This window comes from Thalassophryne amazonica, chromosome 23, assembly GCF_902500255.1.
Source record: "Thalassophryne amazonica chromosome 23, fThaAma1.1, whole genome shotgun sequence".
Lineage (NCBI taxonomy): Eukaryota > Metazoa > Chordata > Actinopteri > Batrachoidiformes > Batrachoididae > Thalassophryne > Thalassophryne amazonica.
The window spans coordinates 10,377,963-10,450,051 of record NC_047125.1 but is presented as its reverse complement, the minus strand read 5'-3'; the positions used below and the strand labels follow the sequence as shown (position 1 = coordinate 10,450,051).

General features: G+C 40.7%; 1 protein-coding gene across 1 annotated transcript; it reads right to left on the bottom strand.

The window, feature by feature from the left end:
* Positions 1 to 25,059: 25,059 nt before the first annotated feature.
* LOC117505315 lies at positions 25,060 to 65,085 on the bottom strand. Its single transcript, XM_034164952.1, has 2 exons — positions 63,618 to 65,085; positions 25,060 to 25,132 (listed from the first exon to the last, which is right to left on the bottom strand). The coding sequence occupies exons 1-2, from the start codon at positions 64,371 to 64,373 to the stop codon at positions 25,100 to 25,102; spliced, it is 789 nt and encodes a 262-aa protein (XP_034020843.1). The 5' UTR covers positions 64,374 to 65,085; the 3' UTR covers positions 25,060 to 25,099.
* Positions 65,086 to 72,089: the final 7,004 nt, after the last annotated feature.

The following is a 72,089-nucleotide window of genomic DNA, read 5'->3' as shown; positions in this document are numbered from 1 at the left end:
AACCTGATAATAATGAATTACAATAGTCCAGCCTAGAGGAAATAAATGCATGAATTAGTTTTTCAGCATCACTCTGAGACAAGACCTTTCTAATTTTAGAGATATTGCGTAAATGCAAAAAAGCAGTCCTACATATTTGTTTAATATGCGCATTGAATGACATATCCTGATCAAAAATGACTCCAAGATTTCTCACAGTATTACTAGAGGTCAGGGTTATACCATCCAGAGTAAGCATCTGGTTAGACACCATGTTTCTAAGATTTGTGGGGCCAAGTACAATAACTTCAGTTTTATCTGAGTTTAAAAGCAGGAAATTAGAGGTCATCCATGTCTTTATGTCTGTAAGACAATCCTGCAGTTTAGCTAATTGGTGTGTGTCCTCTGGCTTCATGGATAGATAAAGCTGGGTATCATCTGCGTAACAATGAAAATTTAAGCAATGGCGTCTAATAATACTGCCTAAGGGAAGCATGTATAAAGTGAATAAAATTGGTCCTAGCACAGAACCTTGTGGAATTCCATAATTAACCTTAGTCTGTGAAGAAGATTCCCCATTTACATGAACAAATTGTAATCTATTAGATAAATATGATTCAAACCACCGCAGCGCAGTGCCTTTAATACCTATGGCATGCTCTAATCTCTGTAATAAAATTTTATGGTCAACAGTATCAAAAGCAGCACTGAGGTCTAACAGAACAAGCACAGAGATGAGTCCACTGTCTGAGGCCATAAGAAGATCATTTGTAACCTTCACTAATGCTGTTTCTGTACTATGATGAATTCTAAAACCTGACTGAAACTCTTCAAATAGACCATTCCTCTGCAGATGATCAGTTAGCTGTTTTACAACTACCCTTTCAAGAATTTTATTTTAATTATATATATATATATATATATATATATATATATATACGTGCGATTGTCCACGTGAATATATATATTGTGAATATATTGTGTGTATACATATATACACACAAGCACAGTAAAAGTAAGTCCCTTTGGCTGCTCCCTTGTTTGTACTCGGGGTCGCCACAGCAAATCCAAGGAGGATCTGCATGTTGAATTGGCACAGGTTTTACGCCGGATGCCCTTCCTGACGCAACTCCACATTACATGGAGGAATGTGGCAGGGGTGGGATTTGAACCCGGAACCTTCTGCACTGAAACCAAGCGCATTAACCACTTGGCCACCACCCCTGTCATTATCACTTTTACAGCCAGTTTTCTTGAAAAAAAAATCCGGGGATGAACATTCCCGTGTCACTGAATATGTCTTAAACTTCATTTACATTAATCATTAATACAAGAAAACAGTATTGTACATTTGTAACAAGTGGGCAGTTCTCAAAAATTACGTGACCAAACTATTGAGGGAAGCCACCAAGACACCCATGACAGCTCGGAAGGAATTATGGGCTTCTGAGGATGTCAGTTGAGGAACAGGGAATGGCATAACATTTTCCCATTACATCCCCATTCACAGCTTGATGATGGAGGGCTAAAAAACAGGAAAAAAAGATCAACTCAAAGCTCCAGTTTCCCATGTGCCATCTGGCACATGGCAGCTGAAATTTCACCAGTTTTGAAGAAAACTCTCCTCTACACCACTTCATCATGAATCTGTACAACTGGTGAAGCAGCAGAAAAGCTGTGCTAGACCAGAGGTGGGACGAAGTTGCTGTCAAGTCATTCTCCAGTCATCAATCTGCAAGTCCCAAGTCAGCTTGCAAACAATTGGTGGGCATTATAACTTGAGACTTGACTTGGGACTTGCTGAATCATGACTTGAGAGTCACTTGATGGCGACTTCGTCCCACCTCTGGTTTCTACAACTCCAACCACAGAAGACAATGACTCTTTCAGAGTGGCCCGAGTGTCTTGGTGGCTTACCTCACTAGTCTATGAACATTTCATTACTTCCTGGTGTACGTCTTGGCGGAGGCTAAATCCGCTCTTTATAACAGGAATTAAGTATTATGAATTGTGGTGTTTTTTTTTTATTTCTTTCCTCTGCTGCTGTGTGAGCAACCTTCCACATGCTCGCACTGTGTTCGTGCACGCGCACACGAGCATGCACAAAACCGTTGCCGCAGTTCCATGCACGCCTGTTCGACTTTGCGTCCCTCCTGACAGCAGGTAGAATGTTTTGCGGTTCCCCATTTCATTTTTGGTTCGCGGATTTTCTTCCAGTTTCTGCGTCTTTCGTGTTATGTGTGAAGGGGCCCTTATAATTTTGGCAAAGGCTATTCCCCCAACCGTTGGGAAGATAAATATAATATCTTACCTTATTCGCCCAACCGTGATCATGTATTTGACACATTTTGTGCATCTAAACTACATTTTTTTTTACACCACTTTTTTACGGCTTTATTGCGGCGTGAAAAGTGGCGTATGTTTGACACATTTAATGGCACCATATTTAATTACTGCGAAAAAAAACACCACAATGGATGAAAGCAGACAAACTGCAATTTGAACAGAAGCCTGTTAACGACGACGAAAGAGTTTTTATGAACAAAATGCTGCTTGACACAGTTTCCAAACCAAAAGAGATCACAGATCACAGCCCCTCAGCAGGCTGCGAACCCTTCCACAGCCGGTGAGAAAATATCCACCCTTTTCCCCCCTGCGTTGAAACCAGAAGTGAACTTAAAAGCGCACTCATTGGTCGGTTGTGGTTGGAGGTGTATATTCTCGCGTATTTACTTTATTGAACCAACGGTTGGGCAAATAGACACTCCGTATATTTTTCTATCATTAGCCCAAAAATAATCTGTTCATAATTGCTGATTCAGGTCTAACAGTTCATTTTCTATGATGTACCACCCTGTTCATCAAATGCAATACAAGAAATAGTTCATAATTAAAAGCTACCCAATTGTTCCTTTTGGAAATATCATTTCAAAATGAGAAGGTGTATCACAACTGAATCCCCAAAGGAGGGAATAATACCTAACTTCATTAAGTGACTTAATGAAACCCAAAATTGCGTGAGGCATTGTTTGACTGACAGCGAGTCCTACAACTAAGAAAAAAAACCTCCTTCAGTGTATACCGGCCTTGAAATACAATGATGCACCTTAATTGGCAATTTACTGCCGCTTTCTCAATGTCTGCAGTAGTATTAGCAGTGTTTTCAGCATCAAGACTGTTTTAAAGGCCCACCTTAAAGTGTCAAATTTGCAAATAAAAGACGTGATTTAAAAGCGAAAAGAGCTATTCTTAGAAGTATTGTGGAAGGGCGCAAGTATCAAACAGTCTGGTCATATGCACATCAGGAAATATATGCTTTTGGGCAATTCTATGGTAACAGAATTACAACAGCAGCAAAATCTGGACATATGGCATCTAACCATGACAGATTAGCTCAGATTATAATTCCGTTACCGTACAATTGCCCTTTTCCAAAATTTTGCATTCAGAAATGCGTTCAATGAACCATAATATGGGAACAAAACATCCACTTGTTGCTTGCATTTCTCATCATAATAACAGCCAAGAAAGCAAAAAAAAAAAAAAAACCCAGGGTGTGTGTAATGGGGATTGGGACCACTTGTGTGTGGTTAAAAATTAAAAGTATGAAAAACATATCAAACTAGCGTGTTGCCTATGGGGATCCACGGGCATTACATTGGGTAGTGTTTATAAAACAGGTAGTTGACATTTTTCAAGAGTGGGAATAAATTATGCAAAGTTTCTATCATGAGTTGAAATGGCGTTGTGAGTCCTGAATGTTTTCAGAACCACAGACCTTAGATCTCCACATTTTTTAGAAGACCAACCCAACCCTTTTTTTTCCTGTTAATTATATGCATTTTTAATGTTAATTTTCTGTCTTAATGTATTTATAAATTGGTTAGGTTATTGGTATCATATACACACTATTATTACTTGTATTTTGTCATTTGATTTTTAAATGGGCCACAACGGAAATAAGTGTTTTCACTTTATTGTGTTATCCATGTATTTTTAACTTATTTACAATTATATTACATTGCTTACAGGACTTACATTGAACTTACTAAATAAAATCACGCAAGCATACTGGCTCTCCCAAGTTTGTCCGTGGTAAAAGTTATACGCACGCACGCACACACACATGCATAAGCTTTTGTCTTTTCTGCATTCTGCCATCAGCAGGTACAAATGAACAAATGACTGAAACTGCTTTGACCTGAGTACCCCATTGTAAACAGGGGATAAATTGTGTCTCAGACCCCCTCCCCGGTTAAGGCTGGGTTTCAACTGTTTCACATAGAATGCCTCCTTGACCCCTCTCTCAAACCATTTCTTCTTTATGGCTAAGATTTTAACTTCCTTGTCCTCAAACGTGTGGTTAGTGTCTTTAAGGTGGAGATGAACTGCAGACTGAGGTCCACTGGCACCCTCTCTGCGGTGCTGGTATAGCCTTTTGTGTAATGGCTGCTTAGTCTCACCTATGTAGTGTTCGTTACAGTTTTCCTGACATCTGATAGAATACACTACATTGCGCTGTTTGTAACTAGGGATAGCTGAGGAAGCTTCTGCGATTTGAAGCAAAATGTCCTCGCGTCAAGCAACCCAGTCCTGTCGAAGATTCAAGCTTCTCTACAATGGAAACTACCTGGACAACTGAGAGCCTCCACAGAAACATTGATCACCGTTGTTAACTATTATCGCTAATTTATCCAAAAATATTAGTCCTATCAACTTTCCGTTTTCACAGCATTCATCCTTGACCCAAAATACATAAGCATACCAAATGACAAATGTCAGCTCAAGCCAGTTTCTCCATGATCAAAGCCATACTCACGCACACACGCATTCAAACAGAGGCCACTTGGCTATTATAATATAGATACATGCTCCACTAGGTGCCAGCAGGCCACTTACCAGTCATTTTAAATGGCTTAAATCTTGCATTCCATTCACTCATGGTGTCATGTTGTTTGATAAACATTAAAATTTCTTATGGACATAATTTTAGACAATTATTCATCATTACAATTGTCCCAGAATCCTTTGGCAAATTGTCATGCTGCAGAAAATACACCCTCAAACCATTTTGTAATTTAAAAATCATGTTACCAGCGTCAGAGATGAGGAAAACACTCTGGACTCCCCTTCACACAGACGCACGCACACAGGGTGCAGTCCATTGAACAGTTCTATACATTCCCAGTCATAAAAGCAGTGCTGTCAAGGCATACATAAAATCCTGCAGCAATAAAATGCAACAGCCAATCTCATCTACTGCTCAAGACTAAGATATTACAAAGCCATCTGATGATGTCAATTAGTCTACTGATTATGCGTTTCTGACTTTTGTTTCAAATTGGCATTAAAATATATTTTAAAAATCCACCAAATGCCTTCCAAGTTAACCCAAAATTATTTTTAGCCACAAAAGAAAATGTCAAACCACACAATCTGGCACCATTGTGTAAATAAAATTCAAAAATGCCAAGTTGGATGTGAAACCACCCAATCTGGTATAAACACACCTGGCAACATTGTATAAACTCTCCCCTGAGGGGGGATAACTGACCGTCCTGGTTCTTACCAAAATTATTACAAGCCAGACTCATATTTGGAATCATTACTTTAGGTTTTTCTTTCACTCATGTTTTTAGTATATACAATAATATTTAATATTTCCTACATTAGGACACATACAATGTTCTTATCAGGACATGTATACCTCGGCTTCAGTGTCTTTAAAACAAAAAAGTCAGGTGACTGCCAGCAAGATACTGATATCCAAATTAATGGATATTTGTCCATATTATTTATTATTTATTGGTATTATTAACAAAATGTTTCTGGACTGACTGGGCTTCTCTCCACATGTTACAGAGACCACTGAACAACTATAATGTGCGCCTGACCCACTGAATCAGCGGCAATGATAATTTTGCAGTTTCTGTGTAGGAACCATGGTGAGATAGGTTGTGCCCACGGTGCATGTTTCAATTTAATGCGAAAATGGCACTAGGTGCATGCCCTTCCTGATGTATGGGTCCGTACTTACTAATTCAATCAATCAATTCAATCAAATTTTTTTTATATAGCGCCAAATCACAACAAACAGTTGCCCCAAGGCGCCTTATATTGCAAGGCAAGGCCATACAATAATTATGTAAAACCCCAACGGTGAGCAAGCACTTGGCTACCCCCTGTGAGCAAGCACTTGGCTACAGTGGGAAGGAAAAACTCCCTTTTAACAGGAAGAAACCTCCAGCAGAACCAGGCTCAGGGAGGGGCAGTCTTCTGCTGGGACTGGTTGGGGCTGAGGGAGAGAACCAGGAAAAAGACATGCTGTGGAGGGGAGCAGAGATCGATCACTAATGATTAAATGCAGAGTGGTGCATACAGAGCAAAAAGAGAAAGAAACAGTGCATCATGGGAACCCCCCCGCAGTCTACGTCTATAGCAGCATAACTAAGGGATGGTTCAGGGTCACCTGATCCAGCCCTAACTATAAGCTTTAGCAAAAAGGAAAGTTTTAAGCCTAATCTTAAAAGTAGAGAGGGTGTCTGTCTCCCTGATCTGAATTGGGAGCTGGTTCCACAGGAGAGGAGCCTGAAAGCTGAAGACTCTACCTCCCATTCTACTCTTACAAACCCTAGGAACTACAAGTAAGCCTGCAGTCTGAGAGCGAAGTGCTCTATTGGGGTGATATGGTACTACGAGGTCCCTAAGATAAGATGGGACCTGATTATTCAAAACCTTATAAGTAAGAAGAAGAATTTTAAATTCTATTCTAGAATTAACAGGAAGCCAATGAAGAGAGGCCAATATGGGTGAGATATGCTCTCTCCTTCTAGTCCCCGTTAGTACTCTAGCTGCAGCATTTTGAATTAACTGAAGGCTTTTTAGGGAACTTTTAGGACAACCTGATAATAATGAATTACAATAGTCCAGCCTAGAGGAAATAAATGCATGAATTAGTTTTTCAGCATCACTCTGAGACAAGACCTTTCTAATTTTAGAGATATTGCGTAAATGCAAAAAAGCAGTCCTACATATTTGTTTAATATGCGCTTTGAATGACATATCCTGATCAAAAATGACTCCAAAATTTCTCACAGTATTACTAGAGGTCAGGGTAATGCCATCCAGAGTAAGGATCTGGTTAGACACCATGTTTCTAAGATTTGTGGGGCCAAGTACAATAACTTCAGTTTTATCTTAGTTTAAAAGCAGGAAATTAGAGGTCATCCATGTCTTTATGTCTGTAAGACAATCCTGCAGTTTAGCTAATTGGTGTGAATTGGTGTGTAATTCAAGTGAATAAAGAATGGACGATCTATGTTGTAATGGCAGCCATGCTTTCTCGTTGCAGTTTCCCTGTTCTGCCACTAGGTGTTCTGCTTACGCAGTCAGAGCTGTGCAAATATTTACAAACATTTCTAAATCTAAATACAGTCCTTGCATCGAAATCTTTTCACGTTTTACGTAAAAACAATACAGATTAGGCAGAGCATATTGCAGCGTTTTGGGATTACCTTTCACTGCTATGCAGATGATACTCAGTTATACATGCCGATAACTGCTGGTAATCTCGTTCACATAAAATCCTTAGAGGATTGCCTTGCAGCAGTGAGAAGTTGGATGTCTAGAAACTTCCTACTTTTAAACTCTGATAAGACTGAAATGATGGTTCTTGGTCCAGTGAGACATGGCATCAGCTTGACCAGTTAACGCTCAGCCTTGGCTCATGTGTCATACATCACACTGACAAAGTGAGGAACCTTGGGGTAATTTTTGATCCTTCATTGTCCTTTGGCCTCCACATTAGAAATATTACTAGGACTGCTTTCTTCCACCTGCAAAATATAGCGAAGATTCGTCCCATCCTGTCTATGGCTGATGCTGAGATCCTGATCCGTGCATTTATCTCTTCTAGATTGGACTACTGCAATGTTCTATTTTCTGGTTTACAGCAGTCTAGCATTAGGGGTCTCCAATTGGTTCAAAATGCTGCAGCCAGACTTTTGACACAAAGCAGAAAGTACAACCACATTACACCCATTTTGGCATCCCTTCACTGGCTTCCTGTCCCAGTGAGATCAGATTTTAAGGTTCTGCTACTAACCTATAAAATTATTCATGGACTGGCACCTCCCTACCTAGCTGACCTAATTAAACCTTACGTACCGGCCCGGGCTTTATGTTCTCAGGGTGCAGGACTACTTTGTGTCCCTAAGGTGAATAAGAAGTCTGCGGGTCACAGAGCTTTCTCTTATCGTGCCCCTGTTCTGTGGAATGATCTCACTGCATCAATAAAACAGTCAGATTCTGTGGAGACTTTCAAGTCCAGACTTAATACGCACTTATTTTCCCTTTCATATGGCTAGCATACTGGTGCAGTTTTGTTTTACATTTTTTACTCTTTTAATTCATGTATTAGTAATTGGAGCGGGCTGCGGCCTCAACTTTACCTAAATTCTGGGTCTTTTAGTGAAGTTTAGGGCGAGTGGCCGGGGATCACCTTAGTATTTCTTCAGTTTTTCTTGTTGTTTAATGCTGGCAAATTATACAGTATTTTTTGTCTTTCTGATGCCTGATTCTGTTTTTTCTCTCTGTTTAAGGTGCAGCTCCATCCAGAGATGGGAGTTGTATTTGTGTTGGCGACCCTCCTGTCCTGTGCACCAATAGCATTTCTTGTATATTCATCTGTAAATTGTTCTGTGAATTGTTCTGTAATTTATGTTTGTAGCATGGCCCAAGCAGAAGGTCACCCCTTTGAGTCTGGTCTGCTTGAGGTTTCTTCCTCAGAGGGAGTTTTTCCTTACCACTGTTGCTCTGGGGGTTGGTAAGGTTAGACCTTACCTGTGTGAAGCGCTTTGGGGCGACTCTGTTGTGATTTGGCGCTATATAAATGAAAATAAATTGAAATTGAATTAAAACTTTGTTAATCCCTTGGGAAGACTCCCTCAGGGAAATTGAGGTTCTAGCAGCACATAAATATAGATACACAAATATAAATACCAGACATACTGATTGCTACTGATTTACTGGCTACTACTGTTCCTCTCGTTCCCGTCCTCTGTCTTCCTCTTACTCCACCCCCCAAATGAGGAGTTGTACAGTCTGATGGCCTGAGGGACAAAGGAGTTTTTCAGTCTGTTGGTCCTGCACTTGTGCAGAGGGTGACTGGCATCATCCATAATGTCCAACAGTGCAAGTATGCAAACAGTTGACAAATGCTTCCTTGGGAGAATGAAACAAATTTGCTTTGCAACTTGGAGTCACCTTAACTCAATGAAGAAATCGGTTTTATGGCGTGGCATGGAGTGATGCTGTCTTAGATTATAAGCATGCACTACTGGCTACAAAGCGTGCCTATTATTCTGATTTGATCAATAAAAACAAGCATAACTCAAAGGTTTTGTTTGAAGCTGTGGCATTTCTCATTCATGGGCAGCCACCTGTTATTCACTCTCCCTTTTCAGCACAGGACTTCTTGGACTATTTTGAGAAGAAAATTGAGGATATTAGTTGAGCATATCTCAGCAGGCTTTGGTCCAACCACTGCATAGTGCTATGGAGGTGGATGCACCCACTGAGGTGTTACCCAGATTTACAGATTTTAATGGTATCTCGCTTGGCGCGCTGACGAAGCTCATGACGTTTACTAAAAGTACAACTTGTTTACTTGATCCTATACCAACAAAACTATTTAAGGACCTGTGGCCCATTCTTGGACCGACTGTGCTGGAAATTATAAATCTCTCATTAACTTCTGGATCTGTTCCTAAATGTTTCAAGTCTGCAGTGATCAAACCATTACTTAAGAAATCCAATCTCGACCCTAGTGTATTGAAGAATTATAGACCGATATCTAATCTATCATTTTGTTCTAAAATCCTGGAAAAAGTGGTTTCGCGACAGCTTGTGGACTACCTCACTGAGAATAATCTTTTTGAGCCACTGCAGTCTGCTTTTAGAAAATATCACTCCACAGAGACAGCACTTACTAAAGTAGTGAATGACCTTTTGCGAGCAATGGACTCAGATACCACTACAGTCTTGCTGCTGTTGGATCTTAGTGCTGCGTTTGATACTGTGGATCATCATATTTTACTCAATAGGCTGGCAAATCACTTTGGGATTACTGGAACTGCTCTTGCCTGGTTGACGTCATACCTGTCCAGTCGCTCTTACTGCGTATTGTGTAATGGCATCTCCTCTGATTATAGGGACATTAAGTTTGGGGTTCCTCAGGGATCCGTTTTAGGCCCCCTGCTTTTTCCCTTTATGTAGCACCTCTTGGGAATATACTGCAGTGCTTTGGGATTCCCTTTCATTGCTATGCTGATGACACTCAATTGTACATGCCAATAACTGCTGGTAATCTCACTCACATAAAATCTTTGGAAGATTGCCTTGTATCCGTAAGAAGTTGGATGTCTAGTAACTTCCTACTTTTAAATTCTGATAAGACTGAAGTTATGGTTCTTGGTCCAGCGAGGTATCGGTATAAATTTGATCAGCTAGCACTTAGCTTAGATCCGTGTGTTATACATATACGGATAAAGTGAGGAACCTTGGAGTAATTTTTGATCCTACGTTGTCCTTTGATCTCCACATTAGAGACATTACGAGGACTGCTTTCTTCCATTTGCGAAATATAGCGAAGATTCGTCCCATCCTGTCTATGGCTGATGCTGAGACTTTGATTCATGCATTTGTCTCTTGTAGACTGGACTATTGTAATGCTCTATTTCTGGCTTACCACAGTCCAGGATTAGGGGTCTTCAACTGGTTCAAAACACTGCTGCCAGACTCTTGACACAAAGCAGAAAGTTTGACCACATTACACCCGTTTTGGCATCGCTGCACTGGCTTCCTGTTCCTGCAAGATCAGATTTTAAAGTACTGTTATTAGTTTATAAAATCGTTCATGGACTTGCACCTCCTTATCTGGCTGACCTGGTAAGCCCTTATGTACCAGCTCGGGCCCTGCGTTCTCAGGGTGCAGGACTTTTGTGTGTTCCCAGGGTGAATAAAAAGTCTGCCAGTCACAGAGCTTTCTCCTACCGTGCCCCAGCTCTGTGGAACGATCTCCCGGCACACATTCGGCAGTCGGATACTGTGGAGATTTTTAAGTCACGTTTAAAGACTCATTTGTTTTCTCTGTTTTATCATTAGTATTATGAAGTGTTTTTATTCTTGTATTCTTTTATGGTTGTCTTTCTTTTATGGTCGTTTTTTTTTATTGTGTTTTAAATTTTTAATTGTTTTTTTGTGTGAAGCGCCTTGAGACGATTTTATCGTGAATTGGAGCTATATAAATTAATAAATATGAAATTTGAATTTTATGAGATCTGCAATGTCATTTCATCTCTTCCATCCATTTTGTTCATTAGTTTTAATGTCTGCCATTCACAGGCTTTCTATACCCATTAGTAGGTATTCTGATACATCTGGTGCCATTTTGACCAGTGCAACCTGATGGTCTTCAATCTGTGCTCAAAGTCTGTATAATATTTTCTTCACTTGAATCATTTTGTAATGATTGTAATGTGGTAGAAATAGTAGACAATACAGCAGTGAAACTTCTTTCCGAGGACCTTTCAAAGGAAAGGTCATTTCATTTCAAAATGAGAGTCTTGGAGAGTCACTTTTCATTAGTTACTTTCAAAAGAAATAAACATCAAAACCAAGGCTTTTATTAACAAGAACAAAATTCTGCTTTCACTTATCCTTCACTGACTGTTTGAACACTTTGTTGCCAGTAATAGAGATTTGTGAGGGGGTTAATTTTTTTATAACCTATTCATGGAGATGCACTGGCAGTGGGAAAGTAGAGCAGTGACCTTCTTGGGAAGACTAATTCTTAAACAAGCACTTAAAAAAACAAAGGTTTTAAACCTTTTTAGTTTTTTGTATTTGTGTTTCGATGTTCTCATTGCGTTTTGCCTCCTTTCTTTGTTTTTCCACAGCAGAGAATGTGTGTTGAAGAAATGGCAGCTAGGATTTCAGTTTCCCGTTAATTAAGTTAAATTTTCTCCAAAAATTCCTTTATAGGGCGATTCCACAGATCACTGTTCCTCCAAGATTAATCCTGAATAGCAAATCAGACCACATTATGATGCATCACAGTAACTTCTTGATCCATCTTTATCAATCTTGAACAAACTTGTTATACGTAACTGTTACAGCAATCACTGGCACAAGACTTAAAATCAGGATCCAATTTTTTTGACTTGTTCAAAAATTTCATCCCGATTCTCGAAATCGTTGATAGTACATGGCAAATTTGGGGTATTTGTAGTCTTAACGGCTTCAATTATGGTACAGACTTCATTCAGCTGAGTATTTGTAGTGACTACAGCTTGAAACTTCATTTAAACAGAGTTTGTTGCCATTTTTGTTCACAGTTGAGAGCACAGCTGCTTTCTTTTGCTTTTGGGCAGGTTGCTAGGTCTACACTTTAAAAGCCAGCCAGTAGCCAGGTCTGCACTTTATACATTAGGAGGCAAGCCGGATAAAGCCGTGTCATCCTGATTTTACACCTTTTTGGACAGTAGGCAGCCTTAGTAGAATGGCACTCTGTGGAATGGCCCTGTTAAGGAGAGTTATTTGTAGTAAGTATATCTGAAATAGTGGGGCTAAGTGTCAAAAAACAAGACAAAAGTAAAGTGCCCTACTTTTGACTATTTTTTAAAAAAAATATTGGAGCAACAGTTATATGAATTATTGTCACTGAGGACAAACTGTGATATTGATCAAAAAATATTAAAAACAAAACTAAACCTACCCACCAAGTTTATTTTCATTTGTGATGGTAAGCAGCATTTTCTTCACAACTGTAATCTGTGCTTGTCAAGTGAAACTGCTGTCCTTCCACACCCTAAAAGTCTCAAAATTTAAATATTTATAAATTAATACCAAAAAAAATATGCATTTCTGACATGAATAATTCCCTTTTTTTTTTACAGAATTTTGGGTTTCAAGCAGGAAGTGTACATAAGCCCTGAAATGCTCACATTGCCCACTAGATGGCAACAAAAGCTGCTCAAATGTGCATCTTGACTAATCATTTGAGAAGTTAACTTTCGGTAACAATAAGATGGGTTGACAGACAAAAATCAATTTACAGCTATGGTCCTGGGGAATTTACTTGTTACATTTGTTGCATAATTCCACCTTGGTGAGTATGAAGGCTACTGAGGATTGTCTGGTAATTGTTTCGAATGTTTATCAGACCAAAACCAAGTAGTATATAGTTCTGTTGGCATTGGGTTTGTTAGAATTATATCAAAATGTTTATCTGCCCCAGGATATTCGTCAGATTTCAAAATGGTTGGCCAGTGAGCAGAAAATGGACATGAGAAACCAGTTAATTGTAAAAATTACACAATATCTTGGAAGGAATATTTTCTTGGAGCACAGTGGCTTTCACCATCCTCAATACATTATCAGAATTGGGCGGAAGATGAATGAAAGTCACACATTAGAAAGAATGCATTAAATCTACCATATTTTAAATTCACATATTTTGCTTCCAAATATAAATAACTGCATTAAATTAAAAAAGAAATCCCCAATGACTCTCAACATTGCAACCTTAACAGTTTGTCAAATGATAAATCAAGATAAATGTAATTATTACAATCAAAGTCATTAGATGGAGAGCAGTTCTCTCTGTAGCCGTGAAATTATAATAATATCACACAGGTGCAGATAGAAACAAAAGACAAAAATTTCCTGTATATTTGTATTGTCAATTGTGTTGGGAACATGGCCCAAACAGACGGTCACCCCTTTGAGTCTGTTCTGCTTGAGATTTCTTCCTCAAATCATCGGAGGGAGTTTTTCCTTGCCACTGTTGCCTGTATGCTTGCTGTTGGGGTTGGTAATGTTAGACCTTACTTGTGTGAAGCGCCTTTAGGCAGTTTTGTTGGGATTTGGTGCTATATAAATGAAATAAATTAAATTGAAAAAGTGTAAAAAAAAAACAAAAACAAAAAAGGCAAAATAAAACTAACTGGACGTGGATGGATGGATAGATAGATGGATAGATAGACAGAGCCACCTCTGAGATCTTGTGAGATTTTGCGGGATTTGAAAAATCAATAGGGCAAAATGACTGGCGGCTACGTAAAGCAACAGTCTTTGTAGCCGTTAAATGGCTACGGAGTCTCGCTCTATTATAATTCTTCAAGACAGCAAATAAATATATAAATTCCACAAGTGACAAAACTTGTTTTTGTGACGATAAACAAATGAACTAACAATAAAACAAATATAAAATAAAAAAAATAAAAAATAATAACAGAAAACAGTACAAATCCAAACATACATGCATTCCAACACACACAGTTTAGTATCATGTCATGTAATACTATCAAAAACTGGCTTTCAAAATCAAAGAAATTCAGACAAGTCTTTTAAGTTATTTGGCGATTCTGCTGAAATCTTAAGTAGTCTTGATGGAGTCACAGAATGAAATACTTTAGTGGTTACACAGGGCCGTGTGGTGCTTATAGTAGTTGACTTACCAGCCATTTTGAAGACTTTTGGTGAAAGCAAAGCATTCTGGGAAATTAAGGATTCTGGGAAATGAAGGATTTTTCCATTATGATCAACACAATGAAAATGACAAGGGAAAACTTTTCATTGTTAATAAAATGTAATGTTTACAAGCAGTTCATACTAATATTGTTTATGCAGAATATTTAAATCACAAATCATATTGACCTATAAAATTGTATTGTTTAACACTACCCATAAATCATGTATAAGAATTTATTTTAACATCCTTTAAATCAAATGTGAATTGTAGATCTGCATCCTGTTTGTTGCCTCAGTTCAAAATTTACCTCATTCTCAATTCAATTCTGAATTTTGCACAGCCCTGGTGTCCGGAATGTCCTCAGTTTTCTAATAATTGTGCTACATTCTGATGCATTTTCTCAGAGTTTTGTTCTTGTTGTTTCTACCTGTATGAATATCAATTCATACATCATATAAATTAATATCTGAAGCTTCCTCACACAGAAGGTGGTTGCATGGCACTCACCACCCAATTTGCCACTATCCACCACGGACACATCAATGATCCTACATATCAATTGATTAATAGGTATTAATCTATACCTACTTATCAATCAATACCTATTCATCAGTCAATACCTACCGCCATAAAACTCTTACGCTGCCACCATATTTGGGTGATTCTTCAACTACGGGCACTATTGGCCTTGTAAATGTAATTTCCACCACACCATTGCCTTACAATATAAAGCGCCTTGGGGCAACTGTTTGTTGTGATTTGGCGCTATATACATGTGCTCTGATGTTGCTGTTTATCTCCATAGAAACTACCCAAACAATCTTTCATACAAACTGTTTAAAGGGACATTACAGTGTTGTGGTGGAAATTACGGCAATAGTGTGGGACAACTACATTTTGTTTAAAAAAATCACAACAGTTGTATGACATTGAATACCCCAATTATGTTTTGATTATTTTACTGATATTTTATTCAGAGATATTTTAAAACATTAGAAAAAAACGTTTCTTTACCATTCATTTTTATCATTGAAGATCAAACGTCTGGGTGTGGGACAAGCACAAAACGGCAATATTTGCATATAATGATGCTGAACAAAAGTGAAAAAGTCATCATAGACTACTAGAACAAATTTCTTAACACACTTTCATTGTAAAGATAAGTATAAAAGTGTGAAATTTCCCCCTTTTTTTCTGTTTTTCATACAATATGATCAAAGGACATAATAAGTGCCTGTAGTCTAAGAATCACCCATTTATGTGAATTTTCACATGCATGCTCACTTATCAGTAAACAGCGTCACACACCATTTAACCATTATGGCCCTTCATTCCAGTGCCAGATTGTCTTGTTCAGGTTGTTCTTCTATATTTGATTCCCAGTTGCTGGACTATTCTGCCTTCAGGTGTTTTTTTGACCCTTGTCTCTCATTTCTTGGATTGTTCACCTGTCTGATTATTAATTATGTTTCTCTGGTTAACTCAGCTGCTAACTCCTTCACAGACACTGTCTTTTGGATTGCCTTCCTGAAAGTTTTGTTCTCGCAGACAGTTAAACACACTCACTGTTTCATCCCAGACAACTTTTATACACAGACTGTTTTTCCTATGTGCTTTGAACTGCTTTACTGTGACACTGCATAAATAAATAACAAAATAAAAAGCTGACTGCTTTTTAAATAAATGAGGTTCTCTGCTCAGGGGTCTTTGACAGTGTCTTTTATGTTATAATGGCACATTAATAAGTACAGCATAGGCAAATCAAGGGGCTTTTTTAATTGATATGTTGCAGTGAATTGTAAATATTTGTATATATATTCTGTTTTAATTGTTTTTCTGTCATGATTCATTTATTTTGGTATGTTGTGTGGTCTTGGTCTGTTTCTATGTAACTCTGTGGCACGATCAGTACTCCTATTGGCGTGATACATAAACTGAAGGTGAACTTTTTCTGGCATTGACTCTTCACTGATTTATTCTCATGTGTTCATGTATCAGTAGAAAGCTAATGGCGCCTTCACACATACCACAATTAAGGCCAAATGGTGCCAATGGGGGGCCCATGGGGACAAGTGTTTGTCTCTGGTATTATTTCCTCTTGTGCTCTTATTTTGGTGAATTACTCCTCTTGTATTTCTTCAGCTTCACTTTCCAAGGACTGTCAAGTCATATTAAGGACCAACCTACGGCAGTCAAGTTGCCATACGATTGGATTCTCATAGCTCTGCCCATAAGGGTGGAAACAAGGCTGTTAGAAAGACACTGGAATCACACCCATCATCAATGCAGCTGAGAACAGCAGAAAGGAACTGATGCAACTGAGATGAACCCGCCTAACAGAGAAACATCAGCATCGACAACGTATTTTTATTGCAGCCAGCTTGGTGACCTCATTTCTGGCTGTTAGGTCTGTGGTTCGCTCCCCATGCAGAAATCATCAGTGAAGGTGAGTCAGAACCTCCTAAGCACGGAAGTTGAAGACTACAACATCAATACAAAGATTACTTCTGAAAGTGTTTCTAAAACTGTCCCTGTGTTTATTGACTCTAGTTCTGATGCTAACCTCTTACACCTGTCTTTCACCAGGAACTTCAGCCTTAGACTGCTCCCCTTGCCACGTCGCCTGGAAGTGAACACCGTGAATGGCAGTGCCTTAGGAAGAATCACTCTCCATTCTCTGCCTGTGCAGGTGACCTTTTCAAATGGTCACAGGGAATCACTGTGCTTACACATTTTTGGTAATATATCATATTCGGTTATATTGGGGCATCCATGGTTACAAAACACAACCCAACTTTTCATTGTACCATGGGTAGATCCTTTCTTGGGGGCTGACTTGGATGCATACCTGCCTGACGGGGGGGGGGGGGGGGGGGGGGGGGGGGTCTCAGACCCCTTTACATCCTGATTTGACAGAGGTACCCACATGCTATCATGATTTAGCCACTGTATTTAGTAAGGTGAAGACCAAGTTTCTGCCACCCCACCACCCATGTGACTGTGCTTTAGACTTGCTGCCAGGTCCACAGCCCCTAGAGGCAAACTGTATTCACTTTCAGGACCCAAGCATTGTGCTTGGGTCCTGCACTTCAAATCTAGGCTTCTGTCATGTTGGACTATGTACATGTTTGGATTTTGTATTGCTTTATGTTCATGTTTGGGGTTTTTTGCTTGGTGTTCAGGTTTTGTTTTGCTTTGTGTTATGGTTACTGCACGCTCTTGTCTTGTGTCTAGGGTTTGCATAAAAGCATAGGTGGAACATTTAGACTACTGGATTCTTGAAATTATAATGTTGCTATTCTTGTAAAGCTCAGAAAATGACACCAGTCCCTGTCCAGTTGGCTGTTTGCAGGGGAAAACTTTTTAAACTGTGCAGTAATTAAAAGAAAGGGGGATGCAGAAGTGCCGGTGGAAATACACTGATATATCTCCACTAAATTCTCCGTAATGGTGAGGTGAGTCAGTTGCCTTAATTAGGTTTAGTCCTTTTTCCATCTTCCTCTCTCTCTTGTGGAGTCATTAATGTTGACATGAACATTTTTCTCTCATTTGAATAGGTAAATACTGAAAGTGGAGTGACAGTTGGGGGTGAGCTAGTCACAACTTTTTAAAGCAGCAGGAAGGCAGCAATTAACAGGATCTGTCAGCCCAAGAAGACACACAAACACACATCCAGACACAATCAACACTCATTCAAATACATTACATTCTTGCCTACAAAGTCTACCATTTGCAAACAGATACTTTTTATTAACTAAGAAATTTTGATTTTTGAATGAGGCCAAGATGTGTCGATTTTAGCTTTGTTTTATATTTAGAAATAGTGACTTGAGCTTGAGTTGAGTTGTTCTCCATACACCCCCATGTCAAATTCCCCAACTTTCCAGCAGAAATATTCATGTTTACATCCTGGTGCAAAAACTGATTTGGTCCCTATAGCTAGCTTCCCCATTCATGACATCTTTTAAAAACTCATCAGTTTAACTATTTTCAGGCCTTAAGTTATTAATAAAATGGTGTGTTGTTGTTTTGAGTGCTATCTGTATTCTCAAGGTCGGTATCCAGGCAGATTAACCTAGAGGGGCGGAGTTTCTAGGTGAAATATATAATAGGTTATATAATATTCTAGGTTATATTGTATGGCCTTGCCTTACAATATAAAGCGCCTTGGGGCAACTGTTTGTTGTGATTTGGCGCTATATAAAAAAATTGATTGATTGATTGAAAACATCGCTGAACTCAATACAAATACATTTCATTTGGTCACTTTTCAAACGGGTCAGACGCGTCAATAAAGTCAATTTAATGTACAGTGGTTCATTTTAGGTCAGCTTGGTGTATAAATCTGATCATTCCAGGCAATGATAGCTGTCAGCTGGCCGTTAGAAGCAAGTTAGAGACAATAAAAAACCGTCTGATTTCAATAAAACAGCATACTGTTCTGAGCGTGTTTTTACCAAGGGGCCAGTCATGGAAATATGAATTCTCGCCTTCTGATTGGTCACTTTTGCCCAAGTGACCTAGCGTTGACCTCGAGAGCGCTGACCCTGCTGTTATGCTTTGTGAAACTTTTATTCAAAACATCTGAGATAATCTATCTTGCTGTGTGGTTAATTCTACAGAGAGACCATCTCAAAAGTCTGTTCTGCATTATTTCCACTGAGTGAAATTTTGTGCAGTATTCAGTTAGCACAATTAGCACAGTATCGGCAGGAATCGGATACTTGGTGTGGCGGTCTCCATTGTTACTGAAGCGGTACTGCAGTCACAACTTTTTAATACCTACAGCTAAGCCACCTGTTATTAATATCGCAATACAGTACACAAAAAAATGTATAAACAAAACACCCATATAAATGTTAGCTTGTTAGCTCTAGCTTGTTCTATGACTCCAAGATGGGTGGGTGCATGTTCTGGCTTCAGTTTACCCTATATATATATATATATATATATATTTATATATATATATATACACACTCAAAAATATAAACGCAACACTTTTGGTTTTGCTCCCATTTTGTATGAGATGAACTCAAAGATCTACAACTTTTTCCACATACACAATATCAGCATTTCCCTCAAATATTGTTCACAAACCAGTCTAAATCTGTGATAGTGAGCACTTCTCCTTTGCTGAGATAATCCATCCCACCTCACAGGTGTGCCATACCAAGATGCTGATTAGACACCATGATTAGTGCACAGGTGTGCCTTAGACAGCCCACAATAAAAGGCCACTCTGAAAGGTGCAGTTTTATCACACAGCACAATGCCACAGATGTCGCAAGATTTGAGGGAGCGTGCAATTGGCATGCTGACAGCAGGAATGTCAACCAGAGTTGTTGCTCGTGTTTTGAATGTTCATTTCTCTACCATAAGCCGTCTCCAAAGGCATTTCAGAGAATTTGGCAGTACATCCAACCAGCCTCACAACCGCAGACCACGTGTAACCACACCAGCCCAGGACCTCCACATCCAGCATGTTCACCTCCAAGATCATCTGAGACCAGCCACTCGGACAGCTGCTGAAACAATCGGTTTGCATAACCAAAGAATTTCTGCACAAACTGTCAGAAACCGTCTCAGGGAAGCTCATCTGCATGCTCGTCGTCCTCATCGGGGTGTCGACCTGACTCCAGTTCGTCGTCGTAACCAACTTGAGTGGGCAAATGCTCACATTCGCTGGCGTTTGGCACGTTGGAGAGGTGTTCTCTTCACCGATGAATCCCGGTTCACACTGTTCAGGGCAGATGGCAGACAGCGTGTGTGGCGTCATGTGGGTGAGCAGTTTTCTGATGTCAATGTTGTGGATCGAGTGGCCCATGGTGGCGGTGGGGTTATGGTATGGGCAGGCGTTTGTTATGGACGAAGAACACAGGTGCATTTTATTGATGGCATTTTGAATGCACAGAGATACCATGACGAGATCCTGAGGCCCATTGTTGTGCCATACATCCAAGAACATCACCTCATGTTGCAGCAGGATAATGCACGGCCCCATGTTGCAAGGATCTGTACACAATTCTTGGAAGCTGAAAATGTCCCAGTTCTTGCATGGCCGGCATACTCACCGGACATGTCACCCATTGAGCATGTTTGGGATGCTGTGGACCGGCGTATACGACAGCGTGTACCAGTTCCTGCCAATATCCAGCAACTTCACACAGCCATTGAAGAGGAGTGGACCAACATTCCACAGGCCACAATTGACAACCTGATCAGCTCTATGCGAAGGAGATGTGTTGCACTGCATGAGGCAAATGGTGGTCACACCAGATACTGACTGGTATCCCCCCCCCCCCAATAAAACAAAACTGCACCTTTCAGAGTGGCCTTTTATTGTGGGCAGTCTAAGGCACACCTGTGCACTAATCATGGTGTCTAATCAGCATCTTGATATGGCACACCTGTGAGGTGGGATGGATTATCTCAGCAAAGGAGAAGTGCTCACTATCACAGATTTAGACTGGTTTGTGAACAATATTTGAGGGAAATGGTGATATTGTGTATGTGGAAAAAGTTTTAGATCTTTGAGTTCATCTCATACAAAATGGGAGCAAAACCAAAAGTGTTGCGTTAATATTTTTGTTGAGTGTATATATATATATATATATATATATTAGGCACTTGGACATTTTTTCAAAGTTGTTTAAATGGCCTTCTGCCTGCAATCAGACGAAAGGGCACCAAAAATGCAACAAAATGACACCTCATTTGTCAAAATCGGATAAATAACACCAGAGATATTGAGATTTGAAGGGGTCATTTTCGTGCCCTATTTTCTAAGTTTATTTACATTACAATAGAGGAAAAAAACTGTGTCAAATAATAGGAATTTCTGGCTGAAAGGAAAGGTAGATTAGTATGGACACCATTTCTAAGTGCTAAAAGATATTCCAATCAAATTTTGAGGGGGAGGGGGGTCACTGAATATCTGGAAATTATTTTGCTTTGATCTTTGGGTCAACAAGTGACCCTGATGACCCCAAGGTGAAGGTCAAATCAGTGCAATGTCGACACTAACGGAAATGGTTACCTGAACTAAAATTGAACAGAAACACATTCTGAGTTTACATTCAAAGCACCATTCTCTACAACTATGGATGTAGGAATTCACTAAGACATTTCAAGTATTAATTATGCGCCATGATGGCGGCCATATTGGAGGAAAGAACGGCAAATTTTAGCTTGGACCAAAGTATATCATGTAGGGTATCAAAATGGAGCTTAGAATGAGAGGAAACTAAAACTTCACAATCTAACCTGATTTGAAGCTTCTGCTGGGTTATTTTTCAGTCATACTTTATCTAATTCAAAACGAGATCACCCAGGCTGTAGTCTGTCAGGAATTTGAAGAGGGGCATGTGATGGTCCTCAGACTCCTCCTCAGCCTCATCATGGTCTCTCCAGTATGACAAACAAACTGTTGTCACGCCTCTCAACACCCTTCCACGGTAAAGCACATTGCATGCGTCCTCCTCAGAAAACCAGAAATGGTCAACACAGCAATCAACCAGACCCTTGGGATTTTTCAAAATGTCACAAAGAACCTTTCTCTGCTCTTCACTCAAACTCAGTTCTAATGCCAGCTCATCCCTAAGTTCACCACATTCTACAGTTGCTTTCAATTTCTTCTCCACTGCATTCCTCTGTTTGGTTTCCTTCTTTTGCTTCTTCTTCTCTTGTCTGGCATGGTATTCCTTTTCACGTAGTCTTTCCCTTTCCCTTCTTATTCTCCTCACTTGCTTTGCTCTCCTCACAGCAAACATGACAATACGGTTCTGCTCAATAAAGTCTTTCTTCTTTAACCATTCAAGGGTCTTGTTCTGTTTTGCACGCACCTTCCCGTCATTGTACCCCATAGTAGCATTTGGGGTACAGTGATCTTGGCTGTCAACCATGGCAAGGACTCTTTCACTAAATATGTTGTCAACAGGGGCTGATTTAGTCTGCTCTAACATTGCAGGTGAGGGATTTGACAATAATCCTGAGAGGTATGGCTGTAGCTGCCGAGTTAGCACTGTGACTGTCGCTTTGAAGAGGATGTGAAGAGTCTCTTTCAACTCACCCTGGGACTCATGATGAACTTGCTGAAGACATCTGAGGACATCGTTTTCCATCAATGGATTTTCAAAAACATCCTTCTGGGCAGTGAGGGCATCAAGCGGCTCTTCTTCCAACTTGGACAGGTTTTCAACAGCGCACTTCAAGAAGGGAACAACCTCAAGGTTCGTCTTGCCAGCCTTGTTACCATAAAAAAGAGACATCCAAGGCCCAGTTACAATCTTCCCCACAAGACCCAGGCCCTGTAAGTGAACAACAATTGAAGAGTTAGTCAGATCCTTGATGAGTGATGTGCGGATTCCTGTGGTACAGTTGCAAAAATGCTGCAGGTAATCCAAAATCTGTGTGCGGTAGCAGAAATATATTCCTGCTAAATGAAACATGACATGAAGTCTGTTGCCCACATGCCACGACCGAAAAGCTGTCCCACAATCTGTTTTTGTTTCTCCAGCTCCTTCAGAGCAGTCCTGGTCTCATTGGCTATACCTTCCAGGGGATGGATGTTACAATTTAGCTGCAACAGTTCAGTGTTGAAATCTTCTTCCAGTTTTTCCTGAACAAATTTGTTAACAGCCACTCGATCTGAAATGGTGTTTTTCAGTTTTGAAATGAAAACGTTGCTCACTTCGAAAGAATATGTATCTGTGAGACTTGCATATGTTTCACTGATGTCACTGAGAGCCTCCTTGATATGGCTTGCATAGTCATCTGTAGTCCCTCCTGCTAATGCATTAATCTGTAACTGAAGTCCCCATGGGCAGGAAGGGGGATCACCCGGAAACATGAGATGAACCTCATTGATGTGCTCTGCAGACAGGGATGTTGCATCCCAACCAAGTGTAAGATCAACACATTTCTCATTAACTACCGCTTCTGCAACCTGTACCTCACTTAACACACCAAGTTCATAAGCAAACTGGGCAACCGTGGAAATATCAGCCTTATCCTCAACCTTATAACCAGTGATATTCTCAACAACCTCTGCTATGAGATTACTAGTCTCCTCAACTGGCACCTGGTGTAGGATGCACGAGTATGCCACGAGTCTGTAGGATGATGAATAAGTTTTGGAGTCATTCTTCACAGACACAGTATTACAGTCACTTGGAGTTTCACTCTCCAATAATAACCCCTGCAGTCTGTCATTTTTGATCTCCAGTTCTTTGATTGTTTTTTTCGCACAGTTCAGTTCTGTTCTGACTTTTCCCAAAATTTTCCTAAATTTACAGTTATGTTTACGTTTCTTCTTCTGCACTTTTGGACTAACCAGTTCAATAGACCTCTTTAATTTTCTGATTTCAGCATTCTTTTGCAATATAGTTTTCTGTAACTCCTTTTTTGGCGATGTTTTGCTTCTAAGCCTACTTTCCGTTCATAAGCTTGCTTAATTCTTCTTTTCTTATCAGAGGACAAGAGCAAATTGTTAACTCCTCTTTAAGTTTCCGTTTGCGTGACGCTAATGTCACAAGCGAAGTCCTCCTGTTCACACATTTTTTGCAATCACTTTTCAATCGTTTAGGGGAGGGCGCTGTCACATTTGGAGATGACACATCATCTGGAGTAGACCAAGAACTCATACATGTCATAGAAACTGGAGGACAACTAACTGGTCGTTTGACTGGTGTAACACTGAAGGCTGGGGGCATGATAGTGAGCTAGGGTTGGACACTGCTTCAGAACAAGAACTGTCAATGACAATATCATGAACCTTCCTGACTGGAATATTAAACGTTTCTTTGAGAAGATGAACAATAAGGTGGCCATCCCTTGGTAGATTCTTCACTTTCTGTACAGTGTCTATTACTGCTTTCACAGCTGTATTCACTGTCCAAAAATTAATGGACGTCTGTTCAGAAATCAGTCCATTTTCTTTGGCGATCTGGAGTAAGTGAGAAGATGTCTTCTTCAGGATTTTCGGTCGATTCAGTGAATGCAAATATAACAGCAGCCCCTTGCGGATGGGAGTAGCACTCTGTTCAATGCCAGCTAGGTTATCCTTGAAACTTTCAATGTAATCATGGAGATCACTGGCTGACTTCAGGAATACGGAAGACTCAGAAGAAGAGCTGGAAAAAAATTAATTGTAAATGTAAAGTCAAGTGCAAAAAAATATTGATCACCCCCCCTCCCCCGAAGATTTTTGTGATGCATTTTTAAGAAATGCCTGTACCCCAGACACATTCACAGTACAGGCCACAAAGCAGGCAAAATGAAAGAATGGACTTGAGAGGACACAAATGCAATGAAAAAAAAAAAAATATATATATATATATATATATATATATATATATATATATTGTTGAATTTTTTATATCTTGTTTTTGATATATATTCTTGCACTATTTTATTTTTTGCACTATTTTTATTCTACTTTATTGCACTGCAACTGGATGGCCCTAATCTCGTTGTACTAATGTATAATGACAATAAAAGGCATTCTGATTATTATATAAATCCAGTATCAATTTCAGCACTTGCCTTCAGCAGATACAGCACCAGTTGCATTCCTCTCTTCTCCCATCATCATTGTGTTTCTGTATGCTGAACAACAATGGCCTGGAAAAAAGAGAATTTTAAGAAGAGCAAGAAACATTGATGAAAACAATGGCACATGTTTTTTTTCTAAATAGATGCAAAGAAATCAATCAGTAATGAAGGATAGAAGGGTCATGTTTCAAGGTTTGGTAGATCTGGGTTTGTAGTACCTTTTCTTTGAGGACATTACTGGGGCATGGAGCCTCCTCAAAGGAGAGAGCGAATTTGGTGGTTTGTTTTTTAAAAAAACTGTAGCTTGTATTGGAATATATAGGGGCTGTGTCTATCTCATTGACATTTAATAGGTGTTCTGTGTCTTAAGACCTGAGGGGGGCAGCAATGCACTGACCATGCCTAGCTTGCCAACAACCAAGAAGAAGAAGAAGAAGAAGAAGAATCAGAGGGTATCACTTCAATACGTCATAGTCGACCAATCAGAAAGCAGTAACCATACCAGTGCACCAGCCTGCCCAAAATAAATATGCTCGAAAAAATAAATCCCCAATGAATCCTTCATAATGAAGCAAAACTGAAATAAAATCCTCGCAAAAATAACATTTTAAGATATCGATAAACTTATCTGAAGCATTTATCGGCTGAAAAATGTGCAGATGTTCATGTATAGAACAATTATTTTCCGGGCATGGCGAGTAGACGACAACCTATTATTTTCAGAGGATGTCGCTACCATGGCTCCCGGCGGGGATCCAAAATATTAGTACGGAGGCACAGATTCATATGATACTTCGCTAAAATGATGTTTATTACATAAACTAGACCAAACAAAGGTATTTACTCACCTAGGAAGTCACGCAGGTGGTGAATTTAACATGGGAAATCCACGTTAAATTTGGAAAACGGGCACACTTCAAAAATCTGAATGGATTTTTACCAGACAAAGTGTGTAAGAATTCGCAGGTCTACATCAAAATAGGGGCATTTCCGGTAGAATTCATGCAGAACCAGCCTCTCCAATCCACATTTTACGAACTATATGAACCGCAAGCTTGAAAATTTGATGACGTCATCACGCGAGGCTACGTTGCCAGCTGACGCGGCTGATGTCCAAGTGCCTATATATATATATATATATATATATATATATATACATATACGAGGTCTATTAGAAAAGTATCCGACATTATTATTTTTTTCAAAAACCATATGGATTTGAATCACGTGTGATTACATCAGACATGCTTGAACCCTCGTGGGCATGCGAGAGTTTTTTTCACGCCTGTCGGTTATGTAATTCGCCTGTGGGCAGTCTTTGAGTGAGGAGTCGCCCACCCTCTCGTCGATTTTTTCATTGCTTAGGAATGGCTCAGAGACTGCTGCTTTGTTTGATCAAAATTTTTTCAAAACTGTAAGGCACAACTGAGAGGACACCATTCGATAAATTCAGCTGGTTTTCGGTAAAAATTTTAACGGCTGATGAGAGATTTTGGTCTGGTAGTATCGCCGTAAGGACGGCCCACGGTGCCTGACGGCGATCTGCACTTCGAGGTGGCAGCGTCTCGCCGTTTCAAGTTGAAAATGTCCACATTTCAGGCTCTGTTGACCCAGTAAGTCGTCAGAGAACAGAGAACTTTCAGAAGAAGTCGGCATGAGGAGTTTATTCGGACATTCCATTGTTAACGGACATTTTGTAATGAAAGAACGTGCGGGCAGAGTCGCATGTCGGGCCGGACCCGACTGCGGGGGGTCGCGACAGGAAAAACACCTCCGTTGAAAACCTTAACGGGCAAGTTGGAACATGCCCAAGCTGTTAAACAATTTCTCAGTTACTCACTTGTTGAAAGCCATCAAAAGCCGCCTGAATTTTACAAATGGTTTTCAACATGGAGGTGTTTTTCTTGTCGCGGCGCACACAGATTCGCCGAGTCGTCTTGGAAATGACTCGGCACGCACGTCTTTCATTACAAAATGTCCTAAAACAGTGGAATGTCCGCATAAAGTCCTCATGCCGGCCTCTTCTGAACCTTCTCTGTTCTCTCACGACGTCCTGGGTGAATTAAGCCTTAAATTAGGATGTTTTCAAGTCGAAACAGGCCGACGACGGCGCCTGGAAGCGCTGCGCGACGGCCCGCTCCGTGGGAAGTCCTTACACCATCAGAAACACCCCATAATCTCTCATCAGCTGTTAAAGTTTTCACCGAAAACCAGCTTAATTTCTCGAATAGTGTCCACTCGGACATTCCTCACGGTCCAGAAAAAATTTTGATAAAGCAACGCGCGCCGTCTCGATCAGCATGTGAAATAAAGGAATTCAGCCGAGAGGGCGGGACCACATCTCACTCAAGGCCTGCCCACAGGGAAATGACATCACCGACACGCGTGAAAAAACTCACATGCGCACGAGGGTTCAAGCATGATTGGTGTAATCGCACGTCATTCAAATCCATATAGTTTTTTAAAAAAATAAAAAGGTAGGATACTTTTCTCATAGACCTCGTGTGTATATATATACATATATATATATATATATATATACTCAACAAAAATATAAACGCAACACTTTTGGTTTTGCTCCCATTTTGTATGAGATGAACTCAAAGATCTAAAACTTTTTCCACATACACAATATCACCATTTCCCTCAAATATTGTTCACAAACCAGTCTAAATCTGTGATAGTGAGCACTTCTCCTTTGCTGAGATAATCCATCCCACCTCACAGGTGTGCCATATCAAGATGCTGATTAGACACCATGATTAGTGCACAGGTGTGCCTTAGACTGCCCACAATAAAAGGCCACTCTGAAAGGTGCAGTTTTGTTTTATTGGGGGTTACCAGTCAGTATCTGGTGTGACCACCATTTGCCTCATGCAGTGCAACACATCTCCTTCGCATCATCCGTGAAGAGAACACCTCTCCAACGTGCCAAACACCAGCGAATGTGAGCATTTGTCCACTCAAGTCGGTTACGACGACGAACTGGAGTCAGGTCGAGACCCAGATGAGGACGACGAGCATGCAGATGAGCTTCCCTGAGACGGTTTCTGACAGTTTGTGCAGAAATTCTTTGGTTATGCAAACCGATTGTTTCAGCAGCTGTCTGAGTGGCTGGTCTCAGATGATCTTGGAGGTGAACATGCTGGAAGTGGAGGTCCTGGGCTGGTGTGGTTACACGTGGTCTGCGGTTGTGAGGCTGGTTGGATGTACTGCCAAATTCTCTGAAACACCTTTGGAGACGGCTTATGGTTGAGAAATGAACATTCAATACACGAGCAACAGCTCTGGTTGACATTCCTGCTGTCAGCATGCCAATTGCACGCTCCCTCAAATCTTGCGACATCTGTGGCATTGTGCTGTGTGATAAAACTGCACCTTTCAGAGTGGCCTTTTATTGTGGACAGTCTAAGGCACACCTGTGCACTAATCATGGTGTCTAATCAGCATCTTGATATGGCACACCTGTGAGGTGGGATGGATTATCTCAGCAAAGGAGAAGTGCTCACTATCACAGATTTAGACTGGTTTGTGAACAATATTTGAGGGAAATGGTGACATTGTGTATGTGGAAAAAGTTTTAGATCTTTGAGTTCATCTCATACAAAATGGGAGCAAAACCAAAAGTGTTGCGTTTATATTTTTGTTGAGTGTACATATATATATGGCATGGTTGCTGGTGTCATATGGGCTGGTCTGAGTATTTGAGAAACTGCTGATCTACTGGGATTTTCACACACACAACTCAGGGAATGGTATGAAAAACAGAAGATATCCAGTGAGCCGCAGTTGCGTGGAAGCAAGTGCCTTGTTAATGTCAGAGGTCAGAAGAGAATGGGCCAACTGACTGAAATGGGTGACTTCGTGATGTCGTCATGACAATATGGACCAACATCTCTGAGGAACGTTTCTAAAACCTTGTGGAATGTATGCCATGGAGAATTAAGGCAGTTCTGAAAGATAAAGGGGGTCCAACACTTACAAGAAAGGTGTACCTAATATATATATATATATATATATATATATATATATATATATATATATATATATATATATATATATATATATATATACGAGGGCTATTAGAAAAGTAACCGACCTTATTATTTTTTTCAAAAACCATATGGATTTGAATCACGTGTGATTACATCAGACATGCTTGAACCCTCGTGGGCATGCAAGAGTTTTTTCACGCCTGTCGGTTACGTCATTCGCCTGTGAGCAGTCTTTGAGTGAGGAGTGGCCCACCCTCTCATCGTTTTTTCATTGTTTAGGAATGGCTCAGAGACTGCTGCTTTGTTTGATAAAAGTTTTTTCAAAAACTGTAAGGCACAACTGAGTGGACACTATTCGATAAATTCAGCTGGTTTTCGGTAAAAATTTTAACGGCTGATGAGAGATTTTGTTCTGTTAGTGTCCCTTTAAGGACGGCCCACGGCGCCTGACGGCGATCTGCGCTCTGAGGCGGCGCCGTCTCGCTGTTTCAAGCTGAAAACTTCCACATTTCAGGCTCTGTTCACCCAGGTCGTCGTCAGAGAACAGAGAAGTTTCAGAAGAGGTCGGCATGAGGAGTTTATGCGGACATTCCACTGTTAAAGGAGATTTTGTAATGAAAGAACGTGCGGGCAGAGTCGCATGTCGGGCCGTACCCGACCGCGGGGGGGTCGCGACAGGAAAAACACCTCCGTTGGAAACCTTAACGGACAAGTTGGAACATGCCCAACATGTTAAACAATTTCTCAGATACTCACTTCTTGAAAGCCATCAAAAGCCGCCTGAATTTTACAAATGGTTTTCAACACGGAGGTGTTTTTCCTGTCGCGACGCACACAGATTTGCGGCGGCGTCACGGAAACGACTCGGCGAATTTGCCCGCACGTTCTTTCATTACAGAATCTGCTTTAACAGTGGAATGTCCGGGTAAACTCTTGATGCCAGCCTCTTCTGAAACTTTTCTGTTCTCTGATGACGTCTTGGGTGAACAGAGCCTGAAATTAGGATCTTTTCAGCTCGAAACAGCCAGACGGACGCCACCTCCGAGCGCGCAGCGCCAATCCGCTTCGTGGGCTGTCCTTAAAGCGAAAGAAACTCCACAATCTCTCATCAGCCGTTAAACTTTTGACTGAAAACCAGCTGAATTTCTCGAATAGTGTCCACTCGGATATCCCTCACAGGTCCTGATAAATCCTTTGATCCTTTGATAAAGCAACGCGCGCCGTCTCCAGAAGCATCTCAGACAAAGGATTTCAGCCGAGAGGGCAGGACCAGTGCTCACTCAAGTCCTGCCCACAGGCGAATGACGTCACCGACACACGTGAAAAAACTCACGCATGCGCACGAGGGTTCAAGCATGTCTGATGTAATTGCACATCATTCAAATCCATATAGTTTTTTTTTAATAAAACTGCCGGTTAGTTTTCTAATAGACCTCGTATACATAACTTGAATCCATTGACTCAATTGCACTAAATTGCACGAAACCATTTACTGCTGAATGTTGCACAAAACAGTGAATGTTGCACACTGATGCACTATCATGTACATATCATGTAGGCCATTACACAAGCATATTTTATATTTCCCTTCTAACTCAGCCACATGGGATGTGCAGCCAGTACATTCTGAGTGCCGGTCCCAAGCCCGGATAAATGAGGAGGGTTGCGTCAGGAAGGGCATCTGGCGTAAAACAAGCCAACCCAACTATGCAGACTCAGAATCGAATTCCCATACCGGATCGGTCGCAGCCACCGGTGCTATTGCCCAACAGGGTGCCGGTGGAAATTGGGCTACTGCTGGGCGAAGATGACGAAGAAGAGAAGGAAAATGTTGCCACAAACAGCGGGAGAAGAAGAAAACTAGAAGGGTGGAAATGAGAGTGGGGACTTTGAATGTTGGTAGTATGACTGGTAAAGTGAGAGAGCTGGCTGATATGATGGAGAGGAGAAAGGTAGACATATTGTGTGTGCAACAGACCAAGTGGAAGGGAAGTAAGAGCAGGAGCATCGGCGGTGGGTACAAGTTGTTGTACCATGGTGAGAACAGGAAGAGAGATGGTGTTGGGTTCATTTTAAAGGAAGAGTATGTTAAAAGTGTGTTGGAGGTTAAGCGAGTGTCTGACAGGGTGATGAGTGTGAAGTTGGAAATTGAAGGGGTGATGATGAATATCATCAGTGCATATGCCCCACAGGTAGGTTGTGAGATGAAGGAGAAAGAAGATTTCTGGAGTGTGTTAGATGAGGTGGTGGAGAGTGTGCCCAAGCATGAAAGAGTGGTGATAGGAGCAGACTTCAATGGGCATGTTGGTGAAGGGAACAGAGGTGATGAGGAAGTAATGGGTAGATATGGTATCAAGGATAGGAATGGGGAAGGACAGATGGTAGTTGATTTTGCAAAAAGGATGGAAATGGCTGTGGTGAATACCTACTTTAAGAAAATGGAGGAGCACAGGGTAACATATAAGAGTGGAGGAAGGTGCACACAGGTGGACTACATTCTTTATAGGAGATGCAAGCTAAAAGATCACAGACTGTAAGGTGGTAGCAGGAGAAAGTGTCACTAGACAGCATAGGATGGTTGTTTGTAGGATGACTTTAGAGGTAAAGAAGAAGAGAGTGAGAGCTCAACAAAGGATCAGATGGTGGAAGCTGAAGGAGGAAGACTGTTGTGTGAAATTTAGCGAGCAGGTGAGAGAAGCACTAGTTGGAGGGGAAGCAATTTTGGACAACTGGAAAAGTACTGCAGATGTCGTGAGGGAGACAGCTAGGGCAGTACTGGGGATGGCATCTGGACAGTGGAAGGAAGACAAGGAGACTTGGTGGTGGAATGAAGAGGTCCATGAAAGCATAAGGAGAAAGAGGTTGGCGAAAAAGTTTTGGGATAGTCGGAGAGATGAAGAAAGTAGACAGGAGTACAAGGAGATGCGGCGTAAGGCGAGAAGAGAAGTGGCAAAAGCAAAGGAAAAGGCATATTGCGAGCTGTACAAGAAGTTGAATAGTAAGGAAGGAGAAAAGGACTTGTACCGATTGGCCAGACAAAGGGACAGAGCTGGAAAGGATGTGCAGCAGGTTAGGGTGGTAAAAGATACACATGGTAATGTGCTGACAAGTGAGGAGTGTGTGCTGAGAAGGTGGAGGGAATATTTTGAAGAGTTGATGAATAAAGAAAATGAGCGAGAGAAAAGGGTGGATGATGTGGTGAGAGTAAATCAGGAAGTAAAAGAGATTAGCAAGGAAGAAGTGAGGGCTGCTATGAAGAGGATGAAGAGTGGAAAGGCAGTTGGTCCAGATGACATTCCAATGGAGGCATGGAAATGTCTAGGAGAGATGGCAGTAGAGTTTCTAACCAGATTGTTTAATAAAATCTTGGAAAGTGAGAGGATGCCTGAGGAGTGGAGACGAAGTGTGCTGGTTCCTATTTTCAAGAACAAGGGTGATGTGCAGAGCTGCAGTAACTACAGAGGCATAAAGCTGATCAGCCACAGCATGAAGTTATGGGAAAGAGTAGTAGAAGCTAGGCTTAGAAAACAGGTGAAGATCTGTGAGCAGCAATATGGTTTCATGCCGAGAAAGAGCACTACAGATGCAATGTTTGCTCTGAGAATACTGTTGGAAAAGTACAGAGAAGGACAGAAAGAGTTACATTGTGACTTAGAAAAAGCTTATGATAGGGTGCCAAGAGAAGAGTTGTGGCATTGTATGAGGAAGTCTGGAGTGGCAGAGAAGTATGTTAGGGTAGTGCAGGACATGTACAAGAATAGTGTGACAGCGGTGAGATGCGCAGTCGGAATGACAGACTCATTCAAGGTGGAGCTGGGATTACACCAAGGATCAGCTCTGAGTCCTTTCTTGTTTGCAGTGGTGATGGACAGGTTGACAGATGAGATCAGACAGGAGTCCCCATGGACTATGATGTTTGCAGATGACATTGTGATCTGTAGTGAGAGTAGAGAGCAAGTTGAGTCTAGTCTGGAGAAGTGGAGATATGCTTTGGAGAGAAGGGGAATGAAAGTCAGTAGAAGCAAGACTGAGTACATGTGTGTGAATGAGAGGGAGCCCAGTGGAATAGTGCAGTTACAAGGAGTAGAAGTGGTGAAAGTAGATGAGTTTAAATATTTGGGGTCAACTGTTCAAAGTAATGGAGAGTGTGGTAGAGAGGTGAAGAAGAGAGTGCAGGCAGGGTGGAGTGGGTGGAGAAATGTGGCAGGAGTGATTTGTGACCGAAGAATATCAGCAAGAGTGAAGGGGAAAGTTTACAAAACAGTAGTGAGACCAGCTATGTTGTATGGTTTAGAGACAGTGGCACTAACAAAAAGACAGGAGGCAGAGCTGGAGGTGGCAGAGCTGAAGATGTTGAGATTCTCTTTGGGAGTGACAAGAATGGACAAGATTAGGAATGAACATATCAGAGGGACAGCTCAGGTGGGACGGTTTGGAGACAAAGTCAGGGAGGCGAGATTGAGATGGTTTGGACATGTGCAGAGGAGGGACCCAGGGTATATACGGAGAAGGATGCTGAGGATGGAGCCACCAGGCAGGAGGAGAAGAGGGAGACCAAAGAGGAGGTTCGTGGATGTGCTGAGGGAGGACATGCAGGTGGTTGGTGTGACAGAAGAAGATACAGGGTGAGATGGAAACGATTGATCTGCTGTGGCGACCCCTAACGGGAACAGCCGAAAGACAAAGAAGAAGACAGTCTATATTTCTTTTTATTTATTATTGTTTGGATGCTTTATGTGCTTGAATGCCTTGTTAGTTGCCTGCTTTTCTCACTAATTAGTAGATTAAATGATCCACAACCGTGAGAAAAAGCACCCTTTCCTGACTAGTTTTAAGTATTATGTATAAATTACTGCTTCACATCTGCAGTACTTAACATTTCTATAAGGTCACTACTTATTGTCTCCAGCCTCCAACATTCATTATTCATTTAGGTTTAAGGTTAGAATTGTGGCTGAGAATATAACTCATCATATACAAATGCAAAATTTGGACAGTAAAAAATTATTCATTGTGTTTGACTTCCACATATGACGACTAATTACATATATACTGCAATTTTTCCTATTTTTCCACAGCATAGCTTCATTCATACAGGTACAATACTGTGCAAAAATATACATCAGAAATTTGAAACTCATTAATATCTGCTAAATGTTATATGTTATGAATTATTATAAGTAAATAAAATGTGACTCTTTCACAAAGTTCAGAAATGAATACTTTTAGGTGACAAAATAATTTGATTCATTATTGATGGTCTCCTGCAATGTACAAAAAATGGACTAATTAATATTTAATCATGTTCTTCTAATCATTTAATTATTGTTATTACTATTGCTATTTTCCCAATTAATCACATTGTCATTCCGGCTATAAAATGTCAGAAAATTGTGAAAAATACAAGGTAATCTAAATTAATCAAATAATAAAAAATAAATAAATAAAATCATAGAGAATGCTTTTCATGGCAGTAGTACTGAATCTGGGCTTGTGCCACGCACCTTACTTCTCTCGTGAAATACTTTCAATGCACATTCATTTTTCATTTGGTCAATACAAGTGCCTGATTAAATTTCATTTGCACTTATGGTCATTAACACAGATGAATAAACCAGTGTGGGCAGCAAAGTAAGAATTTCATTGCACAGGGAAACATGTTTCTTTGCTGTGCATATGACAATAAAAGCTTTGAATCTTGAATCTTGAATACATATATATTATATATAGTCTGTCCGGATAAAGCGGAAGAAAATGGATGGATGGAAGGATGGATGGTTGAAACTTTTGTTTGAACAATTTTGTTAATGTGAGGAACTTAATTTCCATGTTCCATGTCAAAATGACATCCATGAGAGGGATGGATGTACAATTGTTCACTTTAGCAAATGAAAGCTATAATTGTCTGGATGCTACTCCTCCCCCCAGTAAATTTAGCAGTGATAATTAATTGTATAGAATAAAAATCCTCATCAAGGAGATGAACCATTAGAGAATTAGGTAAACAAACCTGTTTCACCTTTGATCAAAATTTTAGACCCCGTGCAGCCTTAAAGTGACCTTTCTCACCATTTTTGCAGTTTTTAATCACATAGTTCCAAAACATTCTGTCATATATAGCCCAAACTATTTTTTTTGGAATCCCTATATTCAGACAAAAACTGTTGTACTTCTCAAAATGACTGGAGAATGTTTAAACTGTAACCGCTGCGCAATCTTTCATTAACCCCTACTTGGCTACAGCTACCCATGTGGGACAGTCATCATACTTTTTCAAGTCCGTAGGGGGGGTCATAACCACCCTGTCTGGCCCAAGGACGAACAACGGTTTGGGCAAAACCACCTTTATTGTGCAGACGTGGACATTTCATGGCAACTGTACTGAATCCGTGCTTGTGCCACACACCTTGCACCTCCGGTGAAAAAGCTGACAAGACATTTTCAATGCACATTCATTTTTTTTTTAATTTGGTAAATGCTAGTGCCTAATTAAATTTTATTTTGCACTTATGGTCATTAACAGAGATGAATTAACCAATAATTTGCTTCACCTTTGACCAAAATTTTTGACCCCAGAACAAACATACGAGGTCTATTAGAAAAGTATCCGACCTTATTATTTTTTTCAAAAACCATATGGATTTGAATCACGTGTGATTACATCAGACATGCTTGAACCCTCGTGGGCATGCAAGAGTTTTTTCACGCCTGTCGTTTACGTCATTCGCCTGTGGGCAGTCTTTGAGTGAGGAGTGGCCCACCCTCTTGTCGTTTTTTTCATTGTTTAGGAATGGCTCAGAGACTGCTGCTTTGTTTGATCAAAATTTTTTCAAAAACTGTAAGGCACAACTGAGTGGGCTCCATTCGATAAATTCAGCTGGTTTTCGGTAAAAATTTTAATGGCTGATGAGAGATTTTGGTCTGTAAGTGTCGCTATAAGGACGGCCCACGGCGCCTGATGGCGATCTGCGCTCCAAGGCGGCGTCGTCTCGCTGTTTCAAGCTGAAAATTTCCACATTTCAGGCTCTGTTCACCCGGGTCATCGTCAGAGAACAGAGAAGTTTCAGAAGAGGTCGGCATGAGGAGTTTATGCAGACATTCCACTGTTAAAGGAGATTTTTGTAATGAAAGAACGTGCGGGCAGATTCGCATGTCGGGCCGTACCCGCCTGCGGGGGGTCGCCACAGGAAAAACACCTCCGTTGGAAACCTTAACGGGCAAGTTGGAACATGCCCAAGCTGTTAAACAATTACTATACTCACTTGTTGAAAGCCATCAAAAGCCGCCTGAATTTTACAAATGGTTTTCAACACGGAGGTGTTTTTCCTGTCGCGGCGCAGATGGATTTGCGGCGGCGTCACGGAACCGACTTGGTGAATTTGCCCGCACGTTCTTTCATTACAAAATCTAATTTAACAGTGGAATGTCCGCATAAACTCCTCATGCCGACTTCTTCTGAAACTTCTCTGTTCTCTGACGATGACCCGGGTGAACAGAGCCTGAAATGTGGAAGTTTTCAGCTTGAAACAGCCAGATGGACGCCACCTCCAACCGCGCCGATCCGCTTTGTGAGCTGTCCTTAAAGCGAAAGAAACTCCACAACCTCTCATCAGCCGTTAAACTTTTCACAGAGAACCAGCTGAATTTCTCGAATAGTGTCCACTCGGATATCCTTCACTGGTCCTGAAAAAAGTTTGATAAAGCAACGCGCGCCGTCTCCAGCAGCGTCTCAGACAAAGGATTTCAGCAAAGAGGGCTGGACCAGTGCTCACTCAAAGCCTGCCCACAGGCGGATGATGTCACCGACACGTTTGAAAAACTCACGCATGCGCACGAGGGTTCAAGCATGTCTGGTGTAATCGCACATGATTCAAATCCATATAGTTTTTTTTTAATACGTTTTCTAATAAACCTCGTAAAGCGATCTTTGTCACCATTTTTACTGTTTTTATCACATAACTCTAAAATACTTCCATCATTAATAGTCCACACTATACCTATTATTAATTGGCATAGGAGGCAGGGGGGGCAGGGGAGCAATCTCCCCCCTGGGCTCGGCAAAATGTTCAAATTCGGGCTGGGAAACTTGGGCATGTGCCATGTAGACTCTGAATACAGAATAGAATGACCTAAAATGTTGTCAGACTTATTTTCGCAATTAATGTAAACAATCAAACCGCGATTTGGCCACCAATATAAATGTAAATATGGGTATATAAATATATGGTAATTTAAAGAGTCATGGGGGTTTCTGAAATTCGGAGCAAATTTGGTGTCGCCCCCCCCCCCCCCCATAGACCCCACCTCCTACACCTATACCTATTTGGAATCCCCATGTTCAGACAAATAAAGTGGTATACTTCTCAAAATCGACTGGAGTATCTTTCAATTTTGACCTGTGTGCAATCTTTCATTAACCCTTACTTGGCAACAGGTAATCCATCATACTTTTTCAAGTCCCTATGCGTAGGTGTCCAAAATGCCATATCTAAAGTTTTGCCACCCTGAGGGACTAATGACGCTTTGAGCAAAACCTCATTTTGACTTGGAAGTTCACATCATGGATGTCAAACACTAATCTCAATGTTTAAAAATGATTAATGCTCTTGAAAACAACTCGGTAACATATGATAGTTTAAATTTTCACATTTCTGAAACCAAGTTGGCGCACCTCAACAAAGTGTGTCAGCAGGAATGAGCGAGGACAAAAAGAAATGGGTGGCAGAGCCAGAGGGAGGACAAAGCAGAGCGGTGAGGGAGGAAAAATGGAGGAGCAGATAGAGTCTGCCTCATTGGAAAATGGATTGGTGACAAAACGCTGCAGCTTGGAGCTAAGATTAGGATTCCATCTGTCTTGAATGAAATATTCAAATATACGCTGGTGAGAGGAGTCATATTGCTAAAACGATGGATGTGGAGAAAATGTGAAACAATGACAGACTTTTCATCCAGAAGGGACAGTGCTCATCCACACTGTTCTTTGGCTTGGAGTCATCAAACTCATATGATCTCCCGAGGCAAAAAAGGGCTGAAGGAACAAATTGTGTCCCCTACTGTATCTTACTATCATACAGTCGAATAACATTGGAAACAAATGATTTAAAGATACAGTAGATCTGTCAGTGTGTGACGTAGTGTTCTGAGCTCACACCATGTGAGAATGCAGAGGACAAACTGTGAAATAACTTCAGGAATATGAAGGCAAAAAGGTTTTAAAGCTCAATAAGTTGAAATCATGAGGTAGGCGTAGTCCTAGGGTCGCCTTCTATTGCCGGATTTTCATCGAAATTGCCTTCATGATTCTAAAAATGGAGAATTCAGGCCAGATTGCTAAGGATTATTACTAATCTGCCTCAGATCCTGAATTCTGACAAAGAACGCTGCCAACTGTGGTTGCTCTGCTCCACAACACAAAATAATCTGCATTGTATTTTGATTTTTGTCTTGAAATGTAGCCAGGCATCAAAATGATTGAGCAGCCAAATTCACATTCAAGCAGAAACTATTTATTTGAAATTGCACTAACAAGGTAAAACCATTTTTTCTGTAAAATTAAAGAAAAAGATTCATATTCACCCTATCTGCAGAAATTACAACCAATTATTCACTTTTGTGGATCACAACGTATCCCAGCATCATGAAATGTTTTGATCAATTGTAATCAAGTAAATTGCCCAAGTCAACTAGAAGTTGATCTTTGGCTGTCAGTCCATCTTATTTTGACCAAAACTTAACTTCTGAAATGAAGAAACAGGCAAGACCTTGCTGCCCATTTGAGCAGCTTTTGAGTGATGTGAGCATTTCAGGGCTCCTGTACATACAGTTGTGCTCAAATGTTTACATACCCTGGCAGAATTTTAGATTTTATTGGCCATTTTTCAGAGATTATGAATGACAACACTAACTTTTTTTTCCCACTTATGGTTAGTGGTTGTGTGAAGCCATTTATTGTCAAAAATTACCCAAATGACCCTGATCAAAGGTTTACATACCCCAGTTCTTAATACCATGTTTTGCACCATTAACACCAATAACAGCTTGGAGTCTTTTGTGGTAGTTGTGGATGAGGCTCTTTATTTTCTGTGATGGTAAAGCTGCCTATTATTCTTGGCAAAAAAAAAGCCTCCAGTTCCTGTAAATTCCTGGGCTGTCTTTCCTTATGTTTGAGTACTGTATGTTTGAGATCTCCCCAGAGTGGCGCAATGACATTGAGGTCAGGAGCCAGCAATTTTGACCAAGTTACCTGTGCCTTTGTAGCTCACACATCCCCAAAACATCAGTAATCCACCTCTGTGCTTCACAGTACCAATGGTGTAACTTTCATCATAGGCCTTGTTGACTCTTCTCCAAATGTAACATTTATGGTTGTGGCCAAAAATGTCAATTGTGGTCTCATTACTCCAAGCTGTTTGGCATATTGTAAGTGGAATACCTTGTGGCATTTGTGTAGCAATGGTTTTCTTCTGGAAACTCAACCATGCAGCCCATTTTTCTTCAAGTGCCTCCTTATTCTGCATCTTGACACAACAGGTTTTTTCAGAGAGTCCTCTATTTCAGCTGGAGTTATTTGTGGGTTTTTCTTTGCATTCTGAACCATATTCCTGGCAGTTGCTGTTAAGATTTCTTTTTGGTCTATCTGACCGTGGACTGACCACCGTGGATGGTAGTCATACTCAAGTAAAATAGATGAGAGAAATAACTACAAACACTGCAACAGAGTATATTGCATACCCTTTCTGGTTGATTTCAACATGCAGAGGAGATTTTCTTCAACACCATTTTTTGTCTTGAGAGAAGAACAAAAATGCTCCACAGTCCATATTATTAAGCTGCTGTATATCCTGCAAGTTTTTAATGGATTCCCAAGGTAATAGGTTAAGAGTTTGGCTCTGTTACCCCTGATCAACAGAGCAAAAATGATCACAGGCGTAATGGGGGACAAGAGATGACCAAATTGATGATTCAAAGACTGATCGAAGGAAAAGGTATGTCAGTCCATCTTTGCCACTCAACTCCATTTTTCATTTATTGATGAGTTTATACAGCAATACCAGCCTTGAAGAACAAGGCTGGTATTGTATGGCCTTGCCTTACAATATAAAGCGCCTTGGGGCAACTGTTTGTTGTGATTTGGCGCTATATAAATAAAATTGATTGATTGATTGATTGAACAACTGTTTGGTTTCCTAAATTATCTCATACAGATGTGTGGACACGTAGTAAAGCATTTTGCATGCTTTAACGTGATTTACAAGTGACCTTCAAATGGAAGCCAAACAGCCCCAAACAAATAAGGACAACTTAAATGTCAGGACCGTTGAGGGAGATGGGATGTGATTAGGAAACACATCGTAGCAGATCCACCTTGATTCAAAAGTACGAACAAAATGAACTTCATTACAAAGTAATCAGATGAGATTCATCCCCCCATTAAAATAAAATGGTGTATCAGAAAATGCTTTGGTGATGCTTTTATGACTTTTAGGTACTGGAAGGTTTTCATGTGGATTTCAGTGGTGCTGATTATGATGGTATCTTTTTGAAAGTATATTTCTAGCTTGATGCTTCTGTAGACACATTTACGAGGTCTGTTAGAAAAGTATCCAACCTTTTTATTTTTTGCAAAAACCTGATGGATTTGAATCACGTGTGCTTGCATGAGGAAACCTTGAACCTTCGTGCGCATGTGTAAATTTTTTTCTCGCCTGTCGGTTGCGTCATTTGCTTGTAAGCAGCCTTTGTGTGAGGATGGGTGGAGTCTCTCGTCGTTTTTTCTTTGCAAGGAAATGGCGGAACGACTGGAGCAGCGCGACTGCATCAAATTTTGCCAGAAACTGGGCGACAGCCAGGTGGACACCATTCGGATTATTCAGACGGCTTTCAAATCCATCAGGTGTTTGAAAAAAATAAAAAGGTCGGATACTTTTCTAACAGACCTCGTATGTGTTAACATTTTTTTTCTCAATATTTCAGGGGAAAAAGCATACATTTGAAATCATGCACAAGATTTTAATTATGTTACAATAATATTTAGAATTAGGATGTGTTAAATTATGTGATATCAAGTTCTTAACAGTGTTGATGACCTCCTGTTCTTTGTTCATCAACAGTGCATGTATGAAAAAGTGCACAAACTGTGCATACAACCATTTCATACAGTAATAGTATGTAATAGTAATAGTAATAGTCGTAGTTGTTCGACTACCTCAGTGACTTCCACTAGGGAAACTGATGATCCCTCATCAGCTTCCATCTCTGTCCCTACTATAGAGGATGCTCCAGTCTAATGCAGGAGTTCCTCAAAGGGTTCCTTCCAGCGCCCGATTACCTCCTCAGCTGAGGTCAACAGTGTCCCATCCTTACTACAGACAGCTTGGATGGATCCCCGCTTTCTTCTCCTGAGGTGTCTCAAGATCCTCCAGAAGCACCTTGGTGCCAACCAAAAGTCCTTCTCCATGGTTACTCCAAACTCCTCCGACACCCACTGCTTTGCCTCCCTCACAGGAGACGCTGCTGCCCGTTGGGACTGACAGTACCTTGCAACTGCCTCCGGAGCCCTCGAGATAACCTATCCTGAAAGGACTCCCTCTTCAGTCAAACGGCTTCAATGATTAGTGGTGTCCACCACAGGGGTTCCGCGCCTTGAGGCACCTAAGACCTTCAGACCACAGCTCCCCGCTGCAGCTTCAGTAATGGAAACTTTGAACATTGGTCATTCTGGTTCAGTGCTCACAACCACCACAAGGATCACCTTCACTATCTGTTTGGGCTTACCAGGTCTGTCCAGAGTCCTCTCCCACCCTCTGATCCAACTCACCACCAGATGGTGATCAGTTGACAGCTCTGCCCCTCTCTTCACTGGAGTGTCCAGAACTGTGGCCTCAGATCAGATGATACAATCACAGAATTGATTGTCGATTTTTGGCCTAGGGTGCTCTGGTACCATGTACACTAATGAGCATCTTTATGTTTAAACACGGTGTTCATTATGGACAGCCATGATGAGCAGAGAAGTCCAATAACAAACGTCCGTGCGGGTTTAGATCGGGGAGGCCATTCCTTCCAATCACGCCTCTCCAGGTGTCTCTGTCATTGTCCCCCAGCAGAACAATGGAGTCCCCCACTGGAGCTCCATACAGGACTCCATTCAGGGACTCCAAAAAGGCCGAATACTCTAAACTCCAAATGCACAAACAACAGCCAGAGCCCCCCCCCCACGCCACCCAAAGGCACAGGGAGGCGACCCTCTCATCTACCAGGGTAAACTCTAATGTAGCTGTGCTCAGCAGGTGACTTGTGAGTATCCCCACACTGAGAAGAATTCCAGAGAATAAGATCCAACCATTATCAAGGAGAGTGGTTCTGGAGCCGAGGCTGCGTGTGGAGGCGAGGCCCACCAGATCCAACTGATAGCACTCCACCCCCTGCACAAAGTCCAGCTCCTTCCTCCACAGCGAGGTAACGTTTCATGCCCCCAGAACTAGCCTCTGACACCCGAGGCCGGGTTCGTCAAGGCCCTCAACTTTCATTGCCACACATGGAACAGTGCACCCAACCTTAGTAGTTCCCCCTGCAGGTGGTGAGCCCCAAGGCTGGAGGTGGAAAGTCCACGTTGCCTTTTTGGGCTGTGCCCGACAAGACTCTGTGGCAATCCTGGCCACCAGGAGCTCGCTGACGAGCCCTCCATCCAGACCTGTCTCCAGACGGGGGCTCTAGGCTTCCTCCAGGGCGGGTCTCATTTCCTCTTCCTCGTTTTGCCATTGAGTCAATGTGAATCATTCTTAGTCTTGTGAGATCTTAGTCTTAGCCCTTGTGAGATCAATTTGCCATGGGAGGCCCTACCAGGAGAACAAAGGCTCCAGACAACACAGCTCTCAGGGTCATAGGGGCACACAAACCTCTCCACCATGGCAACCATCATCTATTATTATATGATGGTGCTATATAAATAAAATGAATTAAACTGATACCAATGTGACGGTGCTGCCATTCAAGGCGCCCAACTGGACACTGAGATTAATTTGAGGATTAAGAATCTTGCACAATGGCATTTGTGATTTTACAGTCAGATAGGGATTTGGGCCGAGGACCCTCTGGTCACAAGCCCACTGCTTTAAGCTCTCGACCATCACCTCCTCAGCTCATTGTGTAGCAATTACTGGCTGTGTGGTTCCATGTAGACTTTGACCTAGTCATAATTCTCATCATGTTTCTATTCAGATATCAAGTGGAACCATGGAATTATGGCACCCCGAGATTAATTAACATAAACCTTCAATCACATTTAACGCTCAGGGATTTGGATTTAAAAAAAAAAAAGACAGTACAAGCTGTTTAACTTGAAGAATTCCTGACGCTGTCACTAAGCAACATACTATGAAGTGTAACTCTCCACAAATAGATTGATAGCAATGTGAGATTTAAATTAGATGACCACAGAAATGCAAAATCTAAATGTAGTTCACACATTGAAAGAAAAGTTGTGTTTTTTTAATGAATTTCTCTTCTTAGTTTTTCTTGTGTTGCTTGGAAATTAGCGTTTTTCATTTCAACCTGGAAAAAGCAATTACTCCAATCTGCAGCAATGGATCACACAGTCGAATTATGTCAAGGTGAACAATTATCATTTTCAGATTAATAAATTAGAAGAATGTAATTAACAGCCCCTATTGAGTAGATTCCAGCCCAAACTCTGGCATTTCCGAGCGGGATGGCTCAGGGGGTTGAGAGACCATGGCTTTCATTGGTTGTGACAACTGCTGGCATGCGAGGTAGAGGAGGAGGTGGCGGCAGCGGCCTGTAGCAGCAGAGGAAGTTAGGCAGCGGAACTGCAACTCAGTGTCAAACCGCTGCATCCTGAAATAACCCAGACAGCAATCACTCACATTCGTCCTGACCAAGGTGAGATAAAGCCAGGCCAGAGTCTGATTTGACGAGAGTGTAAGACAGGAATGTGGACTTCCATTACAACTTGTATCACTTGTGAGATGGAGGAATCAGATAGGAAGGCTGGAGCCTTCTTGTGTTGGTTTCCCAGAAGTTTACTACATGTGGCATTGGGAAGGTTTTTTTATTATTATTATTTTATTCCTGCATCTTGCTCCATATCAGATTAAATTAAACACAATTGTATTTATATGGCCTGAAATCACAGAAAATCTGTGTTTAGTCTGATTACATTGTCAACAATACAAGACTCCCTGGCAGGACAGAATAAAACACATCTTACTGAAGCCAATTTACCATATTGGCCTGAATATAAGACATGCCCGATTATAAGACACCCACCTTTTTTGAAGACCTATTTTGGGAAAACACTCTTTGAAGAAAACAAAATTGTTGTTTTATAAAATGAAAATACTTGTGGCTGAAAATAATGTTACCTTGAAGCACTCGGAGAACGCAAACCTCCGCCAAGGCCATAGGGTCACTGACATCACATGGAATACCCTTTGGCAAAGAGACTTATTCCACGTCGTTTCATGCATCCACCGTCATGTTTCAGATTCAGTAGTTAAACCCTTAGATCTTCAGCAAATGTATTTATAAAGAGAAACTGCATGAACTACACAAGTTTGTTTGTTTTTTTTTGTAATAATAAGTTTGGTCAATGAGGAGAAACAAATGCTAAATTATTGTTGTGTCGTAACTTAATTTTTGTTCAGCCTTTGTGACCCGTCTTCATGAAGTTAGATGCAAAAATGTTGAAATTGGCCCTATCCTGCAATGATAAAGAATCCTTAAATAAATTACTGGATCCGGATTGTGTTCCGGATCATTACCAAAATTTAATGTCTTCTACGTTAGGCCAAGATACACCCCTGGGAAAAATTTCATTGAAATCCGTTGAGGATTTTTTGAGTAATCCTGCTAACAAACCAACAACCAACAAACAAACGGACGCAACCGAAAACATAACCTCCTTGGCAGAGGTAATAAAAGTACAATGAAAAGGAGAAAAAACAGGTGAGGTTGCATAAATCAGCAATATGTTGGTTTAGAATCCAAGAAAGTGGTGAGATCAAGAGTCCAAATTGGCCTACCTCTTTGTAACTTGTTCACCATTTGTGCAATGACATAATATCAACAACATATAACAGTCTTTGTTAATACTTGTAGTTTCCTGGGAAGCTGCCTCGCTGGTTTGAGGTGGAAGCAAAACATGGCATGAAGTCATCGATCAGATGTGAATTTCTTTTAAGCAAGCACTTAAAAGAAAGCGGCTCCATTGTTGAAATAAAATTTGTTTTAGGACTATTTTAACGTGTGTCAAAATAGGCAGTGCTGTGGACAAGAATGGAAATAAATGAGATGGAAACAACAACGCCTTCCAGGAGAACTGTAAATAATTATATGTGATGATGATTTAATACATTATTCACATTTTCTGGAGTAAAGTTTTGCATTGTAATATAAATCACAGCTTTCAAAATTGCCTCAAAGGATACATTAATTAAAGTAATTAATTCATTTATTTAATATATATATTTAAAGACATGCAGGTGAGTCATTTAAATCCCTTTTCTTTCCTATTCCGACGCTTGATTTGAACTTCAGCAAGTCATCTTCACCACATCTTGATGTCTAATTGCACTGAGTTGCTGCCGTGTGATTGGCTGTTTCACCATTTGTGTTAACAAGCAATTAAAGAGGTGTACCTAATAAATTGGCTGGTGAGCGTTAGTCACATTGGCGCATAAGCTGCACTATTTTGTATATGGAGCTCACTTTTTAACACAACATTTGCCTGGGGGTGAGCTTAAAAATGGACAGGAACTCAATAGCACATGTGCACACTACAGTGTGCGCTGTTACTTAAAATAAGGACTTTTAAATTCGAAAAATAAGCAAAATAGAGAAATGAGCATGCATCCTATGTCATTTTTTCATAAACTCCATTCAGAACCACGTGTAAATTCTATCTATGACCATGACATCAAAATACCCTCAGTAGTACCACCACTTCATTTCAGTGAGTGAAGTTTCAGAACACCTGAAAATTTCAGACACTGGGGATACAGTTATATTTTCCTTTTCAGTACTTGAATAAGGACGGAGGAGAAACTTGAAGGTTTGAGACAGATTCATGCTCGCAGGGATAGTTTGTCCTTGGAGAAAATGCAGCGTACAATACAATGTGGAAACAAGACAAGAAATGAGGGGAAAAAAAGGGATAAAAGTATCTCAGCAGCCCCCCAGGCCCAGTGGAGCACTCTCACTGCCTATGATCATAAATCCAGATCTGAGCTCTGCAGTATATTGTCACTATGTGCCTCCAGCTTCCAGATGATTCTTCTTTGTCTGCTCCTCCTTTTATCCCTTTTTTTCACCTGCATTGTACCTGTTGGAGCAAGCAAACCATCAGCAAGGAAGGAGGGAGTGGAGCCACCAGGAGGCCAAGTCACCCCCAACTCAAAGGATGTTGATCATCTGTGTCTTATCGCGGGGAGAGCCAGGCCACCCCTTGTGAATTAAAGGAGAAATAGTATCTCGATTCCTCATTTTTCACCTCCCAGAGATGTTCGGTTGCTCCTTTTCTTCTGGCTCCTGCGCCAGAGAGATAATCCGGGGACGGCAGCGGGCAGTAGAATCCATCTTTCTCAGGATGTTGGGCCATGAGTCCTTGGCTCCTCTGAGGTCATTGGCACCCAGGCTAAAGCAAAGTGCACCCAAAAGTAACCTCTTTTATGGTTTATACCTTTGCTTTGTTTTATGCTAGATGTCAGACTCTTCTACAATAAAGAGTGAATAATCACTGGCTTTAAATAATAGAACCAAACAATCATGTGGTTTGTATCTGTTCTTTTTTTTTTTTCAAAAGTAGTTTTTCACTTTTCAAAAGATTCAACCTTGATTTCTTATAATCATATTTTCTGAAGTATAAATCTGACCATTTTTTTTTTATATATTATCAGCTCTTTCATTTGGGATTGTTATGCATTGTTGGAGTGTATTATATTATTATTATTATTATTATTATTACACCTGATAATGCATATTCTAATCCAATGACTTTTTTTTCCACAAATCTGATTGGTTAACCTTATAATATTGGGGTAACAATGGCAAAATGCTGTATTTGACCGTGGCACATTTGGATATATTACTCCGTGTCCTGACCGTTGTTGTGATGAGATGTGATTCCTGCCAACAGGCAAGCCCTCCGCACAACTGCACATGCGCAATATTGTTGGGACGCGGAACTGTCGATTTATGCGGCGAGACGCACAATTTGACAGAACACCGGCTGCACGCTGCGAGCTGTTAGCGCTGTTAGCTGTTAGTGCTGTTAGCTCAGAGTGAGAGAAAGTCACGTACCGACACCGCTGCCGCTGAAATGGGTGAATTTAATCTATCATACAAAAGTATCAGTGTGGATTCTGATACAGAATTACTGTTTCACATTTGATGGATTTTCACATTTGATGGATTACTCCGCGCACTGACCGCTGTTGGAGCGACCCTGCCTCAGCTCGACGGTAAGCCTCGCCAACCAAATTACCTACAGAAAAATAAAACATACAAACGATGGAATTAAACTAGAATGGGAATAACCCCCTTGTGTCTGATTTGCGGACGTTCATGCTGGTTATACGGTCGCAAATTGAAGGAGTTTTAAAACGGTTATTTGCGACCGTATAACAGCATGAACATCTGCAAATCATCAGACACAATAGGGTTATTCCTTAAGTATGCAGGTTAAAGACATGCAGGTTAGGTGAAATGGAAACTTACCATTTCACATTTGATGGATTTTCACATTTGGTGGATTACTCCGCGCCTTGACCTTCATTCTAGTTACACGGTCTGAAATGGACCTTAAAAAGTAAACGGATATTTGCGAATACGGTTATTCCCTAATTACTTATCTGTACATAATTATTATTATTATTATTATTATTATTGTGTTATTGTTGCTATTGTTATTATTCAATGATATCATCATCATATTACTAATAATAATACAGAAAATTTGGTCTTCTTACTGTTTCCAGAGAAATGTTAAGAAATGTAATTTTTACACTGTCAGTAAACAAAAATTGGGGAGTATATAGGAATCACCCTTTCTGTCCATCTGTCCATGAGTCTTACAAAAACATTACTCTGAAAGTGTTTGGCCAACTGCTATGAAACATCACACAGTGGTAGCACACCATTTGAAGATTTGTGTGAAGGAAAATAATTCTAGTCTGATATATTCAGCGCAAGATAACTGGGCTTTTGTCTTTAATTGATGCATTATGTCATAAATGCATCATATGATAGTGACCTTGTTAGCACAACTCCTAAACTACTGTTTGGTTTTTTTATACATCGTATTGGTCAATTACATGCTCAGAGTTTGGGCACTTTGAACTTTGTTATGGTCAGAATATTTTCCTGTATTGCTATCATCTGTCTTTGTGTGCTTTATCTGTCTCCAGCTCCCTCTGTTGACCTTCTGTATTCTGATTTCTCTCTCTCTCTCTCTCTTTCTCTCTCTTGCTCTGGCTCCCTATGGTGACCCCTTGTTGGGTAGTGTGCTTTGTTTATCACTCTGCAGCTGTTTGTAAATTGTAAAATGTCGTATTTTAGATATTCTCCAGCACACTCTATTTGCTGATTTTCCTGATATAGGTCAGAATTGTTCCATTTCATATCTGACGTGTGTTCCCTGAAAATTTCGGTGAATTTTGCAACTGTGATTTCCTGGACTTTTTTTTGTTTGTTTTTTGGCTCAACTGTCCCATGTGCCATTTCAGCAAATTGTAACTGAAATTCCAAATACTTTTTAATAAAATCCTCCTCTGTACCAATTGCAGTCAGCTCATTTTCTCTAAGCACAACCACAGGAGCCTATTTTTCCTTCAGACTTGTCTTTATGGCTTCCCTCATGATTCATGGTCCCTCAGTTTTGAGAACTTTCTACTTGACACAGGTTTACCATACATGTATTTCTTAATGATAGATGTAAAGATGTATTCGGTGACTTGAAAATGTTCATATATCCATCCCCTGACTTGTTTTGAGAAAGCTGGCTGTAAAAGTGATAAGTAGTCCTTTCCCTTGTTTGACTTTGGGTCACCACAGCTGATCCAAGGTGGATCTGCATGTTGATTTGGCACAGGTTTTACAACAGACAGCTTCCTGATGCATCTCCAAATTAAATGACAAATGGACAGGGATGGTGTTGAACCTGGGAACCTAATGCTCTGGATACAAGCGCAGTTAACTGGTTGGCAACCTCCCCTGCCTGAAATAGTGATAATTAAATTCCTAAATCCATATATTTAGACTGTCTACAATGAAATGGAAGTCAAAGTAAATGTAAAGCTCATGTTTTTACCTTTTATTTATTTATTTAATTATTTTGCATTTTCCATATTTTCACAACCATTTCTGATTCAACATGCAAACAACTTCTCATAATGTGTCAGAATGGGGGTGGGCTGTTCTGTAAGAGTGTTCTATGATGCATCACACAAAATGGCTGATGCACATCCAAAATGTTCTTGTAACTATCTGATCTCTACCTAATTGCTTTTCAAAATGACTGACATACACAATGTCCTTGTATTTGGTATCTGATCTTTTTATAGCTGTCTAATTGATAAAACAAAGTATTCGCATCTATTTGGACAGCATAATGGAACACTGATTTATTGCATGACACTACACTATATTGCAGACATACACAAACACTAAGATCTTTGTATACCGGCCTTGAACGCAACATGAGCAGACACCCGCTAACACCCACCTACTTCACCTCACTTTGCAGCCAATCACATAGACAATGATTAACGACAGGGTAAGGATCACCCAAATGGGGCCAATTTAGGAATAGACATAAAAGTTAGCATAGAAAGGAAATCTGGCTCTTTGTTCTAGGTGTTTGCATGTGATCTGGTTCAGAGACCCCAGTGCTGTTAGATGACTCTCTGTATCAGGGTTTGAACTTTTTCAATAAAACATCTAAACTTTGAAGTCTGTTTCCTGTCCAATTCTTTTTGAGATCACTCACCGCAATAAAAGAAACAGTTCATTTTGTGAGCTTGCACTCAGACTTGTTTCATTTCAATTCAACACCTATAGTGGTCTTTACCTTTGATTTTACAAATGTTTTTCTTAATATAGCTGGTTGAATGGGCCATATTGTCCACCTGTTCAGAAAGATCATATTTGCTTTATATTTTATTTTATAATTTGTAGCCAAATTGCCCCATACACACTGAAATGCTTCATCTTGACAATACCCATTATTAGGTATTTTAGAAATAACCTGCTTTTGTTCCTTTTGCATTCCGTGGGCGGGTGCTGCTTTGCCACATCACCTGTCTGTGGGAAGGGTGAGCAAGTCTGATTTAAAGGCCAAACTCTCTTCAACACATTGTGGGAGTGTGATTCATAGTGATCAGACAAGCTCAACGTACAAGTCTACAAAGCAAGCTTGAGTTTAAAAATAGGTGATTTGACTCAGCTCATTATCGTCCATCAGGCCCCTGTGCTCTCATACCATTTCATTAAGTTTTTCGATGTGACTGCCTTTTTGTTAAGCCAATCTCATTTCTTACTTTTTGCACCGAATAGCAAGATCACAAAGCATTTGGCGATTTAGGTCATTTTCGATGCTGTTCAAAAACACTTAACGAACAAGCATCAAACAACTACAGATGCTGTACATCATCTTCCAAATCCGGATTATTCAGCTTTGTGCCAGCGTCAGTGGACCCTCTATGCTTGAGCTGAATTTTCTCACACATTTCTTCTGCAGATAAAAGTGAGCCATCAGCAAAATTACAAATGGATCACAATGATGAGGAAAAATGCTGACTTAGTCCCCCAGCCCCTTGTTTAATATAATCCTTCTGCTTATTGTCCGTCCCTCAAGTGCTGCCTCTCTGAAGCATTAAAAAGAGATGGGACTCCTCCGTCTGAAGTGACATACAAATGGGCCATCATCAGTCCTCTGCAATGCTCTTCCCTGACTGCTGCTTAAACCTGATTGATGTCAACAAATAGACTACAATTCTGTAAAATGAAAGTAGCAATTTGGGCAGCACATTTCCATACACACAATTTTATTTTATTGTGTTCTCGACAACAGCTGACAATAATATTGACCTTTGCAGGAAAATATATTTAAGTACCGCAAGACAGCTCCCAAAAGAATTGGACCTTCATTCTTGTGTAAACATTAAAACAAAAAGACTTCCTGACTCTATAATATCTTTCCAGGCATTTCTACCAAGAAAAAGTTTGTCAGGACTGGACGAGGGCAGGACACAAATGCAGGCTCGACAAAAGGAAATATACTTAAAGGGTGGTTTATTCAGGCTTGGGATCGTTAACAGCAAGGCAGTCCACGGAGCAAAAATACTTGACAAGGATTAAACTGAAGACGTGGTCCAAAGAACAAGCAAGGTCAAAACAGGAGCAAACAGGTATGTCAGAGCAGAGGCAAAAAACAGGATCCAGAACACAAAACAGAGTTCAAAAACAAGGCTTGGCAAAACAAGAGCGAAACAAGAGGCTGGTACGTGAGGGAATCAACGAACGAGTGGGGAAGAAGTGAACAGACGCAGGTTAAATAGGGACAGGTGTTAATCAGGAAATGAGGTGCAAGTGGAGGAGGAAAGGCCTGGAAAGGGGGGCGTGGTCAGGTGACAGCTAAGAGGCCAATGATGCAGAAGGGCGGTGACAAATGGGCAAGAGAATGACAGATGAAGGGGCGTGGCTGACTGAGAGGACAAAGTGCAGGTGCGGAACAGAGAGTGCAGTGATCCGGAAAAGACTGTGGAAACAATGAGAGACTGACAAGCAGGAGCAAGAGAAAGGTGATCAGATACAAACATGACAATAAGAGATAGTACAATGAACACCACCCTAACTTGAACAAAACTGAAAAGCATACAAGAACATGATAAGTGAATCATGGGAAATAATACAATAAACCTACTTAGAACAGACAGAAGAACTACAAGAAAACAAAACTGAAAACCAAAACCAGAAATACCCAAATACTTAACAGAAGAGAGAACAGTAACATAAGCAAACAAACACTAAATGCTGAAACATAAAAACAGACTGTGGATAAACTAGAATGGAACTAAAACATAGCTGTAAAGTAACAAAGAAAGAAAGTGACAAAGCAATATGAGAACATTGAATAAACGTGAAGAAAGAGGCAATAACAAAACAAGACTAAAACATAACTGAGGTGAAAAGTAACAAAGGAAGAAAGTGACAAAGCAAAAATCAGAACATGGAAAAAAAAAACCCACATGAAGAAAAAGGTAATTAACAAAACAATGCCAAAGGAACAGAACTAAATGAAGAAGGGACATATGGGCTGAAGCCTGGAAACAGCCGGGACATGACAAAGTTAAAGATTTTAATCCATATTGTTAGTGACAGACTGGTATCCTGTCCAGGATGTACCCTGCCTCACACCCTATTACTGCTGGGATAGGCTCCAGCCCCCCGCAACACTTAATTGATAGATAGATAGATAATTATTGTCATTGTCATTACACGAGTGCAACAACAATGAAATTACATCTACAGTCCAATTACCACAGACAAGACACAGCAATTAATCCACAATTATTACTTGTTTACTGTATTAATGGCACACATTAGAATTAAAGACAACACATACACATTTGACACTGCTTATGTGCACTAAACTTTGAAACAGTCTGTTATTCGAATTGAGGCAATGTGAGTGTGGGGGGAGCCACAGCAACATGTGGTCGCGCAGCTGCCAGCTTGGGGGGCAACGGGGAGCTGCAGCAGCTAACGCTGCGCTGTACCCTGGAGGGGGAAGGAACACAAGGAGGGGGTAGGGGGGTGGGCGCACGCGTATCAGTCTCTGTCCATGTGTGAGTGGCAAATGAGTTACGTTTATGTCAGTTTCTGTCCGTGTGTGCTGGAGGTGTAGAAGATAAGAAAGAAGGCAGCCGAATGGTTCACTGAGGCCGTAGAAATTCTTCTGGAGGAAAACAATGGGGTGTTTTGTTCTTCAGAGGCTGATAAGCCTGCCATGTTTATGGCTGAGCAGTGAAAACACATTTGCAGCTCACACGAACAACCAGATCCAATTTATGAGTATTCCCTGACTACACATCTTCCTTTTCAAGGCATGCATTTGCTCCGAGATGTTATCCAATTTGCGTCTGTGTTCAAGGGCTAACGCAGTCTAAGAATGTATCGCCTTGCCCAACACATTAATCATGATGGACAGGTGAGGGGTCGTGGTTCTGGTGGCAGCCATCTTGCCAAATTCTCCGGCAGGTCAGGACAGCACATAAACCAATAAGTACCAGCCCTCCTACAACAAAACCAAATATAAATAGATCTTTGACATCCTCCACAGAGAATGGTACCAAGCATGTGACATGCCATTTCTCTCAGACATTAAGGACATAGCCCGCAGGGTAGATTCCATCTGGGCACACAGGGTCCCCTGGCCCTGATTTCCTTGTTGAAAAAATGGTGTCAATAGCGTTCAGACACCAGCTGATCAATTCCATGGTTAATCCAATGTAGTTTGAAGAATTCACAGTCCGGTGAAGTAGGGACTTTGAAGGTAGGAGCAGAGATAGAGGAGAGAGGAAGAGATGCGCCCCTGCCGGAGTCCCAAGCAGAATTGGAGTAAGCAGTTTAAGGTGAGTGAGTGAGAGAGTGAGTGGTATTGTACAGAATGTTTGAGAAGTCTCTGGGGGAGGTCCCAGTCACAGCATTGTAGGGGTATATAGTTTTCAAAACTAAGTGCAATAACCAAATCTACCCCAGCTATCAGATAGGGACTGACTGCTGATGAAGGGGTGGAGGAGGTAGTGTTCAGGTCTGCAACTGCAAGCAGCAGACAGGCAAGTTAGACATGACATTTTTACATAACCTGCATGTTTCCTATGGTCATGAGTTGATGACTAAAAGTTGCTTTCTATTAGAGATTACAGCTGTTATTGATTTGGCGAATCTGAATTAAAGCTTTGAAATCTGAGATCAAGTGGATGACCAGGTTTCAGCAGACATAGGGTTACTTCCGCGAGATGAATGATACATACACTACTATACTGAGAGTTAAAATGCTACATGTAGTTTTGCATCACACTACTTGCATTGCAGGATTGGCAGGATTGAATATCTTTACATGTTGTTGTACTATTGACCTGTTATTTTCAAGTTTGAAAAAAACAAAACAATGTGCACCTATTGCTGAAGGATTCTGTTTATCTAATACTGCTCTCATGCACACAGGTTTGCTCGGGAACGATGCAGTCCAAAGCACTGGTTTTGCTCGATATTGCCGTGTGTCTGTCTAAACCAGGTCCTCTGACAGCAAATAAAAAAGCCAAATATTGCAGACTCCTGGATATCAGCACATATGAAGGATATGAACATTGCCAGTATTGTGTGGGCGAATTGAAGTAGATAAACAGTTCCAAAAAAGATATTTTCTTCTGGTATTTTCTGCTTCACAAAGAGGTGACACACTTTCTTTGTAAGGGGAATATTGGTGCGACTTGACAGGAGTTTTAAAGATTTATTAAACAGTCACGGCTCTGTGTGTTCTCGCATTTCATGCTTATGTGGTGGGATTCATGTGTGAGGGGAAAGCGATGGAGAAATCTTCCTTGCTCTTTCCAGAAACATGCACCTGTAGAAGCTCAAACATGCAGGTACACAATGTGAAAATGCAGAAAATGTGTATGCATGTGCTTTCCCACTTTCTATGCTTGGCTTCAGATGACTGCTTCCACTAATTGGCCAGCAGACCTTGCTTGCTGAATGGCATATGTTTCTTCCACTAATGACCCTCCTGTAGGAGAAGAGACAGTGCCATCTGACCTGTCAATATGCCAGAATCCCTCCTCTTTGCACCTCTTTGATCCAACAGTTTGTAGTCCAAATACTGCCAGCACATTGGAAAATATTGAAGGCAGAAAAATGGAACAGGGTGCCTGTGCAATCAATTTTTCAAGCAGTTTTATTTACCTCGAGCCCAATCGATATATCCTTGGACCGATAATTTTTGCCAGTATGAGCCTTTCGTGATCATATCAATATCAGTAAAATTTTTGCAGATATGAAAACATTTATTTTATCAAACAAACAATCCAGAAAAATACTTGCTGTTGGGAATGGTGTCATTAACCCTCTAGGGCCAACGCCATCGTATACGACGGGTAAGACCAAGCTTTACTAAATTATAAATAACTTTTGAATGATATGAGATAGAAACTTACTTTTATTTTTTGCTGAAACGTTAACGCCACGGACTTTCGAGCCAGCCATCAGCCATCTTTGTACTACTCATAGAAGCTGTGTGATGATGTGCGCAATGTGAGTGTCCAATCGGAATTGGTTCACCGTCACATAGTTTTCCAAAATCCAATCGTAGGGCAGATTCACCTCATGTGAAAAGCCAAAGACCATTTTCAGGAGTGATATGTTACTAGTTGGCCCGTTTGAATAGCCCCCTGGGTGCTCCAATGAGTACATACTATTGGGCTCCAAATACGCCCTGCGCCATTACACACAGCAATCAATGAAAGCAGACGGAGCAGATGGAGAGCCTCTGATTACAATCTCACATGCTCAAACAAAGAGTGTGTAACTATCAGGATTGCTCCACTAGTTTGCATGTGAATGTTACTGGATAACTCTGTTGCTTTTACCATGAAGACAAAAAAAATGCATAGACCATTTTGTATATATTGTTCAAAATGTGCATTTGTGTTTATTGTTTGAACCTTTTTGTTGTACAGTCTTTCACACAAGACCTCAAATTACCTTTATAAACTGTCAAAACAGTTTGCTGTGTGTTTTGAATAAATGTGTGTGGAAAATTATTTTCCGCTTTACTTTTTCCTTCCTTATTTTTGATTGTAAACCTTTATTACACTTATAAAACACAACAAACGCATATATATTATGAAGCACAGTTTGTCCTGAAAAAAAGAGACATAAAACTTGATTGTGGGATGCAGGGAGAGCTGTTAACAGCAATAATAAAGCATTTGTGCCAGGCAAGTGAACTGTCCAAAAAATGCCCTCGGACCCCAGAGGGTTAAGTAGTGTGTCCAACAATGCTGTCAAGCATTGCTGGCACCCCATCACCAGGGGTGGACTAGGCCCTGGCATTTATGGCCATGGCGGCCCACCGTGATTATTTATATGATATGTAAAGACGCATGACGTACCAAAGGATATATGTGGACATTGTGTTGTTTCAAAAAATTTAAACAACGGACGAGAAGTCACTTTTACACAAATGCTGAGTGATGTGACACAGCAACTGACAATCCAAGTGACGGCACTGTGACGGCAGCATGACATATGTTGGTTTAATATATATATAAAATCTATAATAACACCTCCTATTTCACAGGGCACCATTCAATTACAATTGTATACAATCCAAAAGCAGTGCAAAAATCGTATGAAATGGCTTACTCCAGCTTACCTCCTACCAGGCTGGGCTTATAAAGTGCAGGTGTGGCAACCCACCCCAAAAATAAAGTATGGAGCTGTGCCTGGCTGTGCCTTCGGCTAGAACCACAACAAAAAGTGCTTCTACTTCAAATTTTTACCCTGATGGAGCATGATCAGCATTGTTGGACACATTACTTAACCCTCTGGGGTCCGAGGGCATTTTTTGGACAGTTCACTCGCCTGGCATAAATGTTTTATTATTGCTGTTAACAGCTCTCCCTGCATCCCACAATAAAGTTTTATGTCTCTTTTTTTCAGGACAACCTGTGCTTTCAGAATGTATATGTTTTTGTTGTGTTTTATAAGTGTAATAAAGATTTACAATCAAAAATAGGCAAGGAAGAAATAAAGCAAAAAATAATTTTCCACACACATTTATTCAAAACACACAGCAAACTATAATAAACAACTGTTTTGACACTTTATAAAGGTTATTTGAGGTCTTGTGTGAAAGACTGTCCAACAAAAAGGTTTAAACAATAAACACAAATGCACATTTTGAACAATATATACAAAATAGTCTATGCGTTTTGTTGTCCATTGATATGGTAAACAGTGCATTACGCAGAGAAAGCAACAGAGTTATCCAGTAACATTCACATGCAAACTAGTGGAGCAATCCTCATAGTTACACACTCTTTGTTTGAGCATGTGAGATTGTCATCAGAGGCTCTCCATCTGCTCCGTGTGCTTCACTGATCACTGTGCGTAATGGCGCAGGGCACACTGAGTATGTACTCATTGGAGCACCCAGGGGGCTATTCAAACGGGCCAACTAGTAACACATCACTCCTGAAAATGATCTATGGCTTTTCACATGAGGTAAATCTGCCCTATGACGGTGAACCAATTCCGATTGGACACTCACATTGCACACGTCATCACACAGCTTCTATGAGGAGTACAAAGATGGCCAATGGCTGGCTCGAAAGTCCATGGAGTTAACTTTTCAGCAAAAAAAGTAAGTTTCTATCTCATATCATTCAAAAGTTATTTATAATCTAGTAAAGCTTGGTCTTAGCCATCGTATATGACCGCGTCGGCCCCAGAGGGTTAAAGACATTTGAACATGACTGAAGCTGTTATGACAAGGAATGCTCGGAAGATACCGTGCTCTCACGGCGACATTGTGAATCAGGCTGAAATTTTTGAACAATTCAAAAATTTGATATATTAGCGAAATTTATCTCAATTTATGAAATTTTTTAACAATTCAAAAATTTGACCCTGATTTCAAATCTGGTGCGGATGATGGCTGTAACTACTACATATACCAAGTTCGCTCAAAATTAACAAATATGGATCACGAAGTTACAATGATGCTTCAAAACATGCCCCAATTTGCTACGAAGGATTAAATGGGAAGGAACGGCATTCTGTGGAACAGTCCCATTTAGTTCATGTTTAAACAGATAAACATCAAGCCTAGATTACATTTCTTTGTTATAAGGGTTTTATAACATAACTAGTGCATTGCTTATGGGGATCCACGGGCTCTAGAACGGGTAGTGTTTATAAAATAGGGAGCTGACAGTATTCAAGGATGATATTAAATTATGCAAAGTTTCTATAATGATTTGAAATGGCATGTGAGTCCAGAATGTTTTAGAACCTTAATGGATTTAATTGTTAAGGTTCTTGTTATCATATACACACTATTGTTATTATTATCATAATTATTATAATTATGTTTTATTATTATTTTCTTATTACTTCTATTTTGTCATTTGATTTTTAAATGGACCACAATGGAAACAAGTGTTTTCATTTTCTTGTGTCAGCTATATATTTTTAATGTATTTAAAATTATATTATGTATTTACATTGAACTTACTAAAGTAAATCATGCAACCACACTTTTCACATATGCATGATTTACTAAACCCTACTGGAATGGTGTGTGAGTCCAGAATATAATTATCAACATTCTGATTTCAGTTTTGTTCACTAATATCTGTAGTTTCTCCAAAAATATTAGTCCTATGAATGCTCTGTTTAGACAGCGTTCATCCTTGGCATGAAACACAAAAGCATACCAAACGGCAAATGTCAGCTCCACCCAGTTTGTCCGTGATCAAAGTGATACGCACGCACGCATGCACAGCTTTTGGTCTTTTCTGCATTCTGCCGCAAGTAGGTGCTTTTATTTTTACACACCCACAAACACAGACAGTGGCGGAAGACATCAAACGCACTACTCTTCTCACTCATGGTAACAGCAACATCACACTTAACTCACTCCTGGTAATGGCAACATGACACTTAATTAAACCGACTAAGCCAATTGAACTACAAAAACTAAATAACACTAACAACACTGATAAAATAACATAAACCATAATAACAACATTTAAAACCACAGAACCCCGAACACCCATGGTGCATTGCAGCGCAACGTCCATTGTTCACTGTTGTTAGCTAATATCTATCATTTCTCTAAGAATATTAGTACTATCAACTTTCTGTTTTTGCAACATTCATCCTTGACCCAAAATACATAAGCACACCAAATGGAAAATGCCAGTTCATACCCAAGCCATACCCATGCATGCACGCACATACACACACACAGAGGCCACTTGGCTATTTTAACCCTCTGGGGCTGACGCCATGGTATACGACGGCTAATACCAATCTTTACTAAATTATAAATAACTTTTTAAAGATATGAGATAGAAACTTTCTTTTTTTTGCTGAAAAGTTAACCCCCGCAGACTTTCGAGTCCATCTTTGTACTCCTCATAGAAGCTGTGTCATGCACAATGTGTGTCCAACCGGAATTGGTTCACCGTCACATGGTTTTCAAAAATTCAATCGTAGGGCAGATTTACCTCACGTGAAAAGCCAAAGATCATTTTCAGTAGTGATATGTTACTAGTTGGCCCATTTGAATAGCACCCTGGGTGCTCCAATGACTACATCCAGTGCGCCCTGCTCCATTACGCACAGCGATCAGTGAAAGCAGACGGAGCAGATGGAGAGCCTCTGATTACAATCTCACATGCTCAAACAAAGAGTGTGTAACTATCAGGATTGCTCCACTAGTTTGCATGTGAATATTACTGGATAACTCTGTTGCTTTTTCAGCGTAAAGCACTGTTTACCATATCAATGGAGCGAGGGGGAGGGCCGCTCCTCAGACTGTAAGGAGCCAAAGTGGGCCAAAGTGTGAATGAAAGCTGCTTTAGGAGCACTCCAAAACACAGTAGAAGTAGAGGTTTGTGTTGTAACCTTTGTGTAATAGCAGACAGAAATTCCTGTCAGATGAAGACAAAAAAAAAAAAAAACGCATAGACCATTTTGTACTTGTATATATTGTTCAAAATGGACATTTTTGTTTATTGTTTGAACCTTTTTGTTGTACAGTCTTTCACACAAGACCTCAAATTACCTTTATAAAGTGTCAAAACAGTTGTGTATTATACAAGGGTAGGCTGAAAAGTTCTAAGGCTCACTATGACTGTATCATAGTGAGCCTTAGAACTTTTCAGCCTACCCTCGTAGTTTGCTGTGTGTTTTGAATAAATGTGTATGGAAAATAATTTCCGCTTTACTTTTTTCTTTCTTATTTTTGATTGTAAACCTTTATTACACTTATAAAACACAAAAAAAGCATATATATTCTGAAAGCACAGGTTGTTCTGAAAAAAAAGACATAAAACTTGATTGTGGGATGCAGGGTGATGTTAACAGCAATAACAAAACATTTATGCCAGGCGAGTGAACTGTCCAAAAAATGCCCTCTGTCCCCAAAGGGTCAATATAGATTCATTTTATGTATATATCTGCAGATATATCTGTATTATAAACGTTTTACTCCCGAACGTTGTATCAGTCCCCAAAACATCCACATTGGTCGGGCTCTACTAAAAAGCACATTCAGGCTATGAGAAGAAAATGATGGCTGAATGTCTGTTTGCTGAGGAATGGATCTCTAAATGAAGATATTCTTGGTGAGAATTCAGGGCTGATGTTCCCTGCTGTCATTTAAAAGTTAAGTGAGGAAACCTTAGTTATGGTCAAGAGACATAACAGCAAATTGGTCAAAGAATAAGACAGAGGAGCTAGGGAAGAAAGCTCTTTGGAATCCGAAAGGTTTCCATCTTTCAGTTTTCATCCAGGCTCAAAGACGAGGAAGGCCAGGTCTTAAATTGATGCTCCTGGTTCTTGAAAATTGTTCCATTAAGGCAGTCAAAGACACTTCATAAGATTAACCCGACTTGAAAAGGCAGCAAATTTTTTTGAGGAATGATAATGGAGACTGCTCAATAAAAGAAGGAATTTTTAAATGAACCATTAGGGTGTAAATCCTTATTTCAAAGGCTACTTGCATAAAGGCACTGAGAGTAAATGAATGGTCAAGCGTACCATACAGTACTATTCTGTTTTTACTTCTTAATGATATATGTAAATGAACCTCAAACACATTCTGTGAGAAGCAGTTTTTGAGTGGTTAGCTTATACAGGATAGTTTTAAATTTCAGACTGATGACCTGAGCGAGAACAGTTGCCTTGTAAAAGCAGGGATTTATGATGGATTGAATTGTTTAGCTGTCTTGAAAACTATATCATTTTTAACTTGCCAGCATCATGACACGATGCCAGTGGGCTAATGCTAGCCACCTTTCTGAGGATTTTGGTACAAATATCTGTAATAATACAACATGTTGTGTGATTAATTTGTGTCATAGTATATATAAGAAGTCTGTGCTCCAGTATTTCTGCTGATTTCCATTTTCATCTTATTTAATTTATTATACTAGCATGTTAGCAGGTATCATAATTAGCAAAGCTAACACTCAACAATTAGTGGCACAATAACCCGTCATAATTTTGAATTCCCACCATGCCACCTAAGCCACCCATCAAGAAAACTACTACTTTGTCCACAGAAATGTGCTTTAATGAGACACTCAAGCCAACATTACACTATTACTGTTATGGGTGTGTCCTGTCTGTGATGTCTGTGCATGTATTTTTCTTTGTGCCATTTATGTGTGTTGTGTTCTTCCGTGGTTCGTGTCTGAATCTTGTGTGTGTGTGTGTTCTTCTGTTGTCTGTTATTCATGTGGGTCCCATATGTGTCCTGCACTGTCTGTCATCCTCGTGATCAGTCCGCTGTCCGTGCGTCCTTATGTTCAAAGTCCATCACTTCTTTGTGTTTTTGCTTTGTCTTTATATTCTCCCCGTCCTAAGCTCTCCGTCTTTGTGGTTTTTATTCATCAGTGTCTGCATATAGTTCTCCATGACTTGTCACCTTGCGCATTACTGAGTTCTATATTCATTGTTTGCATTTGTATCTTGGTTTGTCATTTGATCAGTGTTTGAGTTGTATATTATTTATCGTGTTCCACGGTTGTTGTTATATTTTTGTTCTGGGTGTTTTCATGTCACCTTGTGCTCCTTTGAATTTCACGTGTCTATCTTGTTTCCTGTCGACCTTGATTTTTTGCACCTGTTGCTCATTAGTTCTTTTTGCTTTTAAGTCACACAAATTTGTCTATTATTTGCCAGTGGAATAACATTGTTTCTTGTGATGTTGTGATCTGTTCTCGAGTTCTCACCTACGTGCGCTGTTCTTTGTAAGTACTCCTTGTCATTGTCACTTTGTGTTTTCAGCCATCAGTAGTTTTTCTTGTTTGCACCTCCCATTTGTTCTCCGCCCTGTGGTTTGTGATGGACTCATTTTGTATCCACCTCCCTGCACCTACTCGTTTGGTTTTTGTCATCTCACCTGGATTATAAAAGAACCTTGGATTTTTGTACCACATCCCTCTGTGTCATGGGTGCCTGCTATTGGGGTTTTGCTATTGGGTATTTGACTTTGTCTTGGCATCAAATCATAACAGTTAGTTTTGTACAGTAACCCTGTTTGGGCTTTATTCGTCCCACCCAGGTCAGTCAATCTACCGCTTTACCCATTTATGCACTTGCTGTAACATACTCAGAGTATATATATATATATATATATATATATATATATATATATATATATATATTTTATCCCCGAATGAATGCACTTCATGCAGGCCCAGCGCCAGAAAAAAAAATATTAAGGGGGCGATGAGTTTATCACAGGGGGCGGGGTCACCCCCCCCCCCCCCAAAAAAAAAGACAACAGAGTGAATGGGCAAGAACCTGAGGGAACCGCCTACAAAAAGGGTGGCCAAAACACCATGGAGGGACAAAAAGCCTTGCAGGAGGGTGACAAAGCAAAAAACAAGGAACAAACAGGCAGTCAGGCAAACAAACAAGCATGGAGTCCGGGGGACGACGGCGAAGCCCATGACGATAAGCAGGAGGCTCAGGAGAACAGCCAGAAGGGAGACAGGGCCTCGTGACAGAGGTAGCAAGTGGACCTGGGTCAGGTGCATGACCCAAACCGTGGCGAGCAAAAGGGCAGGAGGGAAAGGCTAACATTACCCCAGAACCAAGGAACCAGAGACCAAACATAGTACCGGGCCCCCAGAATAGGGAAGGCTGCGAATTAATGCCCAAACCCCATATTACCATGCAAGGAAGTCCAAAAAACAGAGATTGACAGACAAACAGCCAAATCTGGGGGCCTACGCCTGATAATACTGACACTGAACATAAACAAAATGCCACAGTAAGAGGATTAACAAACCCAGCAAATGAATTAGATACAGCATAATAGTGAATAAACCACCGAGATAAAAAGCTATGGGAGCCACTGACATACATGATGTTATCAAAAGAGTTTGAGGAAGCAAAAAACTGCTTAGCTGAAGCGTGCAAAAAGTAAAAAAACTGACACAAAAGATTAGGGAGGCGAACAGGAACCAACCACTCCAGAATGGACCAGGGGGTATCTTGATTGAGCCCAAATATGGAGCACCAACCAGTTCCCAACAAAAAAGCATACAATGAAAGGACCAGACCAACAGGATCTCTCTTAAACACATACCAAAAGACATGGTTGCTATTAGCTTAGCACCGTAACAATACAAGAGCAATACATTGTGGAAAAAGGTTCTATGCAAAACTGCCACAAAACGAAAACTGCAGAAAAACCACCAAAAAAGCATGTTCAAAAAAGAAAATAAAAAACTCACAGTTCTGTAGATCGTAATCCCCAAGAGCACCCTTGAGGGTGGCGTTGATGATTGGTTCAGATGTAGTGTGGAGGTCATGGATATGTCTGTGCCTTCAATAGTCGTGCACGCTGTGGGTAGACGCAGAAACGTCGCCGAAGACTTTGGATATGAATACATAAGTGACGTCTCATGCGGGGTGTGACAGGCTGAAGGCTCGAGTGGTGTGACCTTGTCCTGTAGTTCAGTCACAGCTTCGTGGGACAGGAGATGCTCTGATGAGTCTGAAAGTGGGCGCACAGCAGAAACACATGCTGCTGGGTTCTGGGATGTCGTGCTCGCCGTGGAAGGCTCCTGTTGCATGCGCGGTGCTGGGAGCAGTGGTGTACTCGGAGAAGAGTGGATGACAGCGAGCTCAGGAGGCGGGCATGGAGGAATTAGGTTGGCGGGCATGAGCGCTGCTGAAGACTGGAAGGAATTGCACGCTGTGGATGACTGCTGACACGGGCGTGCTTCAGTGAGTTGTAACGGCTTCAATGTTTCTGTTGGTTCAGGATCAGTGGACTTTGTGAGGCAGTCAGGTTGCATGACTTCTCCTGGTGACTCTGCAAGCAAAGTTGGAGACGAGAGCGCTTCTGCTCCCGTCAAAGAGACAACCACAGACGTTCCTTCCCCTGCTGGCAGCACAGGGAACGTGAGTGGGCCTGCTTCCTCCTGCGGCGTGCACTTGGCAGACAGGACGCGGGGTATGCAAGGTTCCACAGGATCCGGTGGCATGCGTGTTGAGTCATTTCAGAACTTTCGTAGCATCAGAACAGGGATCTGACAAAGGCGTGACTTGTGGTGATGCCACACTCAGCTGCGGGACCGAACCTCTTGGCTGGCACTTCTCAGCCGGCTTCAGCGTTAAGCGCCGAGGCGCAGGTGTGGGTAGCTGAGGAGGTGGGATGGATGAGGGTGTGGCAGTCTCTTGGTCACACAGAGTCGGTGAAGGAAGGGTCGTGACTGGTGTCGATGCTGATTGCTGGTAGCGGACCGGTGCGTCAGACGGAGGCAGCGTGACTGCAGCGTTGGACAGCGTGATAGATTGGGGCATGTCCGAGCAGGACTCTAGAATGTCGGCTTAAAACAGAAACGTCATTGGGTCGTTAATGTAGGTGGGGATCCGACCTTGCATAAACAGAGACTTGATGTTGGCGAGTTCTGGATAAGATGACATGATTCCCGGCTTATCGGCTTATCCTGTAGGATGCGGTCTAATGCCGAAAAAATCCGTTGTCATTCCTGCCGACCTGTGCTGTCCAGAAATTCATAAAATAAGTCCTGAATCTTAAAGAACACAGTGGCCGTGTCCTGTAGTGCTAACTGCTCTGACTCAGACTCCTCTTCCTTATCACCATCAATCCAGTCAGATTCGTCGTCTTCTGACAGTAGGTAGGCCTCTGGGTGTTTCATCCAATTGGGCCGCTTTTGTTCACAAAAAACATCGTCAAGGCGTAGAAGCTCCGGAAAATAGTCAAACAGCCAAGGATGTAGATTCACCAGGTTCCAGGCTTGGTCTAAATAATCACACTTCTCTTCTGGAGCATAACAGTCTCGAAAGCAGACAAAAAAAAAAAAAGAGAGGTCAGAAAAAATCCTCTTTATCACCTCTAAATCTGGGAGAGCAGCAACAGAGTCCAAGGCAGGAGTGGAACTTGCAGGCTCCATGTTCTGGCCAGTTTGAATTGGCAGACCGGGCGGGGGCCCATCAACTATGGTGGCTGTGTCCTGTAGATATGACCCTTCTGTCTCTGATGTGTAGTCATCATCCAGGTCGGTCCACTCACTGTCAAGGAGCTGGTGTGTGGGCGGCAAGTGCGTTTCTGGCTGGTAAATCCAGGCTGGGAGGCTTCCTGCCGCAAACAAGTTGTCCAGATCTTCTAATTCTGGAAAAAGATCGTACAGCCAGGAGTTCTCCTCCACCAGTTTCCAAGCTTTGTCCAAAAAGTCAAATTTTTTTCTTCGGGGTGTAACAGGAGTGAAAACAGTTAAAGAAAAAATTTACCTCAGAAAAAATGTCCTTGATGAGGGCCATGTCCGGGTCATTGGCAGAGACAGAGTTGTCAGACATGACTGGGAGTGAGCTTGCTGAGTCCCGTTTATGGCCAGTTTGTTCTGTCAGGAACTCGGGGTGATGTGGCACCAAAGGTTGTGGGACCCAAATGCAAAAACTCACAGACAATGGAATTGAAATTGAAAGGCTTTATCGGTCAAAAAATGAGCTTGGATTCAGTACACAGTTAGGCAGTCATAGATGCAGAGGTACAGATAGTCGGCAGGCCAGGGCGTCGTCAAAAAGGCAGGCTCAGGTCTTTAACACAAGCAGACAAAGTACGTGAGCAGCAGCAAGACGAGGTCACAAAACAGAGCTGGGTGAGTACACGGCAAAACAAGGCAGAGCTATGAAAAGGCTGGTACGAGGACTGTGAAAATCAACGAACTGGCGGGGCTTGAGTGAAGACAGAGAGTTTAAATAACCAAAGTGGAAATGAGGAAAGTGAGAACAGCTGTTGTTGGAAGAACCAGGAAGAGGGCGTGGCAAACAGAAGAAACAGGAAAGTTCAGGTGGGCGTGACTTAGTGCAAAAATACTGAACAGCAAAAACCAAAAGGTAATTCTGATGAAGAAAAAACAGAAATAACAAAATGCAGAGACAAGTGCAATGAGACAGAGATGAAAGAAAACAGAAAAAACAACTAAACATCATGACATGCAAACGGAAAGAAATGACCCCAAAAACTAGTACATGTTAAAGTGGACACACCAGCCAGAATATAAAAGACTAAGACAAAACTAGAACGGAACTGACCATGGCTAGAGTATAAAAACTAATTTACTAATTTACTAATTTACTTTACTAATTTATTTATTTATTTTCATACTTATTTATTTATATCCACAAGCTTTTAATTTCAGAGCTGTCTCACATTGCCGGAGTAAAAAGAAAAAGACCTGAGCATTCATCGTCTTTCATTTTAGACACTTGAGATTCCCCCTCCAAGATGCACTAATAATACCCCAGTAGGGAGATAGATATTTGCATTTTGATGAGTGGAGTCCAATGCTCACATCTCTCTCACTTCCGACTCCACCTGGCAATGCTGGTGACAGCCTAACCGCGACTTTACAGATTGAAATTATACAATTAAGCACTGCGATGCATAGACTTGTCTGAAGACTGCTGTGGATTCTTGTTTTTCTTCTGTTTGGTGGCACGAGATCCTGAAACATTCATCGAAAGATTTTTGATCATCACAAATTGAGTTGCGTGGTGGAGCAAATTGGGTCATAAGTTATAAACTTTGACATAGGTTCCTGCTGTTGGAGCTAACAGCTAATTAATGATGCTAACGTTTTCATTCACTTCAAAAAACAGTCGTGGATGAATTAGCTTCCATGAAATATTGTTTAGCTTTAAGTCAGCTAACATGTTTTGAATAAAATTTAACAGTCACCCTAAAATCATTCTTTTGTTCCTGTTGGAGCTTAAACACTAACAGAATAAGCAAAATGTATCAATTTTGTTCACAGAACAAGCATCGCCTTGATAGGATGGTGATCAAGCCAGTGTAATACATTAATTAGCCGATTAAAATTATTTTCCACATGTATGTTTATTGAGTTATATTTCTTATATGATTAATACTTTCTGCACCGTGAATTAACTGTATGTTGAATGAAAAATACATTGGTTCATTTCATTATTTACGTAGTAGATCAGGATATGCTGAACCTTTTTGGGATCCTCCTTTATGCTTCAGCATATTAATTTTTTTTTTGTCTGTTTTCAAGGTTTCAGAGCACAAAATCAAATCAAAGTGTGTATCAGTAGGTTGAATGAAATGCTTTAGCAGTTTATTGGCCAAGGATTACCACAGTTAACTTTTCAGGTACCAGATTGGTCCTTACAGCTACCAGCTGAATGGTCCAGAGGTTAAAGCAGTGGGCATAGCATAGCAAAGTTTCTATAATGAGATGGAATGGCATATGTAATTGTTTATGTGCTTGTTATCATATACACAATCATACACAAATATGCACGCATGCACACTGTTATATATAGATGATTTACCGCCCCCTGCTGGAATGGCATGTGAGTCCAAAATGTAATTATCGATGTCCACTGTTCAGCATTGTTAGCAGCATTGTTTTGGTTTTTTTTTGTAGAAGAGTCACAGCACTACATACAGGCCTGGCATGTGTACTACAGCTTTTCACGTAGTTTCACTGGATCTGTGAGAACAGAGATATTTCTTGAATGGAACACTTTTTAAAAATGACAAAGAAAAAGATTGTATAGCAGAAGTACAGTTTCAGTGTGGCCAAGGCCTTAGAAATATGGGATGAAATTAATTAAAATAATAAATCAGGAATTATTTTCTTGGGGGTGCTATGACTAATCCAGGGGGAGCTATAGCGCCCCCTAGTGCCCCCTGGCACTGCCCATGTGAAGTTCAACTTTTATGACACTGAAATCTTTCATGTGTTCAATCATTCCTTCTGCATGAATGAGTGAATGAAAGAAGTCTCTTTATTTTGGACAAAAATTATATTTGTGGCAAATTACAGCAAAGGGGCACAACAGAAAGAAGAATACTACAAAATAATATTCAATATTCAATATTTTCAATTTTTTATTTTTTTTATTTTCAAATATTTTCAATTCAATATGAAATTCAATACAAAATTCAATGTTTCAAAATGAATAAGTAAAAGTTTTCACTTTACACATACACATCATATCTATATACACAACACCATACAATACCTACAGTATATATGCACAATTAATACCAGTTCTCTTTGCTATATATTTTTAGTTAAAAAAAAAATAAATTCCAAATTTTAAACAGTTTAGAATTTGTTTTCTATCTAAGCTCCATCTTGAAACTGAAATTCACCCCACAGACTGATACTCTATACATATGCCATATTTTCTTGAATATAAAGCCTAATTTAGGCTACTCCGTAGCCATGTAGAGCCCACTGCGTCATTGGGGAACCCTCTCTGAACCGCTCTCCATAGCCAGATGTGGACTTTCCAAGAACTGCAACTACACATCCAGACAACAGAGACCACACAGGCTGCGATTGGTCCGCTAACTGTATCAATTCCATCATCTCAATTTTCTAGGATATTGAACTATGTTCACAACCATAGCCATCATGGCAAAATAGGCCAGTCTTTATGAAAAAGATCCCGACCCCTATTGATCTGGTGGCAAACTGCTTTGCAAAACCCACCAATGCCGATGGAGAACTCTGAAAGATTGATGACTACGTCAAAGTGATTGTGTGGCCACTGAGCTACGGAGTAGTAGAAGCAAAAACGGGTATTTAGGCGCACCGGAGTGTAACTCACATGACCTCTGAAAATAGTCTAAGCGTATACTCTGGAAATATGGTCATTTTCCTGGTTGTTTCCTGTTTTTTTGTGCAAATCTCTACTGTTTTCTTTCATTTGCCAGTTGCTTAGAATTGCTGTACTATCCTCTGTTTGAGAAAACTGCTTGTCTTTGGAAAAAAAGGAGAGATTCTGAGTGTCACATCTCCAGCAGAAGCTCCTGGATATTGAGTCTCCAATCTCCAATTCGGGAGGTGCGTGGCATAATGGATTGTACATTGGACTGGGATGCCAGAGATCCAGGTTCACCTCCCGACTGCAGCCAAGTGCCCAACTGGCACCTTGAACACATGCACTGGGGAGGAATGAGAGACGCAGGCCGTGGGGTCTTCTGTAAATAAGCTGCTGATAAAGTGCTTTCGTTGGCTCCCTGCGTTAAATAATGAACTTCTTTATCTACAAGTATTGTGTCGCCAGGCACAAGATGTTCAAGAAAGCAGATCTCCTGACCACCTCCTTGTCAGTCATATTACCTCCTGCCACTTTAGAAACAAGCAAAATGTTTCCAGTAAGTCTGGGTTGTTGATACCCTAAGTGACCTTAATTGGACAAATGAAGCCTGAATACATTCCCATCTTAAGATCAGCTACCAAACGTATAGCTTGACCTGGGTGTGGGTGGGAAGAATGAAGACTGAACTCGCCCCCATGTTAGCATTCATTACCGAAGTCACAGCTAATGGGCTAACTTCTTGGTTTGGGTGTTTTATTAAAACATATCTTTTGGGACTGAGCAGGGTATTAAAAAATTGTGAACATCTTGTTTCCTCAGTAAGACAACCTAGATGATGCTCTAGGGAAATGAACCGCACAGCAAGCTATATTATTACAGATATTTGTCATAAAATGCTCAGTCCTCCACAGTTGCTAGCAGCCACGGGTAGCACCAGAGCTCGATGTCCAAGGAAAGATCTGCCCAAACCAGTGGGGAACACGTGGATAGGTTATTCTTTCTGTAACAGATTGTATAGGAATCAGGTCCAGCCAGCTCAGTCTGTCTCATTATCATGTTTTCAAAAGCTGTATCCTTGAGTGTACATGTAAATGATGTAGTGCTTGTACAATAGAGCTGTGATCTCCATCTCAAGCATGATGTTTCTTTGTCACAGTGGTAGTGTCATTATCTTTCAGCCTTCTCTTTATCTGCCCTTGCCTTGTTGTCATGTATGACTTTTCCTTACTAGGAGCCGACCGCGTGCTTATTATCCACTGGATATCTGTCTTATCCTTGTGGCTCTCTTTCCCTGAGTAGGCTCTCATGTACAAATAAGACCGCCCTAAGACAAAGTGGTTGCTGAAGATTTGGTATATGTGATGTTGAAACCTTGTCGGGTCAACACTCACTGATACAGCTTTGTCAGTGATATAGTCCTGGACAACCAATCAGGGTTAAAAATACCAATATTAAATGCACTTTTATGCATATTTCTTCTCAACATACAAAACAGCTTTCACAAGCCCCAGGTTTACACCGATACTTCACAGAGTATACAATAGCATGGATAGTACAAAGGCAGGCTAAGGCTAAGGAATAGATAGTTATTAACGATTGATGACTGAAAATCCAATTTGACACCAGGCAATATGATCAGAATAACTACAAATATTATGGCAATAGGCTTAAGTATGACTTACCTGTAATATGTGATGATACAAAAACATGAGATAGGCTACCAGGTATCAACTGATTAGACAATCTGGTTAAGCCAGGCAGGGTTGAGCCCTAGGATTTATACCTCAGCCGGATGTAGATTGATGGGTTTACTACCAGATCCAGACCCCAGATCCGTTTTTAGCAGATTCACGTTGTGCCAAACTCCTTTCCTTTGGCCATCTTTGTCGGCGGAAAGACAATAGTTCCACACAAAATGGATCCCCAATCTTGTTTAACAATCATTTTCGAAAAAATACTTTAACCAGCTGAGGTATAAAAACAAAACACCCCTCGTCTGGGGAGCAATATGAGCGCAGGATCCAGTGAGCTGGGGAGGATCACCTGACTTGGAGGCTCACATTGCTTCCCAGACTCTGGTTATTTTGCCATTGTGTTTGCTTGAAAACTCAAATATACAATATATACAGTTGTTTTTGAATGTCCAATCAATATTGCACAATTCCCAACAAAAAAGTCACTATGACTTCTCTTGCACTCTTGCCTCCAAGTGAGCTCACAATGCATTGTGCAAAAACATGTTGGTATCTGTGTAATAGGCTATGGGGTAGGTGACCTACCTTGGCAGCTAGTGCAGTCATGGCTAAAATAATAAAGAAATGCTAAAAAAATGACTTGGAATTATTCAGTCTTGCATTCAAAAGAACCACAAACTCCTATTTTAGTATTCTTCATGCTATTCTTCAGTAGTACAGTATGTACTATGTATTCTTCAGTAGTAAAGTATTTTATCAAATTGAGTTGCATGGTACAGCTAGCTCTGTCCAGCGTTGGGACCAGGAGGCAGAGCTGTGGTCTTATACACCTCTCTGCAGCTTCTCTCCCCCTGCCATCCCCTCGTTGCCCCATCCCGGTAGAGACGGTGCCTGCTCCCAGACCACCAATAACCAGCAAAAATCTATTTAAGCATAAAAATTCAAAAAGAAAAAATAATATAGCACCTTCAAATGCACCACAGACTAAAACAGTTAAATGTGGTCTATTAAACATTAGGTCTCTCTCTTCTAAGTCCCTGTTGGTAAATGATATAATAATTGATCAACAAATTGATTTATTCTGCCTAACAGAAACCTGGTTACAGCAGGATGAATATGTTAGTTTAAATGAGTCAACACCCCCGAGTCACACTAACTGTCAGAATGCTCGTAGCACGGGCCATGGCGGAGGATTAGCAGCAATCTTCCATTCCAGCTTATTAATTAATCAAAAACCTAGACAGAGCTTTAATTCATTTGAAAGCTTGTCTCTTAGTCTTGTCCATCCAAATTGGAAGTCCCAAAAACCAGTTTTATTTGTTATTATCTATCATCCACCTGGTCGTTACTGTGAGTTTCTCTGTGAATTTCCAGACCTTTTGTCTGACTTAGTGCTTAGCT

Coding starts and splice junctions, on each gene's coding strand:
- LOC117505315 (XM_034164952.1), bottom strand. CDS start 64,373: ATGCCACCGGATCCTGTGGAACCTTGCATACCCCGCGTCCTGTCTGCC. Junction 25,133..63,617: donor GGATTACGATCTACAGAACT/GTGAGTTTTTTA, acceptor TCTTTTTTCCAG/GCCATTGTTGTTCAGCATAC.